At 43.7% G+C, this 72,089-nt stretch overlaps 2 protein-coding genes across 2 annotated transcripts; both read left to right on the top strand.

The window, feature by feature from the left end:
• The first annotated feature begins 38,235 nt into the window (after positions 1–38,235).
• On the top strand, positions 38,236–61,599 carry LOC125508896 (auxin transport protein BIG-like). The gene is made up of 14 exons (XM_048673692.1): positions 38,236–38,619; positions 42,396–42,502; positions 42,736–42,901; positions 43,003–49,052; positions 49,193–49,807; positions 49,909–50,089; positions 51,777–52,011; positions 52,119–56,657; positions 56,724–56,946; positions 57,058–57,456; positions 57,969–58,112; positions 58,246–59,271; positions 59,504–60,007; positions 60,628–61,599. Exons 1-14 carry the CDS (start codon positions 38,403–38,405, stop codon positions 61,432–61,434), a joined length of 15,213 nt encoding a protein of 5,070 aa, XP_048529649.1. The 5' UTR covers positions 38,236–38,402; the 3' UTR covers positions 61,435–61,599.
• Positions 61,600–61,737: 138 nt separating this feature from the next.
• LOC125508897 (GDSL esterase/lipase At2g04570-like) lies at positions 61,738–64,692 on the top strand. Its single transcript, XM_048673693.1, has 2 exons — positions 61,738–62,433; positions 63,733–64,692. Exons 1-2 carry the CDS (start codon positions 62,044–62,046, stop codon positions 64,435–64,437), a joined length of 1,095 nt encoding a protein of 364 aa, XP_048529650.1. The 5' UTR covers positions 61,738–62,043; the 3' UTR covers positions 64,438–64,692.
• Positions 64,693–72,089: the final 7,397 nt, after the last annotated feature.

Here is a 72,089-nt window from a genome sequence, read left to right as displayed (position 1 = left end):
GGGTCCACCGAGAGGGGCCACCTCTCCCGGAGGGCCTTATGGGCTGTGAGGGGAAGGGAACCAGCCCCAAGTGGGCTGGGGCGCCAACCCCCCAAGGGCCCATGCGCCTAGGGTTGGGGGAACCCTAAAGGGGGCGCCCCCCTTGGCTTGGGGGGCAAGCCCCCTCCCCCTTGGCCGCCGCCCCCCTCTAGATCTCATCTAGAGGGGGCCGGCCCCCTTTCCCCTTCCCCTATAAATAGAGGGTCAAGGGGAGGGCTGCACACCACATCAAAGGCGCAGCCCCTCCCCTCCCCAACACCTCTCCTCCTCCGTTAAGAGCTTCGCGAAGCCCTGCCGGAGTACTGCTGCTCCACCACCACCACGCCGTCGTGCTGCTGTTGGAGCTCTCTTCCTAAACCTCTCCCTCTTCCTTGCTGGATCAAGGCGCGGGAGATGTCTCCACTCCGTACGTGTGTTGAACGCGAAGGTGCCGTCCGTTCGGCGCTAGGATCATCGGTGATTTGGATCACGATGAGTACGACTCCATCAACCCCGTTCTCTTGAACGCTTCCGCTCGCGGTCTACAAGGGTATGTAGATGCACTCCTCTCCCTCTCGTTGCTAGATGACTCCATAGATTGATCTTGGTGATGCGTAGAAAATTTTAAATTTCTGCTACGATCCCCAACACGAAAGAAGTAGGCCAGCGGAGCCACGAGGGGCCCACGAGGGTGGGGCGCGCCTACCCCCCTGGGCACGCCCTCCTACCTCGTGGCCGCCTTGTTTCTTCCTTGACGTCCACTCCAAGTCTCCTGGATTGCATTTGTTCCAAAAATAACTCTCCTGAAGGTTTCATTCCGTTTGATATTCCTTTTCTGCAAAACACTAAAATAGGCAAAAAAAATAGCAATTTGCACTGGGCCTTTGGTTAGTAGGTTTGTCCCAAAAATAATATAAAAAGGTATATTAAAGCCCATTAAACATCCAAAATAGATAATATAATAGCATGGACCAATCAAAAATTATAGATACGTTGGAGATGTATCACGCGCGCTGTAGGTAGAGGAAGCGGTTGACGAGGAGTGCTTCCATGATCTCCACATGGCTATAGCACGCAACCAGCCGCGGGAGTTGGGCGTGCGCGTGGAGCTCGTCCACCAGCCGTCAACGCACCCAGCAGCTGCGCCTCGAGTTTTGCCAGCAGCACTCGCGTCCTTCGCCGGCGTCCCGGTGGCCGGTATCTCCGGCGTCCCCGTGGCTGATGCTTGCTTGCCGACCGAATGTCTGCGAGGGCACGCGGCCAACAAGATCAACAAATGGGGAGAAAGAGATCCGGAGAGAAAAATGGTGTACTAGTACTCTGTATGCAGAGAGAAAAATGAGGAGAGATGAGATGTGAGGCGGATGGCTAGACAAACTCAAGAGCGGAGGGTTACTATGGTCCAAAGTACATGTGCCAGTGCACGTCTTGGTATTGCAGCCGGAGAAGAGGCGCACTACGTAGAGGAACGGAGGGAGTACTAATGGATCTCACAAAGTTTTTGTTAAAATTTTATGTGGATGAAGTGTTCGAAGAACGAGGAGTTACCGATGTGAAAAGAATAAAGAGAGGAAAGAGCTCAAGCTTGGGGATGCCCAAGGCACCCGAGTAAATATTCTAAGGATACTCAAGCATCTAAGCTTGGGGATGCCCCAGTTGGCATCCCATCTTTCTTCTTCAACAATTATCGGTATACCTTGGTTTTTGTTTTGTTCAAATGATTTGTGTCCTTTGTATTTTTTGTTTTTCCTTTAAGAACCATGCTAGTATGAGATAGCCCTTCATTGATTTATAGAATGCTTCATGTGCTTCACTTATGTCTTTTAAGTATGATCTTATAGAATTGCTCTTTGTGCTTCACTTAAATATTTTGAGTATGGTTTTATAGAATGCTTCGTGTGCTTCACTTATATATTTTGAGCTTGGATATTGGTTAGTCTATATTAATTGTAGAATGCTCCATGAACTTCACTTATATCTTTTGGAGTATGAATAATACTATAATATAAAGTGGATTTGGAAGAGTGTCAACTTTAGTTAGTAATGATTCCACTATTTCGGAGGAGGTTCCCATTGATTATGAGAACAAAGTTGTTGTCTATGATGATTATTGTGACGACATGTATGCTATAAAGAATAATGTTAACCATGAAAATTGTCATCATGATTATAATTTTCAATTGGATTATGCCTCACATGACAGTTATTTTGTTGAGTTTGCTCCCACTATTCTGAATGACAAGAATTTTGCTTATGTGAAGACTAGTAAAATTTCGATGCTTGTAGATCATGAACAGAATGCTTTATGTGCTGGTTATTGCTACCTCTTGAGCACTGCGTTGGTTTTCCCTTGAAGAGGAAAGGGTGATGCAGTAGAGCAGCGTAAGTATTTCCCTTAGTTTTTGAGAACCAAGGTATCAATCCAGTAGGAGACCACGCGCGAGTCACCTCGTACCTACACACACAAATAAGAACCTCGCAACCAACATGATAAAGGGGTTGTCAATCCCTTCTCGGCCACTTGCAAGAGTGAGATCTGATAGAGATGATAATAAAAAGATAAGTATTTTTGGTATTTTTATGATATAAATTGAAAGTAAAAGATAGCAAAATAAAGTAGATTGGAAACTTGTATGATGGAAAATAGACCCGGGGGCCATATGTTTCACTAGTGGCTTCTCTCAAGATAGCATAAGTATTACGGTGGGTGAACAAACTACTATTGAGCAATTGATAGAAAAGCGAATAATTATGAGAATATCTAGGTATGATCATGTATATAGGCATCACGTCCGAGACAAGTAGACCGAAACGATTCTGCATCTACTACTATTACTCCACACATCGACCGCTATCCAGCATGCAACTAGAGTATTAAGTTCATAAGAATAGAGTAACGCCTTAAGCAAGATGACATGATGTAGAGGGATAAACTCATGCAATATGATATAAACCCCATCTTTTTATCCTCGATAGCAACAATACAATATGTGTCGTTTCCCTTTCTGTCACTGGGATCGAGCACCGCAAGATTGAACCCAAAGCTAAGCACTTCTCCCATTACAAGAATGATTAATCTAGTAGGCCAAACCAAACTGATAATTCGAAGAGACTTGCAAAGATAAACCAATCATACATAAAAGAATTCAAAGAAGATTCAAATATTGTTCATAGATAAACTTGATCATAAACCCACAATTCATCGGATCTCGACAAACACACCGCAAAAGAAGAGTTACATCGAATAGATCTCCAAGAGAATCGAGGAGAACTTTGTATTGAGATCCAAAGAGAGAGAAGAAGCCATCTAGCTACTAGCTATGGACCCGAAGGTCTGAAGTAAACTACTCACACATCATCGGAGGGGTCATGGAGTTGATGTAGAGGCCCTCCGTGATCAATGCCCCCTCCGGCGGAGCTCCGGAAAAGGCCCCAAAATGGGATCTCTTGGGTACAGAAGGTTGCGGCGGTGGAAATAGGGTTTCATGGTACTCCTGGATGTTTGCGGGGTATATGTATATATATAGGAGGAAGAAGTAGGTCGGTGGAGCAACGAGGGGCCCACGAGGGTGGAGGGCGCGCCCAGGGGGGTAGGCGCGCCCCCTGCCTCGTGGCCTCTTCGTTGATTGCTTGACATCCACTCCAAGTCCTCTGGATCACGTTTGTTCAAAAAATCACGCTCCCGAAGGTTTCATTCTGTTTGGACTCCGTTTGATATTCCTTTTCTACGATACACTGAAATAGGCAAAAAACAGCAATTTGGGCTGGGCCTCCGGTTAATAGGTTAGTCCCAAAAATAATATAAAAGTGTAAAAATAAGCCCATTAACATCCAAAATAGATAATATAATAGCATGGAACAATAAAAAATTATAGATACGTTGGAGACGTATCAGCATCCCCAAGCTTAATTCCTGCTCGTCCTCGAGTAGGTAAATGATAAAAACAGAATTTTTGATGTGAAATGCTTCCTAACATATTTCTCAATGTAATTTTCTTTATTGTGGCATGAATATTCAGATCCGAAAGATTCAAGATAAAAGTTTAATAGGACATAAAAATAATAATACTTCAAGAATACTAACTAAGCAATCATGTCTTCTCAAAATAACATGGCCAAAGAAAGTTCATCCCTACAAAATCATATAGTTTGGTCATTCTCCATTTTCGTCACATAAGAATGCTCTCATCATGCACAACCCCGATGACAAGCCAAGCAATTGTTTCATACTTTAGTAATCTCAAACTTTTTTTAATTTTCACGCAATACATGAGCATGAGCCATGGATATAGCACTATGGGTGGAATATAATATAATGAAGGGGGTTATGTGGAGAAGACAAAAAAGGAGAAAGTCTCACATCGACGCGGCTAATCAATGGGCTAGGGAGATGCCCATCAATTGATGTCAATGCAAGGAGTAGGGATTGCCATGCAACGGGTGCACTAGAGCTATAAATGTACGAAAGCTCAACAAAAGAAACTAAGTGGGTGTGCATCCAACTTGCTTGCTCACGAAGACCTAGGGCACTTGAGGAGGCCCATTGTTGGAATATACAAGCCAAGTTCTATAATGAAAAATTCCCACTAGTATATGAAAATGACAAAACAAGAGACGCTCTATCATAAAGATCATGGTGCTACTTTGAAGCACAAGTGTGGAAAAAGGATAGTAGCATTGCCCCCTTTTTATATTATTTTTTGGGCCTTATTTTTTTTATTTGGCCTTTCTCTTTTTTATGGGACAATGCTCTATTATTGATGATCATCACACTTCTATTTATTTACAACTCGATACTAGAAAAAGATATGACTCTATATGAATGCCTCCGGCGGTGTACCGGGATGTGCAATGACTCATGAGTGACATGTATGAAAGAATTATGAATGGTGGCTTTGCCACAAATACGATGTCAACTACATGATCATGCAAGGCAATATGACAATGATGATGCATGTCATAATAAACGGAATGGTGGAAAGTTGCATGGCAATATATCTCGAAATGGCTATGGAAATGCCATAATAGGTAGGTATGGTGGCTGTTTTGAGGAAGATATAAGGAGGTTTATGTGTGATAGAGCATATCGTATCACAGGTTTTGGATGCACCTGCGAAGTTTGCACCAACTCTCAAGGTGAGAAAGGGCAATGCACGGTACCAAAGAGGCTAGCAATGATGGAAGGGTGAGAGTGAATATAATCCATGGACTCGACATTAGTCATAAAGAACTCATATACTTATTGCAAAAATCTACAATTCATCAAAAACCAAGTATTATGCGCATGCTTCTAGGGGGATAGATTGGTAGGAAAAGACCATTGCTCGTCCCCGACTGCCACTCATAAGGAAGACAATCAAATAACACCTCATGTTTCAAATTTGTTACACAATGTTTACCATACGTGCATGCTACGGGACTTGCAAACTTCAACACAAGTATTCCTCAAATTCAAAACTACTCAACTAGCACAACTTTGATATCACTATCTCCATATCTTAAAACAATCATCAAGTATCAGACTTCTCTTAGTATTCAATGCACTTATATGAAAGTTTTTATTATGCCTAAAAGAAAATTGCCATGTTGTTTTAAAGGACTCTCAAAATAGTATAAGTGAAGCATGAGAGATCAATTATTTCTATAAAATAAAACCACCACCGTGCTCTAAAAGATATAAGTGAAGTACTAGAGCAAAAACTAGATAGCTCAAAAGATATAAGTGAAGCACATAGATTATTCTAATAAATTCCAATTCATGTGTGTGTCTCTCAAAAGGTGTGTATAGCAAGGATGATTGTGGTAAACTAAAAAGCAAAGACTCAAATCATAAAAGACGCTCCAAGAAAAACACATATCATGTGGCGAATAAAAATATTGCTCCAAGTAAAGTTACCGAGAGACGAAGACAAAAGAGGGGATGCCTTCCGGGGCATCCCCAAGCTTAGGATTTTTGGTGTCCTTGTATTTTACCTTGGGGTGCCATGGGAATCCCCAAGATTAGGCTCTTGCCACTCCTTGTTCCATAATCCATCAAATCTTTACTCAAAACTTGAAAACTTCACAACACAAAACTTAAAAGAAAATCTTCGTGAGCTCCGTTAGCGAAAGAAAATAAAACACCACTTCAAGGTACTGTAATGAACACATTCTTTATTTATATTGGTGTTAAACCTACTGTATTCCAAATTTTCTATGGTTCATAAACTCTATTACTAGCCATAGATTCATCAAAATAAGCAAACAACACACGAAAAATAGAATCTGTCAAAAACAGAACAGTCTATAGTAATCTGTAGGTTTCGAATACTTCTGGAACCCCAAAAATTCTAAAATAAATTGCTAGACGTGAGGAATTTATCTATTAAGCATCTTCAAAATGAATTAACTAAATAGCACTCTCCAGTAAAAAATGATAGCAATTCTCGCGAGCGCTAAAGTTTCTGTTTTTTACAGCAAGATCAAAAAGACTTTCCCCAAGTCTTCCCAACGGTTCTACTTGGCACAAACACTAGTTAAACACAAAAACACAACCAAAACAGAGGCTAGATAAATTATTTATTACTAAACAGGAGCAAAAAGCAAGAAATAAAAATAAAATTGGGTTGCCTCCCAACAAGCGCTATCGTTTAACGCCCCTAGCTAGGCATAAAAGCAAGGATAGATCTAGGTATTGCCATCTTTTATTTTTTAGCGGAGTCATGCTCGAATCCGGGAGGTTCTTTACGTTTCCCTTCATATTCGGAAATTTTTAGATCTAATGAGTCTAGCCGCTTATTACAAAGAGTGATTAACATATTCATGCGGTGGAGATTCCCGCTAACACTCTTAAGAGGTTCAAGAGATTTTTGTAATATTTTCGTTACTTCGCAAATTTTCTCAAAAACTTGGGTTTCTTCCTGGGTATTATGAGGCCCTTTTTGTTGAGGTAGTGTCCCCACTATTCCCTCTATAATTTCATGCGCAATACTGGGATCAACTTCAATAAAATTTCCTTTGGCAACGCAATCCAAGAGTTGTCTATGGGACATATTTAGTCCAACATAAAAATTGCGAAGCAAAATTCTAAAATTCTCCTCTAGGGTGCAATTACGATAAGATTCCATCATCTTAAACAAAGCATCTTTTAAGTTTTCTCCTTGTCTTTGTTTGAAGTGAAGAACCTCCAACTCGGGAGACAAAGGAGCGGATAAAGGACGAGCCATAACGACGAAGCAAGCGGAAAAGAGGCGGACGAAAAGAGAGGGCGAATAAAATGGTAAGGGTGAAGTGGGGGAGAGGAAAACGAGAGGCAAATGGCAAATAATGTAATGCGAAGGATAAGAGTTGTGATGGGTACTTGGTATGTCTTGACTTGGCATAGATCTCCCCGGCAACGGTGCCAGAAATGGCTAGTTCTCGGGAGATCAAATTTGACTTGACTTTGCGTAAGCCTCCCCGGCAACGGCGCCAGAAATCCTTCTTGCTACCTCTTGAGCACTGTGTTGGTTTTCCCTTGAAGAGGAAAGGGTGATGCAGTAGAGCAGCGTAAGTATTTCCCTTAGTTTTTGAGAACCAAGGTATCAATCCAGTAGGAGACCACGTGCGAGTCACCTCGTACCTACACACACAAATAAGAACCTCGCAACCAATGTGATAAAGGGGTTGTCAATCCCTTCTCGGCCACTTGCAAGAGTGAGATCTGATAGAGATGATAATGATAAGATAAGTATTTTTGGTATTTTTATGATATAGATTGAAAGTAAAATATAGCAAAATAAAGTAGATTGGAAACTTGTATGATGGAAAATAGACCCGGGGGCCATATGTTTCACTAGTGGCTTCTCTCAAGATAGCATAAGTATTACGGTGGGTGAACAAATTACTATCGAGCAATTGATATAAAAGTGGATAATTATGAGAATATCTAGGTATGATCATGTATATAGGCATCATGTCCGAGACAAGTAGACCGAAACGATTCTGCATCTACTACTATTACTCCACACATCGACCGCTATCCAGCATGCAACTAGAGTATTAAGTTCATAAGAATAGAGTAACGCCTTAAGCAAGATGACATGATGTAGAGGGATAAACTCATGCAATATGATATAAACCCCATCTTTTTATCCTCGATGGCAACAATACAATATGTGTCGTTTCCCTTTCTGTCACCGGGATCGAGCACCGCAAGATTGAACCCAAAGCTAAGCACTTCTCCCATTGCAAGAAAGATCAATCTAGTAGGCCAAACTAAACTGATAATTCGAAGAGACTTGCAAAGATAAACCAATCATACATAAAAGAATTCAAAGAAGATTCAAATATTGTTCATAGATAAACTTGATCATAAACCCACAATTCATCGGATCTCCACAAACACACCACAAAAGAAGAGTTACATTGAATAGATCTCCAAGAGAATCGAGGAGAATTTTGTATTGAGATCCAAAGAGAGAGAAGAGGCCATCTAGCTACTAGCTATGGACCCGAAGGTCTGAAGTAAACTACTCACACATCATCGGAGGGGGCATGGAGTTGATGTAGAGGCCCTCCGTGATCAATGCCCCCTCCGGCGGAGCTTCGGAAAAGGCCCCAAGATGGGATCTCTTGGGTACAGAAGGTTGTGGCGGTTGAAATAGGGTTTCGTGGTGCTCCTGGATGTTTGCGGGGTATATGGATATATATAGGGTCGCGCTATTCGTCACCCTGGGTGAGGAATAATTATTCTTCACCCCCTCTATTTTACCATCAATGCACAGTAATTTTACATTCCGTAAGTTTTGTCTTATTTCCGACGCAAAAAGAGACCGTAAGAAAATGTATAATCGCCGTAAAAAATATTTCATGTTATGTAAAATTACAAACGTAAAAACATAGTCTAAAATACACATAAACTGCAAATTTTCTTGTCTTATGACCTATATTTTTTATTTTCTTATGTCAAATTTTAAGTAGTCAATCAATAGAAATGTAAATATTTGAATTCCAAACATAATTTAATTAGAAAATGATTGTAAGATTACCTCGGGTGAAGAATAACTTATTCTGCACCCTGGGTGATGAACAGTAACACTATATATATACATATATATATGTAGGAGGAAGAAGTAGGTCGGTGGAGCAACGAGGGGCCCACAAGGGTGGAGGGCGCGCCCAGGGGGTAGGCGCGCCCCCTGCCTCGTGGCCTCCTTGTTGATTTCTTGATGTCTACTCCAAGTCCTCTGGATCACGTTTGTTCCAAAAATCACGCTCCCGAAGGTTTCATTCCGTTTAGACTCCGTTTGATATTCCTTTTCTACGAAACACTGAAATAGGCAAGAAAAATCAACAATTTGGGTTGGGCCTCCGGTTAATAGGTTTAGTCCCAAAAATAATATAAAAGTGTAAAAATAAGCCCATTAACATCCAAAATAGATAATATAATAGCATGGAACAATAAAAAATTATAGATACGTTGGAGACATATCGGTTATATTGTTGAACTCGTTCATGATGCTACTGAAAATTATTATGAGGGAGGAATACATTCTTGTAGAATTTGCAATAATATCAAGTTTCCTCTCTATGTGCTTAAAATTTTGAAGTTATACTTGTTTTGCCTTCCTATGCTAGTTGATTCTTGTTCCCATAAATTGTGTGCTCACAAAATCCCTAGGCATAGGAAGTGGGTTAGGTTTAAATGTGCTAGTCATATTCTTCATGATGCTCTCTTTGTGTTTCAATTCTTATCTTTTATGTGAGCATCATTAAAATCATCATGCCTAACTAAAAGACATTAAAGAAAAGCGCTTGTTGGGAGACAACCCAATATTTATCCTTACTGTTTTTGTGTGTTCTCATGATTAAGCTACTGTATTAATCATGTATTATAGACTTTGTTTCAATAAAGTGCCAAGTAAGACCTTTGGGAAGACCTGGGTGAAACTTAATGTGATCTTGCTGTAAAAAACAGAAACTTTGCGCTCACGAGATTAGTTGTAATTTTTTACATAAGAGTGCGATTGAGTTGATTCCTTTTTCAGAAGATTAATAGACAAATTCAGCACGTCCACCAATTTATTTCATAATTTTTGGAGTAACATAAGTATGGTTGCTGTTCAGATCATTACAGACTGTTCTGTTTCTGACAGATTCTGTGTTCATTGCATAGTTTGCTTGTTTTCTATTTTCTATGGCTTATATTTCTCAATATAAATTGTAAAAATGATATAGTACATTAGGCATTGTGTGAGAACAATTATGAATCTTGTCTTTGACGGTACCAAAGTGAATGGTTTACTCTTTATCATACTAACTCATCTCATGAAGTTACGTTAAGTTTTGTGTCATTGAAGTTTTCAAGATTTGGGTGAGATATCGATATGAGGAGAATAAGGAGTGGAAGGACCCTAGGTTTGGGGATGACCAAGGCAACCCAAGGTAATATTCAAGGAAGGCTCAAGCGCCTAATCTTGGGGATGCCCCGGAAGAAATAAAAAATCTCGGAATGCGATGAAAATCAACGGAGATTTTTTTGGAAAATATAAAAAATACTGGAACAAAAATCTACCGAAGGGGAGTCCCATGGGCCCCACGAGGGTGGGGCGCGCCCACCCCGCTGGGGCACGCCCCTGTGCCTCGTGGACTTCCCATGGGGCCCCCTGACTTCTTCTTGACGCCAACCTCTCCTATAAATGCTCAAACCTCCAGAAAATAACCTAGATCGGAAGTTCCGCTGCCACAGGCCTTTGTAGCCACGAGAAATCAATCTAGGCCCTCTCTGGCACCCTGCCGGATGGGGCCATCATCACCGGAGGCTATGGAGGAGGATCTCGGAGGGGCCATGTAACACCCCAGATATAACTTTCCCTATTTGTACTCCAACTCTTGCCGTTTCCGGCGTTAAGTTATATTTATTTCCTCGGGTTCGGGTTTTGTCTCCGTGTGTTGTTATCATTGTCATGCATCTCATATCATGTCATCATGTGCATTGCATTTGCATACGTGCTCGTCTCAAGCATTCGAGCATTTTTCCCGTTGTCCGTTTTGCATTCCGGCGCTTCGTTCTCCTCCGGTGGTCATTTCTAGCCTTCTTTCGTGTGTGGGGATTAAACATTTCCGGATTGGACCGAGACTTGCCAAGCGGCCTTGGTTTACTACCGGTAGACCGCCTGTCAAGTTTCGTATCATTTGGACTTCATTTGATACTCCAACGGTTAACCGAGGGACCGAAAAGGCCTCGTGTGTGTTGCAGCCCAACACCCCCTCCAATTTGGCCCAAAACCCACCTAACTCTGCTCCATCATCTAGATCGTTCGATCACGATCGCGTGGCCGAAAACCGCACCTCATTTGGACTCTCCTAGCTCCCTCTATGCCTATATATAGACCCCCTCCTTCAAATTCGCGGTTCCACTCTTCCCCCTAACCCTAGATCCATCCGCCGCCGCCGCCGGACGTGTCCGGGACAGACCGGACGCGTCCGCTCCGCCGCGCCCAACCTCTCCCGCGCCGCCACGTGGCCACAGCCGCCGTCCCCGCCGCCGCGGCCCGCCAGGCCCAGGGAGGGCCCCCGCGGCCCGAGCCGCCGCGCCGCCACCTCCCGGCCCGCGCGCCGCCGCCTCGCGCCGCCGCCGCCTCCGGCCGCCGCCGCCACCGCCAGCCCCGGCCCGGCCTCTCCTCTCCACTCCGGCGACGTCGGCGACGAACTCCGGCGTGAACAGTGCGCGCCGGCCCCGCCTCGGATTCCGCGCCGGTCAAACCCTAGATCTGGGGTTGTTTTTTTTACTAAGTCCCTGATATTCTCAGTCCATATGCACATGTTCGTAGCCCTGTAACTTTGCATCCGTAGCTCCGATTCATGCATATAGCATATCAAAATGTTCATCTCAGAGAGTACATCATTTCATTCCATTGCATCATTTTCATTTGAGCTCATCTTGATGCCCGAAATGCTGTTAGAAGAGGGATACTTGAGTTAATTGTCAGATCTGCTACTCCGTTTAGCACTTTTGTCATTTTTGCCATGATTAATGTATGCATGCTATGCCCATGAGTTCTACATATGTTTTGTTAAGGGTTTTTGCCATCTTTCCAAAGGTGCAACCCATGTATTTTTGTGATGTGTGTAGTGACTTGTGCAAGCTTGCAAAGTGGTGCACTTGATAATTCTGTTTTCAGGGACTTAGTGATTTCACTAAGTCCTGGAGCTGTTTATCTCATGATGCCATATGTTCTTGTTGTTTCCTAGTGATCCGTGCCTCTTTTGAGGATGATCAGTAAGGATGTTTTGTTAATATTGTAGTGCTCTATCCATCCATGTCTTTTTTTGCATTTATGGAGTACCCTAACTTGAGTCAAACGAGCTCTACTTTTGCTACTTCGCGAATCTGGGCAAATTGTCAACTTGTTTGCAATTTTGCCGATGTTGTTGTAGTTGATCCGTGCTTGCTATGCCATTGTTCTTGCCATGTCTAGCTTGCATTTTGTGCCTTCTTGATGGGTGTATGCTTGTCTTGCCATGACTTGCACTGTAGTGAGTGCATCGAGCTCGTAAACATGCCTACTTGGGTTATATTTCAGCATGTGCCAGTTTTCACTAAGTCTGAAAACTGATTATGTTTTTGCTATGTTCACGTGCTTGCAATTGTATTTTCTGATCCCTTTTGTCTCAATGTCACTAAGGGACTTTTGTTAAGCTCTTTGAGTAGCTCCATGCCATGCTTTACTTTTCCATGTTCAGGTCCTGTAGCATGTAGTTTTCATGCTCCAAAGAGGGCTACCTGATCTGAAATTCCAGACAAGTGTTAATTTCACTAAGTCTGAGATCTGTTTGTCATATGCATTTTTGCCATGCTTGTTTGAACCTGTAAATGGATGAATTGGCCGTAGCTCAGTGCTAGACTTTTGTTAAGCATCTTGTGTGCATCCCTGCCATGTATTTTGTTGTCATGTTTGGGTGCTGTAGCATGTTCATCTCATTGCATTTAGATGCCTACTTGCTGTAAATCGCAAACCGGTGTCATTTTTGAATCGCTTGCCATTTCCAAACCGTAACCCCGATTCCAGCGTTCTTTATATCGTTTTCAAGCGATTTCATCTCATCTTTCCAGTGGCTCACTTGGATTTCCAAGTTGAGGCCAGGTCCATGTATTTCCTGTCATATCTTGCGTTTTGCATCCCGCATCGCATCTCGCATAGCATAGCATCATTGCATCATATCGCTTGATCCTTGCACGTGGTTGATTGTATCCTTGTTGCTTGTTTGTCTTGTTTGAGTAGATCCGGGAGACGAGTTCGCTAACGAGGAGCCCGTTGAGTTTGCTTTTGAGGATCCAGTCAACTCTGACAACTGTGCAGGCAAGATGATCATACCCTCGAAATCACTACTATCTTTGCTATGCTAGTTTGCTCGCTCTTTTGCTATGCCAATGCTACGATGCCTACCACTTGCTTGCAAGCCTCCCATTTTGCCATGTCAAACCTCTAACCCACCTTGTCCTAGCAAACCGTTGATTGGCTATGTTATCGCTTTGCTTAGCCCCTCTTTGCATTGCTAGTTGCAGGTGAAGATTGAAGGCCGTTCCTTGTTGGAACATTTTTTTACTTGTTGGGATATCATTATATTGCTATGTTATCTTAATGCATCTATATACTTGGTAAAGGGTGGAAGGCTCGGCCTCTCGCCTAGTGTTTTGTTCCACTCTTGCCGCCCTAGTTTCCATCATATCGGTGTTACGTTCCCGGATTTTTGCGTTCCTTACGCGGTTGGGTTATAATGGGAACCCCTTGATATTTCACCTTGATTAAAGCTTTTCTAGCAATGCCCAACCTTGGTTTTACCATTTGCCACCTAGCCTTTTCTTTCCCTTGGGTTCTGCAGACTCAAGGGTCATCATTATTTTAACCCCCCCCCCCGGGCCAGTGCTCCTCTGAGTGTTGGTCCACCTGTCAGCTACCGGTGGCCACCAGGGGCAACTCTGGGCTGGCCTACCCGTACCTAGGACAATCTGAGTGTGCCCTGAGAAAGAGATATGTGCAGCTCTTATCAGGATTTGTCGGCACATTCGGGCGGTGTTGCTGGTCTTGTTTTAACCTGTCGAAGTGTCTTGAATTACCGAGATACCGAGTCTGATCGGAACGTCTTGGGAGGAGGTCTATTCCTTCGTTGACCGTGAGAGCTTGTCATGGGCTAAGTTGGGACTCCCCTGCAGGGATTTGAACTTTCAAAAGTCGTGCCCGCGGTTATGGGCACATGGGAATTTGTTAATGTCCGGTTGTAGATAACTTGAACCTTAACTTAATTAAAATGAATCAACTGAGTGTGTTACCGTGATGGCCTCTTCTCGGCGGAGTCCGGGAAGTGGACACGGTGTTGGAGTAATGTTTGCGCGGGTTGTTCTCTAGTTTCTTGCTCGCGCTTTGCCTCCTCTTCTCGCTCTCTTTTGCAAATAAGTTAGCCACCATATATGCTAGTCACTTGCTGCAGCTCCACCTATATTTACCTTGCCTTACCTATAAGCTTAAATAGTCTTGATCGCGAGGGTGCGAGATTGCTGAGTCCCTGTGACTCACAGATTACTATTACACCAGATGCAAGGCCTGATGATTCCGCTCCAGGAGACGCGTACGAGCTCAAGTGGGAGTTCGACGAAGACTCTCAACGTTACTATGTTTCCTTTCCCGATGATCAGTAGTGGTGCCAGTTGGGGGTGAACGGGACCGTTGTTGCATGTTGGGTTCTCTTTTATTTTGGCGCCGTAGTCGGGCCATGAGTGTTTGGATGATGTAATGTTATTTATGTACTTGATTGACGTGGAGAGTGTAAGCCAACTATGTTATCTCCCCTTTATTATTTATATTACATGGGATGTTGTGAAGATTGCCTAATTTGCAACATATGCCTTCAATGCGATTATGCCTCTAAGTCGTGCCTCGACACGTGGGAGATATAGTCGCATCGAGGGTGTTACAGGCCATCATCACCATGAAGGCCAAGGACCAGAGGGAGAAACTCTCCCCATCCAGGGGGGGGGGCCATGGAGGAGGAAGCACAAGGGAGAGAACCTCTCCTCCTCTCTCTCGGTGGCACCAGAGTGCCATCGGGAGGGGAATCATCGCCGCGGTGATCGTCTTCATCAACATCACCATCATCATCACCATCCTCATCTCTTTTATGCGGTCCACTCTCCCGCACCCCGCTGTAATCTTGTTGGGGAACGCAGTAATTTCAAAAAAATTCCTACGCACACGCAAGATCATGGTGATGCATAGCAACGAGAAGGGAGAGTGTTGTTTATGTACCCTTGTAGACCAAAAGCGGAAGCATTAGCACAACGTGGTTGATGTAGTCGTACGTCTTCACGATCCGACCGATCAAGTACCAAACGTACGGCACCTCCGAGTTCAGCACAGGTTCAGCCCGATGACGTCCCTCGAACTCCGATCCAGCGGAGTGTTGAGGGAGAGTTTCGTCAGCACGACGACGTGGTGACGATGTTGATGTACTACCGACGCAGGGCTTCGCCTAAGCACCGCTATAGTATTATCGAGGTGGACTATGGTGGAGGGGGGCACCGCACATGGCTAAGAGATCAAGAGATCAACTGTTGCCTATGGGGTGCCCCCTGCCCCCGTATATAAAGGAGCAAGAGGGGGGGTGCGGCCGGCCAGGGAGAGGGCGCGCCAGGAGGAGTCCTACTCCCACCGGGAGTAGGACTCCCCCCTTTCCTAGTTGGAATAGGATTCGGGAAAAGGAAAGAAAGAGGGGAAGAAGGAAAGAGGGGGCCGGCCCCCCTTTCCCTAAACCAGTTCGGTTTGGGCCTTGGGGGGCGCGCCCCACACTTCCCTTGCTTCCCTCTATCTCCACCAAGGCCCATGTAGGCCCATTAAGCCCCCAGGGGGTTCCGGTTACCTCCCGGTACTCCGGTAAAATCCTGATTTCACCCGGAACACTTCCGACATCCAAATATAGGCTTCCAATATATCAATCTTTACGTCTCGACCATTTCGAGACTCCTCGTCATGTCCTTGATCACATCCGGGACTCCGAACAACCTTCGGTACATCAAAACATATAAACTCATAATATAACTGTCATCGTAACGTTAAGCGTGCGGACCCTACGGGTTCGAGAACTATGTAGACATGACCGAAACACGTTTCCGGTCAATAACCAATAGCGGAACCAGGATGCTCATATTGGCTCCTACATATTCTACGAAGATCTTTATCGGTCAAATCGCATAACAACATACGTTGTTCCCTTTGTCATCGGTATGTTACTTGCCCGAGATTCGATCGTCGGTATCTCAATACCTAGTTCAATCTCGTTACCGGCAAGTCTCTTTACTCGTTCCGTAATACATCATCCCGCAACTAACTCATTAGTTGCAATGCTTGCAAGGCTTATGTGATGTGCATTACCGAGAGGGCCCAGAGATACCTCTCCGACAATCGGAGTGACAAATCCTAATCTCGAAATACGCCAACCCAACAAGTACCTTTGGAGACACCTGTAGAGCACCTTTATAATCACCCAGTTACGTTGTGATGTTTGGTAGCACACAAAGTGTTCCTCCGGTAAACGGGATTTGCATAATCTCATAGTCATAGGAACATGTATAAGTCGTGAAGAAAGCAATAGCAACAAAAACGATCAAGTGCTAAGCTAATGGAATGGGTCAATTCAATCACATCATTCTCCTAATGATGTGATCCCGTTAATCAAATGACAACTCATGTCTATGGTTAGGAAACATAACCATCTTTGATCAACAAGCTAGTCAAGTAGAGGCATACTAGTGACACTCTGTTTGTCTATGTATTCACACATGTATTATGTTTCCGGTTAATACAATTCTAGCATGAATAATAAACATTTATCATGATATAAGGAAATAAATAATAACTTTATTATTGCCTCTAGGGCATATTTCCTTCAGTCTCCCACTTGCACTAGAGTCAATGATCTAGTTCACATCGCCATGTGATTTAATACCAATAGTTCACATCACCATGTGATCAACACCCATAGTTCACATCGACATGTGACCAACACCCAAAGGGTTTACTAGAGTCAATAATCTAGTTCACATCGTTGTGTGATTAACACCCAAAGAGTACTAACGTGTGATCATGTTTTGCTTGTGAGAGAAGTTTAGTCAACGGGTCTGCCACATTTAGCTCCGTAAGTATTTTGCAAAATTCTATGTCAACAATGCTCTGCACGGAGCTACTCTAGATAATTGCTCCCACTTTCAATATGTATCCAGATTGAGATTTAGAGTCATCTGGATCTGTGTCAAAATTTGCATCGACGTAATCCTTTACGACGAACCTTTTTGGCACCTCCATAATCGAGAAACATATCCTTATTCCACTAAGGATAATTTTGACCGCTGTCTAGTGATCTACTCCTAGATCACTATTGTACTCCCTTTCCAAAAACAGTGTAGGGTATACAATAGATCTGGTACACAGCATGGCATATTTTATAGAACCTATGGCCAAGGCATAGGGAATGACTTTCATTCTCTTTCTATTTTTTGTCATGGTCCGGCTTTGAGTCTTACTCAGTTTCACACCTTGTAACACAAGCAAGAACTCTATCTTTGATTGTTCCATTTTGAACTACTTCAAAATCTTGTCAAGGTATGTACTCATTGAAAAACTTATCAAGCGTCTTGATCTATCTCTATAGATCTTGATGCTCAATATGTAAGCAGCTTCACTGAGGTGTTTCTTTGAAAAAAATCCTTTCAAACACTCATTTATGATTTGCAGAATAATTCTACATTATCTCTGATCAACAATATGTCATTCACATATACTTATCAGAAATGTTGTAGTGCTCCCACTCACTTTCTTGTAAATACAGGCTTCACCGCAAGTATATATAAAACTATATGCTTTGATCAACTTATCAAAGCGTATATTCCAACTCCGAGATGCTTGCACCAGTCCATAGATGGATCGCTGGAGCTTGCATATTTTGTTAGCACCTTTAGGATTGACAAAACTTTCTTTGTAACATCCCAAAATTCTAAATTTTGGAATGTTATAATAAATAGATAGATTTGACTGATTGCTTGATTGATTGTCTGAAAGTGAGTGAATTCGAAACTTTTGAAAGTTAAATGAGAGGGAATAAAAGGACTTTCCCAAACTTACATATTTGCTTTCTGATCTCCATGAATTCAATTCTTTTCAAACACAAAACCCTAGAGAGAAGATGACATGACTTCTTCCATTTAAAAATGAAAAGGGTGTTTGAAAAATAATTGAATTTCATTTGGAAATATTCCAATTCTGAAACTTTATGCGACTCAATGATTTTCACGAGAGAAGATAAAACGACTTCTTCAAATTATATGAAATATGAGTTGGGAGTTTCAAAGAATTAAATTCAAAGCTCTTTTGAATTTATTTTCAATTTGGAATGTTATACATTAGATCATCATGCATATCTTATTTTCTTGCATTTTGGTCGATCCTAGAAATTTCACGCAACTCAAGGACCTTCGGAGAGAGTTGGAGATTTCGTTATTTTCATATTTGAGAGTTTTCTCGAATTTGAAAAGAAGATCTTTTGATTTATTTATTTCATCTTCAATTATTTTTCCGGTGTCAAAATATATGAGAGAGGGAATAACATGACTTTCCCAAAATTTAGGAAAAATGAAGATTTAATAAATAGATCAATTTTGGTTTTTCCGGAGTTTATTTGCATTTTACTGGATAGGGAAAAATGCACGTTTTCAAAAATTTTATTTTAGGTCCGGAGAAAAGTTCATTTTGTTCGACTCATTTTTAGGAGTCGGGGAAAATTTACTTTTAGAATTTTGGAGTCCGTTTAGTTTAGTTTTCTTTTGTTTTTGTGCGCGCGAAATCAGTAAAAAAAACAACTGGACCAAGGCCCAGCCGGGCCAAGGCCCAGGCCAGGCCGCTGCGCCCCAGCCTCACGCACGCCAGGCAAGGCAGGAGCCGGCCGCCGCCTCGCCTCTTGCTCTACGAATCCTAAAAGGATTCTAGGGTAGCCCCTTGCCCCTTTTTCCTTATTTCGTTATTCCTATTCCTACTCTAATTCTTGTCCCCTACCCCAAGTAAACCTCTCCCCTCACCAATATAAATACCCCCATAGACCCCCCCTCTCCTCACACCAAAAAAACCCAAACCCCCTCTCCTCCCCAAGCCGCGCCCCACCCCGCGCCTCTCACCCGCCGCCGCCGCACCTTGCCCACGCCGGCGCCCTAAGCCACGCCGCCGTCGCCACCGTTCGCCCCGCCCCGCCGGAGGTAGCCCCGCGCCTCTCTTTTTCTTCCCCGCGGTTCGGTTCTTTTAAAAGAAACCGTTCCGGTTTTTCTCTCCGATTCTTCGTTTCGGTTTCTTTTCCGAAACCCTAGATCGGTTTTCCGTTTTCTTTTTGGTTTCTTTTTCCGAAAACCCTAGATCGGTTTTCGTTCTTCTTTCGGACCGTTCGTCTCAACGAATGTGATCACCGATTACTCCCAGTTAACGACGCCCGTTCGTTTAACCGTTCGTCTCTTTCTTTTCGTCAGATTTATTCCGCGATCGCGATCTCAGATCCGATCTTCGTTCTAGTTTATCTTCTCGCCCGTTTATCGGAATCAGGTGATTCAAGCGCCTAGAGTTTCGTCTTGAAACCGCCGTTCCGTCTAATCAACTTGAACAAGTTTTGCTATGGTAAAATTTTGACCTAGTTTCAACTTGCTAGAACCGAGTTGTTTTCTTCCGCCGTTTGTTTTCCGTCGTTTGTTCGGTTCGTTCTTTCTTTGCAACCGGAGTTCTTAAGTTGAACTTTCTGGTTCGTTCTCTCGTTCGAGTTTTACTTGTGCATTAGATGAGTACTTATTGTGTGGTTACTATTGCTTGCTTACGATAGATTGACCGGAGTGTGACGAGTAGATCTATCAAGAGTTTTAAGTGCGAATCATCTTCATCAACATTGCAGGAAAGTTCACACTTTGATCATACCTTTTCTACAACCCAGTTTTATTGCATTAGATCAATCCTCACACATTGCATGATTAGAATCTAATTAAATTGTGGGATGGGAAGTAGATGAGGTAGTACCTATTACCTGTATTATTATGAAACCTTTGGGAGTTACTTCTACGTTTGCTTATTATGCCATGCTATGCTAGTAGACGTGGATTGGGTGAGTGATATCCATGACAGATGTGAGATTGATAATTTTAATGGTTTAACTAAGGTGGCAACTTAAAAACACATCTGGGTGGATTGAGGCACCTGATGTCTATCAAGACTTGCCTGTTTTTTTCCGGACCGCCACCCAGGCTCAAAGGGATCATAAGATCTTTCATGCTAGAAACTTCCATGTGCAGCCACATGCTACTATGGGCTCTGGCATAGTTGACTAAGTTGTGCGAACTCTTACGGGGTGGACTAGCAGATGTAGGGGTTATAGGTGGTACGGTCTACCCCACATGTAAGGTGCTAGCGTTTCTGAAAGACTATGTCTCGGTCATCCGTTTCTCAAACACCATGTAGTGCGAGAAAACAAACGGAGGCGATCGAGTCATGTGGGGAAAAGTGCGCAAACCTCTGCAGAGTGTACAAACTAATCATGATTAGCCGTGTCCCTGGTTATGGACAACTTGAGTATCTAGTACTTGAATATCATGTGAATCTCATCACGTTACTTTAAATGAATATTGTTGGGTTTTAATGTTTAATGATTTTTAATTGGGATTGAGAATGCTGTCAACCATTCTCAATGTTCAACAACCACCATGATAGTTTAAAATTATTCCTTTGCAGTAGGGAAAAATTGGCTTTTACGCAAAAACTATAACCATAGAGCTTTTCCACCAGCCAAATATGCATGTAGTGATAGCCTTTGTTCATCATTCTCTATGGTGTGAATTTGCCAGTACATTCAATGTACTGACCCGTTTCGGGCTGCAACGTCTCATGTTGCAGGTTTCTTACGACGAGTAAGTGATACGTTAGGGTTACGATTTCTACACTCAACTTTGCCGTTGGTGTTGATGGGAATCCACAACCTTGTTGCTTCCGCTATTTGGATTGAGGTAATAGTATTTACGTTACTTTATACATGTGATTTACCTCTGTTATAAATCCTTCGAGTACTGTGTGTGTCAACATACTGATCCAGGGATGACACATAAGCACAGAGACTTGATCCATTCGGGTCGGGGTCGGGTCGCTACAAGATGGTATCAGAGCACATGTTGACTGTAGGATGTGACCCTAGAAATTGGCAAGCCCATAGCAAAGATTTTTCTCTACAACTTTCCCTTTCAAAAAGATCTTTTACCTCTCTTCTCTTCTGAGCTTATTCAAAAAATTGTTTTTAGTGAGACCATACCCTTTTCCCTTTTGACCACTCGAGGATTCGACTGATGAGACCACTCCAAGAAGTACAGGATATCAGACCAGTAAGACCATTCGGAATGAAGAAGATTTTTCCATACATTATGATAATGGAAACTACAGCCGTTGAAGACTCTGAAGACTAGGAGATTTGGAGGCTCTGAAGAATCCCCAGATTTGTATGACCTAGGACTGCTACCCTGATGGAACTTGGCAGACTATGGAAGTTGTCAATACCCAAGATCAAGGTGTGTTGGAGAAAGACCGGAGCATGTAGAGTTAAGAACTCAAGGATTTGTCAAGGAAAACCCTAAGGCAGGAGATATCAACTATGGAGAGATAGCTCATGGAAATGACAACCATGGCTATCCATGAGGTTATCGCCCGCATATGCTATTGTCACCATGCTGAGTTAAGCATGCATGGAAGGATTGGATGGTAGAAGGCTGATGGAGCACCTAGCATAAGATGAAGTTTTAGCCCTAGCTGGTGTATCACCAGGATCTGGAGTGTTACATCAAGAAGTTAAGATGGACATGCAGGAAGTTGTATTTGACGAGCAAGAATTTCGTGAAGAACTTAGGACCCAGAAGTTGAAGTAGCCAAGCTGGAGGAGCTACAACCTCGAGATACCAGAGATTTGTCAAGAACTGAAGGACAGTAGGACCATGGTTCATGTGAAGGATGTTGAAACCAGAAGTTTGAAATGCAACTCCGGAATATTAAAGGATGTCACGAGAGATTTCACGTCAACAGAGATTGATCTGGCAAAAGAAATTGAGAAGGACAAACACGATCGGAAGAAGCCATTGGAGGCATGAACAAGACTTGAAGAGTTTGGAGACGTTGAAGATTTATTGACCTTTAGAAGACCAAACCCCTGTTATACACCTACGTTAGATGCGACGTTTGTGAGCTGTCATTTGTTTGTTGTTTTTTGACAGCCACAACAAAAATCTGTCTTTTCAAAACTGTTGTTTGCATTGTGTGCGTCCCTCTCTATTTCTCTTATCTCACCCCAAAACCCATGGACCCAATAGATGATGAATGGAGATGAGCTTGTATTTTCTGGACCGATGAGTCAATTGGAGACAGACCGATGGATTCAGAACATGGAGGATCATATGGAGAACAAGCCTATAGTCGGAAAGGATATGGCCCAATATGCTCTTCAATGCTTTGAAAGAGGTGCTGCTACTTGGTGGAGGATGTACCAAACCATCAATGGATGGCAAGGAGTAACCACTTGGAAAGAATTTAAGTTGACCTTGCTAAAGTCTCAGTTTGTGTCCCAGAAGTTGAAGCCTTATGGGAAAGACATGAAGAAACCTTGTGCATGCAAGATTTGTGGAGAAATCGGACACAACCATAAAGAACACAAGGATGAATGCCCTAATTGTGAAGGAAGTCACCCAGCTGAAGAATGCCCAACTAGGAAGATTACTTGTTTCTTGTGTGAAGGGACTACCCACTATCCTGCTCAATGTCACATTTACCCCATGGTACAAAAAACCATCCAGCAGAAGGAAGAAGCAATGAAAGGAGCTCTCATGGAAAGTTTAGAAGAACCTGTGATGAAGGAATATGCGGAGGATACGCCCAAAGAAGAACCAATTAAACCCTACACCAAGTCTTGCTATTCATGTGGAGAAGAAGGACACATCTCCCAGAATTGTATGAATGGGGATCTAGTAGAATTCCCGACGGAGGAAATAGCGTATGACCCACAGGAAATAGAAGCTCTGATTAGTATGGAAGGGTCCAGAAAGAGAAACCGATTGGATTCCAGGAGGAACCTGAGTCATATCACCTGTTATAGGTGCAAGGAGTCCGGGCACTACCTCCACAGTTCCCAAAAAGGAAGCCAAGAACCCCAGGAGGCTATATAATCACAAGGAAACCTCGAAACTTATCAGAAGTAATATGTTTCCGTTGTAATGAAGCAGGGCACTTTGCCAGAGATTGTCCGAAGAAGAAGGAGACTTGTGATAAGTAGTTGAGTGTGTAACAGAAGAAATATAGTCGTAGTAGTGAGAACATTTTCCTTTATATTGAGGTGTCGAGTTGAGGCATGTAATGGAGAAACAGGAGATTGTAATAATTTGAGAATCAATAAAGCTAGCAGTGTTGGTACTGATTTGGATTTTATGAGTTACTCTATGAGGAAAGATTTTGACCATTTTGAGGATAAGAGAAATATCGTCTATGGAAGGTTTGTACATTTTAAGGGTGGTAGTACCCTGTAAGAACTGTTGACCCCTGGAAAAGATAAGCATACTCCACTGAGTGGATTTCGGACAAACTAAATACGAGTTTTGTCTCGATATGTGTGATACCCCAAGAGTATGTGGGATGAAGTTGGAGACCGTCAGTTGTTTGGACCAAATGTGATCAAGGAGTCAGAAAAGAATGTTAAGTTGATTCGGGATAGACTGAAGGTAGCTCAGTCCAGGCAGAAGAGTTATGCAGACTCAAAAAAAACTCAAGGGGGTAGTATATGAAATTGGAGACAAGCATGTCTTCGTGTGTCCCTTCTGCGAGGAGTTAAACGGATTGGAGTTAAGGGACAGTTAGCCCCGAGATTTGTAGGACCATACCGAGTTTTGGAGCGTATGAGAGAAGTGGCCTACAAGTTTGAGTTACCCGAAGGACTGTCAGGAGTTCAAGATGTGTTTCACGTTTCCCAGTTGAAGAAGTGCCAAGCAGAGATGGCCAATATTCCCCTGTAAGGACGCTTGACCGCGGAAAGGATAATGATGTTCCACGAAGTGGAATATGGACTTCATAAGTATAAGTTTTACCTCGGTATGAGGGAAATCCCACGAGGATGAAGAGATGAATTACTATTGGATATAAAGGAGGTATGATGTTGGTAATATGGAGCAATGGCAGCCCCATGACAAGTCTGAGTACTCATGTCCTAGTTTGGTGCCAATAGAAGGAAGAAGACAATACAATTGGAATGATTTAAGTATGCTAGGAAGCTGGAAGCTGGATGTTGGAATAATGACTAGTTGCCCAAAGGATAAGTTCAAGGTTTACAAGTGATGAGATGGGCCATAACCCATAGGCCCCAGGACCTGCCAAGAAGCAAGCACATTCTTGCTGAAGGAAAAACCCTGGAAGAGGTTATACCTTTGTCGACAGACGATTTTATAGGAGTTTACGCAAAACCTGAGGGTTGGGAAGGAACGATAGATGTTTGTTTGGCTTGCAGAATCCATGGAATTATCCGAACTTAGTTCGTCGACAAGAGAAATTCTGCAATGCTTGTGAGGAATGACCAAGTGTTAGTATGCGAGATTCGCTAAACTGTGTACATGGTAATGATTTGGGTGCGGGATGGATTGATCACCATACCGACTTACTCTTATTATTTGCCTTGCTATATGGGATGGTAAATCTGAGTGACTTTGCCTATAGTAGAGAGACGACGATATTAAACCCTGTTTAAACCTTAGAATGGTATAGGTATTTTTTTCCCTTGTACAAGGCAGCTTTGCCAACCGTAGGTTATACGGTGAGGATCAACCCAGACCCATTTCCTGCAGGAGAAACCATACATTGTTGACCACCATGAGATATCGATAGTTGTTTAGTCTTGGCGCCAGACCCATCAGTTAAGAAGACCCAATCTCGGAATAACCTTACCAAGAGGAAAGGACAAAAGAATTGAGGAAAAAGGTTATGCCGTTACCGGAAGAGCTTAGAGGAGAAATTTTCTCAAGGATTTGAGAAGACCGACACTGTTAACAATATGGATGAAGTATATGAGTTTCGATGGAGCTGTAACCATGCTTCTAAGGGTGGTAGCACCCGAGACCCCGGAGACGATCCAAGGATTTTGAGGAGACCCCCAAACCCTAACCTTTTCTTGCTAGCCTCTCCGAATCTCGAGGACGAGATTCATTTAAGGGTGGTAGGTTTGTAACATCCCAAAATTCTAAATTTTGGAATGTTATAATAAATAGATAGATTTGACTGATTGCTTGATTGATTGTCTGAAAGTGAGTGAATTCGAAACTTTTGAAAGTTAAATGAGAGGGAATAAAAGGACTTTCCCAAACTTTCATATTTGCTTTCTGATCTCCATGAATTCAATTCTTTTCAAACACAAAACCCTAGAGAGAAGATGACATGACTTATTCCATTTAAAAATGAAAAGGGTGTTTGAAAAATAATTGAATTTCATTTGGAAATATTCCAATTCTGAAACTTTATGCGACTCAATGATTTTCACGAGAGAAGATAAAACGACTTCTTCAAATTATATGAAATATGAGTTGGGAGTTTCAAAGAATTAAATTCAAAGCTCTTTTGAATTTATTTTCAATTTGGAATGTTATACATTAGATCATCATGCATATCTTATTTTCTTGCATTTTGGTCGATCCTAGAAATTTCACGCAACTCAAGGACCTTCGGAGAGAGTTGGAGATTTCGTTATTTTCATATTTGAGAGTTTTCTCGAATTTGAAAAGAAGATCTTTTGATTTATTTATTTCATCTTCAATTATTTTTCCGATCAAAAATATAAGAGAGGGAATAATATGACTTTCCCAAAATATAGGAAAAATGAAGATTTAATAAATAGATCAAATTTTGTTTTCCGGTGTTTGTTTGTTTTTTTTGGATAGGGAAAATGCGCGTTTTCGAAAATTGCATTTTAGGTCCGGAGAAAAGTTCATTTTGTTCGACTCATTTTTAGGAGTCGGGGAAAATTTACTTTAGAATTTTTGGAGCTCGTTTAGATTTTCTTTTCTGTGTTTTTCTGCGCGCGGAAACTATTAAAAAAACAAAAAAAGGGGAGCTTCCCGCCAGGCCAGCCGGGCCTAAGGCCCAGCCAGCCGGCCGGCCACCCCAGCCGCGCGCCAGCGCTAGGCAGGCGCCAGCCGCCGCCGCTTCTTGCTTCTAGGCCGAGTCCAATATGGACTTAGGTCGGTTAGCCCCTCCCCTTTCCTTGTTTCGTTTTTCTTTTCCTAATCCTAGTCTATTTCTTGTCCCCTACCCCAAGAAACCCCCTCCCCTCCCCAATATAAATACCCCAATACCCCCCCCCTCTAAACACATCAAATCAAAGCCGCAGCAAGAAGCAGCGCGCAGCCCCACCCCGCGCCCCTCACCCGCACCACCGCCCTTGTGCCCTACGCCGCCGCCGCCGCCCTGCGTCACCGCCACCGCCGCACCTTGCCTACGCCGCCGCCGCCCTACGCCGCCGCCGCGGAGCCCCTCGCCGGAGCCTCTTCGAGGTAGCCGCGCCTCTCTTCTTTTCCTCGCCTCAGTCCGGTTTTTCCTAAAAGAACCATTCCTTTTTCTTTCCGGTTTCTTTTCTTTTCTTCCGGTTTTGTTTCAGTTTTCTTCTCCGAAACCCTAGATCGGATTCGTTTTCTTTTCCGATTTAGTTGCCTTTGGACCGTTCGCCGGACCGTTCATCCTAACGAACGTGATCACCGGATTCTTCTAGGTTAACGAACGTCCGTTCGTTTAACCGTTATTCTTTTTCTTCTCATCGGATTTATTCTGCGATCGCGGTCTCAGATCCGATCTTCGTTATCGGAATCAGGTGATTCAAGCGCCTGGAGTTTCGTCTCAAAACCGCCGTTCCGTCTAATCAACTTGAACAAGTTTTTGCCCCGGTAAAATTTGACCTAGTTCCACTTGCTAGAACCGAGTTGTTTTCTTCCGCCGTTTGTTTTCCGTCGTTTGTTCGGTTCGTTCTTTCTTTGCAACCGGAGTTCTTAAGTTGAACTATCTGGTTCGTTCTCTTGTTCGAGTTTTACCTGTGCATTAGATGAGTACTTATTGTGTGTTTACTATTGCTTGCTTACGATAGATTGACCGGAGTGTGACGAGTAGATCTATCAAGAGATTTTTGAGTGCGAATCATCTTCATCAACCTTGCAGACAAGTTCACACTTTGATCATACCGTTTCTACAACCCAGTTTTATTGCATTAGATCAATCCTCTCACATTGCATGATTAGGATCTAATCAAATTGTGGGATGGGAAGTAGATGAGGTAGTACCTATTACCTGTATTATTATGAAACCTTTGGGAGTTACTTCTACGTTTGCTTATTATGCCATGCTATGCTAGTAGACGTGGATTGGGTGAGTGATATCCATGACAGATGTGAGATTGATAATTTTAATGGTTTATCTAAGGTGGCAACTTAAACACACATCTGGGTGGATTGAGGCACCTGATGTCTATCAGGACTTGCCTGTTTTTTTTGGACCGCCACCCAGGCTCAAAGGGATCATAAGATAATTCATGCTAGAAACTTCCGTGTGCAGCCACATGCTACTAATGGGCTCTGGCATAGTTGACTAAGTTTGTGCGACCTCTTACGGGGTGGACTAGCAGATGTAGGGGTTGTAGGTGGTACGGTCTACCCCACATGTAAGGTGCTAGCAGCTTCTGAGAACTATGTCTCGTCATCCGTTTCTCAACCACCATGTAGTGCGAAAACAAACGGAGGCGATCGAGTCATGTGGGGGAAAAGTGCGCAAACCTCTGCAGAAGTGTACAAACTAATCAGGATAGCCGTGTCCCCGGTTATGGCCAACTTGAGTATCTAGTACTTGAATATCATGTTGAATCTCATCATGTTACTTTAATTAATGTTGTTGGGTTTTAATTATTTTTAATTGGGATTGAAAATGCTGTCAACCATTCTCAATGTTTCACAACCACCATGATAGTTAAATAAATTTATTCCTTTGTAGTAGGGAAAAACTGGCTTTACGCAAAACAGTAACCATAGAGCTTTCCACCAGCCAAATATGCATGTAGTGATAGCCATTGTTCATCATTCTCTATGGTGTGAATTTGCCAGTACATTCAATGTACTGACCCGTTTCGGGCTGCAACGTCTCATGTTGCAGGATTATCTTACGACGAGTAAGTGATACGTTAGGGTTACGATTTCTACACTCAACTTTGCCGTTGGTGTTGATGGGAATCCACAACCTTGTTGCTTCCGCTATATTGGATTGAGGTAATAGTATTTACGTTACTTTATACATGTGATTTACCTCTGTTATAAATCCTTCGAGTACTGTGTGTGTCAGCATACTGATCCAGGGATGACACATAAGCACAGAGACTTGATCCATTTGGGGTCGGGTCGCTACACCCATTCCTGTAAAGCCAATGCATCCTCTAGGAAGATTGCAGCCCAGCGGGGAGGAGAATAACAAGTTGACCTTTCCTGGGTATTCCTCAAAAAGACGTATAGCTGGGCTAGCCATTTTCATCTTGAAAAAATTATTATCTGGGCTGGATATCTGGCCTGGGCTAGACGGGCCACGGCCCGCCCAGTTAATACCCTGCTCTCCTCTGAACAACAACGAAATCATCGCCAAGAAAAACTCTGCAGTCCTCACGCCTCAAAAACACAAATACTGCTCGAGCTGCTTGGTCCCGGCTGTCGGCCGCACCTTGTGCAATTCTCTCGTTTATATTGACTACATAGGTTGACAATGGTGTGGGACCGTGATGTCAGGAAACCAGGAGAAAGCAAAAAAAAATATAGTTGTACATAATAAGAAGACACTTGCGTACGTACGGCTATGGCCCTAGTGGGTCCCCCGTGTCATCCAGTCAAAATAAAGTCATCTCCTGAATCCTCATGTTCGTTGATGATGTTAACAATGCTCGGCGCCACGACGAGCGCAACAACTCGAAGGACAATGGAGAGGGCCTCGCGGGCCCTACGGATGGTCTGATACAATGCCCGCTGCTCATTCAGGAAGCCAGGATCATCAGACACCTATGAGCACCTTCGAGAAAATGAGACGGCATGAAACGGTAAGGCCGCGCTTGGGAGCTCTGGTTTATTTCTAACCTGTATTAACATATAAGTGTAATTTACTCGTCATCGGAGACAACGCGTAAAATACAGGCGTAATGAAACCGAGGGCCCGAGGTCTATAAGTAAAACCGGCGGGTTACGCGTGTAATTTGAGAGACCAGTGTATATTTTACGAGCACTGCTATATGTACGACATTACCAGACGATACATGCATGACGTGCGTATCATGCCATCCATGGGCAAGGCTGAAACAGCAGCTAACGGCTGGATTAGCAATCGTCTGTGTGTCTTTCAGCGTTCTTATCGTGTGTGAAGTACTTCCGATATTTTATTAGTCGAAATCGACCAACCAAGCGCCTTTGCCCGAGACCATCTTCTTTAATTTACAAGCATCAGTTTTACAAGTGGTTTTGGTTGGAAAACGACGATCCAATCACGGCCTAATATCATGAGTTGGTTGGAAGATCATATGGTTTCATGTCTAACCTACCCGACTTATCGTATAGGCTATGAATGAAACATCAGCCGATGAGCTTCTTAAGCACGGAAACAACAGAAGAGGATGATCTTCTTAACAAGCAAATCACTGGCATTAGATCGACATGCAAAACAATACGAAGCATTATTCTGGAGGCACGGTGAACATTCGTGAATGGCATGCCACAACATTCCAAGCTCAACTTTGCAATCAACACAGGCCTGGCATTACATAGACAATATTCAGAACAAACTCTTAACACAGGAATATCTCAGCAGAGTAACTATTTACTTCTAAACTGAACACAGGAATAGGAAAAAACACTCGACGCTGCTCACAGCAAGGGCGTCCCACTCAAAAATATCAAATGCATGTCTTCTGGCTAACATCAATGAGCAAAATTTTGACAGGTTTTCCAATTCAATATATTAAACTAACGTCTTCTTGCTAACATCAATGATTAAACTTTGACAAGCTTTTTCCAATTCAAAAATATGAAATGCTATAATCGTGGGAGTCCTGTCGTGGCTTCTTGTACTGTTTTGGGCACTTGCCCAGGGCACTCACGTGTTGTTTAAATTGCCAATGTCTCTGCAGACTAGTCATGTCACCGTGTCTAATAATACTCTGTAAAGCTTCTCGTCCATTCCTTCTGTAATGTTAGCGCAACAGTGACTGTTCTTTCTTTGCAAGTGGAGCGACCAACTGGGACCCAGTAAGCAGCTTTGCCTTACACATTGGCTCCCTTTTGTGCAGTTCAACTAAAATCAAAGCGGATAAAACCGAGCTTTATTTTGAATATCCCTGTAAGCAACAATAGGTATAAGGGAAACAATTAACTGAGAAATAATCGGTTGATGACTTGTTACTCCAGAAGAAAAGCATCTACTGATCTACTTTATTAATGGAAACAAGCAGGAGAGTAGCAATTCTTCCATCAGTGTGATTCATTCATATTGACTGAGACATTATCTTAACAATGCCTTGTTTCAACATGTATAAAGAACGACAAAGCAGAAAAGTACCATTCCTAAAACAATGCAACTGATTCATTTTAACAGAGACATTATCTTAACAATACCTTGGTTAAACATGTAGAAAGAACTACAAAGCAGGATAGTACCATTCCTAACAAGTGTTGCAGTTTTGAACTAAGATTCAGTAGTTAATTAATTCTGAGAGTGGCATTGCTTAATTTTACCTGCGGCATTAGATTAACGAAAAGCATAAATAGTTCCAGGGGAGAGTGGGCGCAACAACGGTATGTGCTTCCATCTACTTATAAAGGGGGTGATGCAGAGTTTGTTGTAACAAAGCAACAAGCATCATGTCTGGGTTGGTCCCATTTTTGTTCACTACTTAATGGGAAAAGACAGCAATACAATAGCTTCAATTCAACATTTATTTAAAACAGTACCAATACAAGTAGCACAACATCTCAAAGCACACTGCACAATCATGTGGATGAAGGCCTGTACTGACCTTTCATGAGACGGACAAGATAAAATACGAATCTGCCAACACAAATAGGAAATCCAATCTCGTTTTGTGCAGTTGCACTGAAATTAAGCAAAGTGTTTCGTGTAGCGAAGCAAAATGTCGCAATAGCAACAAGTTGAATAGATATCCCTGTTTAAACAGAGGCAAAAAAGGAATCAATTACTGGCTAATAAAGGAGGATGAAACATGCGACCACAAAAATGGTAATCCCGCCAATCCCTAACAAGTGTTGCAGTTTTGAAATAAGATTCAGTAGTTAATTTTGAGAGTGGCATCAATTACTGGCTTATAAAGGGGGTGATGCTGAATTTGTTGTAACAAAGCAACAAGCATCATGTCTGGGTTGGTCCCATTTTTGTTCACTACTTAATGGGAAAAGACAGCAATACAATAGCTTCAATTCAACATTTATTTAAAACAGTACCAAAACAAGTAGCACAACATCTCAAAGCACACTGCACATCATGTGGTTGAGACCAAGATTTGAAACAACTCGCCACGAAGACTGGAAACAAATCTCGATCTCCTTTTGTGCAGTTCCACCAAATTAAGCAAAGTCACCGGTGTGACATTCAAGTTGAACTGCACAAAACACTCTTAAAACATAAGTGTTTCGAGTAGCGAAGCAAAATGTCGCAATAGCAACAAGTTGAATCGATACCCCTATTTTAACAGAGGCAAAAAAGGAAACAATTACTTGCCGATAAAGGAGGATGAAACAAACGGTGACGGAAAGAAGCATGTAACTTATCTTGGATGGAAAACAAAGTAGGACAGTAGCATTTCTAAAACGGTTGCATTGATTCATATTAACAGAGACATTCTCTTGAAACAACATTTGTTAAAAAATGTAATTTACTTTTAACAGTGGCATTGCTTCAATTTTCCGGCGGCATTCTTATATTAACACAGTAAAATAGCTGTATGGGACATGCCAGCTGTTGGGTTTCCGTAGTAATTTCAAAAAAATTCCTATGCACACGCAAGATCATGGTGATGCATAACAACGAGAAGGGAGAGTGTTGTCTACGTACCCTTGTAGACCGAAAGTGGAAGCGTTAGCACAACGCGGTTGATGTAGTCGTACGTCTTCACGATCCGACCGATCAAGTACGGAATGTACGGCACCTTCGAGTTCAGCACACGTTCAGCCCGATGACGTCCCTCGAACTCCGATCCAGCCGAGTGTTCAGGGAGAGTTTCGTCAGCACGACGGTGTGGTGACGATGTTGATGTACTACTGACGCAGGGCTTCGCCTAAGCACCGCTACAGTGTTATCGAGGTGGACTATGGTGGAGGGGGCACCGCACACGGCTAAGAGATCAAGAGATCAACTGTTGTCTATAGGGTGCCCCTGCCCCCGTATATAAAGGAGCAGGGGGGTTGCGGCCGGCCAGGGAGAGGGCGCGCCAGGAGGAGTCCTACTCCCACCGGGAGTAGGACTCCCCCCTTTCCTAGTTGGAATAGGATTCGGGAGAAGGAAAGAAAGAGGGGGAGAAGGAAAGAGGGGGCCGGCCCCCCTTGCCCTAAACCAATTCGGTTTGGGCCTTGGGGGGCGCGCCCCACACTTCCCTTGCTGCCCTCTATCTCCACTAAGGCCCATGTAGGCCCATTAAGCCCCTGGGGGGGTTCGGTAACCTCCCGGTACTCCGGTAAAATCCCGATTTCACCCGGAACACTTCTGACATCCAAATATAGGCTTCCAATATATCAATCTTTATGTCTCGACCATTTCGAGACTCCTCGTCATGTCCTTGATCACATCCGGGACTCCGAACAACCTTCGGTACATCAAAACATATAAACTCATAATATAACTGTCATCGTAACGTTAAGCGTGCGGACCCTATGGGTTCGAGAACTATGTAGACATGATGAAGACACGTTTCCGGTCAATAACAAATAGCGGAACCTGGATGCTCATATTGGCTCCTACATATTCTATGAAGATCTTTATCGATCAAACCGCATAACAACATACGTTGTTCCCTTTGTCATCGGTATGTTACTTGCCCGAGATTCGATCGTCGGTATCTCAATACCTAGTTCAATCTCGTTACTGCAAGTCTCTTTACTCATTCCGTAATACATCATCCCGCAACTAACTCATTAGTTGCAATGCTTGCAAGGCTTATGTGATGTGCATTACCGAGAGGGCCCAGAGATACCTCTCCGACAATCGGAGTGGCAAATCCTAATCTCGAAATACGCCAACCCAACAAGTACCTTTGGAGACACCTGTAGAGCACCTTTATAATCACCCAGTTACGTTGTGATGTTTGGTAGCACACAAAGTGTTCCTCCGGTAAACGGGAGTTGCATAATCTCATAGTCATAGGAACATGTATAAGTCGTGAAGAAAGCAATAGCAACAAACTAAACGATCAAGTGCTAAGCTAACGGAATGGGTCAAGTCAATCACATCATCAAATGACAACTCATGTCTATGGTTAGGAAACATAACCATCTTTGATCAACGAGCTAGTCAAGTAGAGGCATACTAGTGACACTCTGTTTGTCTATGTATTCACACATGTATTGTGTTTCCGGTTAATACAATTCTAGCATGAATAATAAACATTTATCATGATATAAGGAAATAAATAATAACTTTATTATTGCCTCTAGGGCATATTTCCTTCAAATCCCTACTTGAACATGGTGCTTTATGCCACATATTATGATCCAATGATGTGTTGCCATCCTATGATGTTTTGAGTAGATATCCTTTTGTCTTTGGGTTGATTGATGATCTAGATTGGTATGAGTTGTATGTTTTTTGGTGCTATCCTATTGTGCCCTACGTGTCGTGCAAGCGTGAGGGATTCCCGATGTAGGGTGTTGCAATACGTTCATGATTCGCTTATAGTGGGTTGCTTGAGTGACAGAAGCATAAACCCGAGTAAGGGGGTTGTTGCGTATGGGATAAAGGGGACTTGATGCTTTAATGATATGGTTGGGTTTTACCTTAATGATCTTTAGTAGTTGCGGATGCTTACTAGAGTTCCAATCATAAGTGCATATGATCCAAGAATAGAAAGTATGTTAGCTTATGCCTCTCTCTCATATGAGATTGCAATGACGACTACCGGTCTTGTTAATGATTGCCTAGGATAATTCCGCACACCGGCCCATCATTATTCCACACTCGCTATTTATAATATTTAGTAATATATTCTAACTTTATGATAACAGCCCCTACTTTTATATATTTTATCTCTCTGATACCATGCAAAGTTATCCTCTTCATACCCACAACGTAGTTTTATTTCTCGTTTCTAGTTGGAAGCAAACTTTCGGTGTCAGTAGAGTCGTATTAGTGGCAGATAGGACTTGAGAGAATATTGATCTTACCTTTAGCTCCTTGTGGGTTCGACACTCCATACTTATCACTTCCACCATTGGGAATTGCTACGATGATTCCCTGCATTTGGGGATTATCATGGTGTAGTGGCAAGGGGTGTTGCAAGGCTGCTGCATGTCGTGTCGTTAGTGTCAAGCGAAAAAAAGAAGGTACACAATGACAAACGGGCCTAGAAATGCCCTCCACAACTCCCGAGCCACAGGAGGCCATGAAATCGTGGGAGCTTAGTAACTAGATAGATTTCATTTTGCCATCGAATAAAAAGTTTTTTATCCATATGACGCCTTTAGTGGTATTTTCCACACAGAAGGACCATAGTATCGTAACCTAAGTCTATCACGTGGCACAATATCCTATCTCACACATGCATGCAACAAAAACACCAATGTGAGAAACAGTATGGCATCACCCGTATTGTTCTTGTTCGTGAAATTAGTTTTCTCTCTCGATCTGTCAATCTGATTGGCAATCTGTTTTCACCAGTTAGGTTTTGCGGCAAGATTTTCAAAACTAGATCCAACGTTGACATGCTTCGACAACTTTTTCATTAGTAATTAACTTGTTATAGTCTTACGAGGTAGATATATTCATTATTGCCGTGATAACTATTCGATGCTAATATAGTAAGCCAAGCATGATGCTATAACCTACCAACTTATAGCGACGATTTTTTGTCGAAACATGTGAGATTTTGTTTTGAATCCTTTTATTGAGACGTTGGACATGTTGGTATATGCATGCAACCCCTCTCTTGAGGATAAAATGTCCATTGTGCTTCATCACCATAAGACAATAATGCGTATGTGTGATACTTAGATTTTTTCCAAGATACCCAAGAAAAAATATGCATACACTACCAAGCTCTCTCAAACCACGAGTGATTCCGGTCGTCGAATTTCGCATTTAGATCATTTTGTCTGTCAGATATTTGTTTCAGCTCTAGTTTACCGCAACTTAGCCCACCTGTCCTAAATGGGTCACTATTCTCATGACTTTTTTCAATACATGTGGTTGACTGGGCTTTTTTTGGATGCCATGCAGGCCCATTTATGTCAAATCTTCTAGTGTTGGCTTGCTACATTCATAAGAAAAATTGTTCACTCGAGGGATCTAGGTGAGGCACTCGATACAAAGAGGATGCGACGGCGCGGACGGTCTACGTCGATCTAGCCAATGCGCAGGTGGGGATCGATCCGGCGCAGGAGGGAGGTGAGGAGCGCGAGGGGAACCAACACAGGAGGGAGGCGAGGTGTGCGAGGGGATCCAACATGGGAGGGAGGCGAGGCGCGCGAGGGGATCCGCCGCTCGAGGGGATTCGCCATGGTCAAAGGGGGATTCGCTACAACAACGAATCCTATCCAGATCAGGTGACAACTATCATCTGCTCCTCTCTAGCCCCCTTTCTTGGCCAACACCACTAGGTCAACCACTCCCTCCTCCACCTTGGCACCCTCTCAAGTGTCCCCTTCATCGGTGGTAGTTCTTGATTTGAATTCGTGCAGATGACGGGGGGAGATGCACTAGGGTTCGAGGAGGGGAAGGAGGAGATGGGGCTGTCATGGCTCCTCCGCCCAGGAAGATGCAGTCTCGAAGAAAGTGGATCGTGTACATCAGCATCTTCAAGGTCAAGATTAATGTGCTCCTGCCTACTGTGCTTTCCGACCCAAAACCACATGGATCACCCCTATAAATTAATGTGTAGCATTCATGAGGGTTCTTGAAGTATGATTTACCCTTTTCTCTTTTACTTTTTTGTCATTCATATTTGGTGGTAATTTTGACTCTTTTATATAAAAGGTCTTCATTTTTTGTTATGCATTTTTGTCACGTTTAGTTACAAGTGCAAGAATAACACATGTGCCTTCCATACCTCTGGTTGATTTGCTTCATAGCAAGGATTAGTTTTATTTCCATTTTTAGCTTATCTGGTATGACACTCTCGGGGCGAAAGATTGGTATATGCAGATGTGTAAGTGCGAGTGATTTGACTTGGATTTCCAATTGGCTATCCCTAAAATTGTTTGAGTTAGCTTATATACGTTCTAACAATGCTGCCTTTTTTTCCGGGCTTCTTGCATGCTACACTGGTCCAACAAGTAGTGTATTGATTCCATATCATCATAGCTTCCCAATTCCAACATTGACTTCAGCATATCAGGAAAGGTGTGATCTTTTGCAAATGCAATTGAGGGGACTTCTGAATGTTACTAAAAAAGAGAAAGATGATTATTGATATATGCACTCAACCATGGAATGATTCATGTTGTCCAGCAGTCAATACTAGACCTATATTATCCAAGATGTTAGTACTTGGATGTGTTTTTTGTCTTTCATGGAAGTCTTGCCCATCATAATAGAGACCACATCTATAATCAGGTACCAATAAACAAAGTACGTACTTGTTATTTTCCACCTTATGTTTTCATTTTAATTATCATATTTAATCTTTGTTGTAAACTCAAGTTTAAAGGTAGTCTTTGGTCTAGTGTTTCCAGCAATGCTACACTTTACATGTTTTGAATCATCTGTGTTTTTTCTTTTGAGCTTTTTTATTTTATTTTATTTTATTTTGTGAATAGAACCATTAGTTTATAATCTGCTATAATTTTTTTATCTTTAGTGTTTAATGCTTAAAAGTATTCATACACATTTCTCTCTTTTTATTTGACAAATGGATTGGACGAGGCATTCAAGATCTTTCTTGTGGTTCTTTCAGAACACTACACAATGCCAAATAGTTATGTGACTCCATGCTTACGCATAATTTATTATTCCTCAGTTACCTAGCGCCAGTCCATATACTTTATGCTAGAGTTGATGCATATTCAGAACAATAGACAATGCCAGATAATTATGTAATTCCATGCTTACGCACAACTTATTACTCCTTAGTTAGCTAGGCTCGGTCAGTGTACATGCTAGAGTTCATGTATAGCTTGCAAATTAAAGTTGTATGACTTTTTTCACCAGGTTTATACATATTGCTACATTTTTATATGGCATGGCATACTAAGGTGTTGCTACTTTTTATTGAGGGATCGAGGTTAGTGTTGCTATGCACTGTATACTATTCAGTTGATGGACAATATGTTAGAATGAGTAGTGCAATGCTCTTCAACTATTTGCAGCATCTAAATTTTAACAAAAAAACTATATACATCATTCAACACTTTATTTATGCACAGATATATGAAAAATCATATTACTCTCTTGCAAAAATAGATGGACGCTACAAAGCTTGTCATCAACGATCTACTTCCTCCGTTTCTAAATATCAGACCTTTTAGAGTTTTTAGTACAGACTACATACGGATGTATATAGACACATTCTAGAGTAAACATTCACTCATTTTACTCCGTATCTACTGGAATTCAAAAAAGGCTTATATTCAGGAATGGAGGGAGCAGTAACAAAAATAAGAGATCTCCTAAAAAAAAAGTAACAAAATAGGAGGAGATATGAACACAACACACCGAGGGCAATATAGAAATACCATCCGTTCCAGAAATATTATCATCCTTTCCGCAGGGGTCATACAACAAAAAAGCTCCATAAAAATATCACCGTGAACCGACTTAACCAGGAGCGGCCACTAACCACACAGCTAAGCAGAGTCTAATGAAACGAATCCAGCCCCTCCTTACTCATGAAGAAATCGAACCAAAACCCCAACCCCACCCGTGTAAAATAAAGAAGAGAAAGCCACTCGGCCCATCGCGTCGTCTTCTTCCTCCCCATCTCCCCCCTTTCTCCCCCCTCCCTTTCTCTCTCTAGAGCACACACACGCAGTGCAAAAACCCTGGCCGTCTCCGGGCGATCGATCCGACCCTGCGCCAGCTCGTCTCTCTAGGGCTCCGCCGCCGATCGGAGATCCCTCAGAGATGGCGGCGGAGATCTCGGCGCTCCTCGACCTCCTGCGCCCCGCCGCCGCCGGCGACCGGGACCCGCCGGCCCGCCGCCTCCGCACCAGCGCGGCCCGCGCGGGCCTCGAGGCGCTCGCGGGGGCCCTCGCCGCCGGCCCGCCGCCCGAGCCCGCCCGCGCCGGCGCCGTCCTCGCTGCCGCCCGCGCCGTCGTCTCCACCGTCCTCTCCTCCTCCGGTGAGCTACCCCGATCCCCCGAAACCCTTGGGCGGCTAGCGTTTCGGCCTTCTCCGAGGCGGCTACCTACTTTGCTACTGTCGAGGGTTTTGGATTTGCTCAGTAGGCTGTGCGATCTCGCAGTGGTGAGCTTCGCGGGTGCGAGATGCGCTGCAGCTGCTCCCAGACTGCATTGGCTTGCGAATTACGAACCTCCGCTTGTTTAATCCCTTTTCGGGAGCAGGATTCGCCTCGTTAGAGCAAAATGGTTGGATGACTTGGGGCCACGCTTTGGACTGGTCTGCTCAAATCATAGCGGGTTTTCTCCTGCTGATCGATCTAGAGCTTCCATGTTTCGTCGCTTTACACAGCTGGGAAACTTTCCAGCGGTAGTTTGCTGTTTTGCCTTTTCCTTTTTGCACGATCGTAGGGTACGAGTCTGATTTTTCTGCCTTGTTGCTTGCATCACACTTCCTGTTTCATGCATCGAGCCTCACTCGCCTTGTTCTGTTTCAATTACCTTGTTTCTGTGTCATGAGAGGATTCCACGCTTGTCTGGGTTTATGTTTTTGTTTTAGCTTGGGTAGTACTATTTGTGCTGTGAGGTCATGGATGCTTATATCTGTGGGCTACCATGAATTGATTCATATATGAGTTCCCATGAACTGATTCATATATGAGCTAATCGCAGATGCATGCATGCGCCAGGCTCGTATTCTGACCTCATAGCCTAGTGATGTAGTATCGGATCTGCTTTTCTTATTTGCATTGCTCAGGCGCTTGGCGGGTAAAGGTGCTTCTTAGAGCAAACTGATTCTGATTGACTGATAGGATGGTTGACATTTGGCAGGGCAGCGCAAATAGGCTAGATAGTGACTGTTCACTGATTTGGTAGAAACTTATGTTTTGCTATTTTTGGGTCCCGTTTATTTTTCAAGCAAGGTATCTGTATTTGGCCAAAGATTTGCAAGCTTATGCAAGAATCATCTGCGTCTAGTAACTTGTGGTGTAAAGCCTGAATGTCTGTTTCCTAAACAACAACAACAGCAACAGCAACAAAGCCTTTTAGTCCCAAACAAGTTGGGTTAGGCTAGAGTTTGAAACCCATAAGATCTCGAAACCAACTCATGGTTCTGGCACGTGGATAGCTAACTTCCATGCACCCCTGTCCATGGCTAGTTCTTTGGTAGTGTTCCAATCCTTCAGATCTCTCTTAATGGACTCCTCCCATGTCAGGTTTGGTTATTAACATGCTTTAACTGTCCGCTGTGCACTGCCGCTTCTGGAGGCCTGCGATGTATATGTCCAAATCATCTCAGACGATGTTGGACAGGCTTTTCTTCGATCGGTGCTGCCCCAACTCTCTCACGTATGATCCTCATTCCAAACCCGATCCTTTCTTGTGTGGCCACATATCCATCTCAACATGCACATCTCTGCCACACCTAACTGTTGGATATGTCGCCTTTTAGTTGGCCAACATTTAGTGCCATACAACATTGCCGGTCAAATTGCCGTCCTATAGAACCTGCCTTTTAGCTTTTGTGGCACTCTCTTGTCATAGAGGTCGCCAGAAGCTTGGTGCCACTTCATCCATCCAGCTTTGATTCGATGGCTCACATATTCATTGATATCACCATCCTTCTGCAACATTTACCCCAAATATCGAAAGGTGTCTTTCTGAGGTACCACCTGCCCGCCAAGGCTAACCTCCTCATGCCTAGTTGTACTGAAACCGCACCTCCTGTACTCAGTTTTAGTTCTACTAAGCCTAAATTAGCAAATTAGGTTAGTCTTGGTTAACAGTTGTAATTGTCTTGTTGTTACGTCTGTGAACACTACTTCCAATACCAGGTTTCATGTTTTTTGATATGCTGAGGCTTCCACAAATGTGCAAATATTTGCTACTCCCTCCATCCCTTTATACAGGGCATAACCCCAAATTTCGTTTTCCCATAATTACTCGTCCTAATTAGCTGTCCCATGCATGTAGCCATTAATAAAGTTCTCTCGCGTGTTGTGTGTGGCCTCTCCCATCAATTTTCTGCATGCATCAACCAATTGTTAGCAGCCACGTTAACTCTTAGCAACCGCATCCAGTGAGGAGGCGAGAGGATTAATGCATTAATGAGTTATGCATGCGAGAGTTTAACGTCGGCTAGCCAGCTATTTGTTGTGATCCTGTTGGCCAAAATCTACTCCCTGAAATTACTCCCAACTTCCATGCTTTTGCCTTGGTATGGGAGATTTGAAAATTAGACCCTCTAAAAACGGATGGAGGGAATAACAATTTCAGTCATACTGGACTTCCTATTCATTCATCCATCTCATCTGAAAACTTATGAAATGTGAAGACATCCCTGTAGATCTTAATTTACTTGCTTTTGATGCACCTTTTTAGACTCTTCTTTGGTTCTGGACCAGCTTGTTGCTGATTTGATGTTTCATAGTACCTTGTTTACTACTCCCTCTGTAAACAAATATAAGAGCGTTTATATCACTACTTTAGTGATCTAGACGCTCTTATATTTCTTTACAGAGGGAGTATATTGTTTTGTTCTTTGTTTGTGGAGTTTACTGTTGTACTTAAAGAGATAGGTGTGTATTATATACTTATTTCTCTCATATGGATGGATTCTGCTTTGATACATTTCATTACCCTTTTGAGCATCTTGGTGCCTGCCTTATGAATTTGATGCTGTCCAGTAAGTTGTGAGTGCTCTTGTAAGTTAGGAGTATGCTGCTGCTTCTGATGTTACTTTGCAATTATTGTTTCTTTACTTGTATTGTATTTGGAATTTACTTTTACTCCGACTAGGTTGTAATACGGATGAAAACGGCGCGGAAACGGACGGAACTGGGTGCTACCATATTTGTTTTCATATTTTTTTGCAGAAGGCGAAACGGATACAGAAACCCAGGAAGCGAATACAGAAACAGATACTACCGGAAACAAACACGGAGCGAATACAGAGCGGACACGGAAACAAAACCCCCTTGAATCATGGAGAAATACAAACAAAAAACAAACAAATTGATGGAATTGTTAACATGGCTACAAAATAATATGGTTGTGTTGTTAACATAGGGTAGTATTGTAGTAGTACATGACAATTCCGTATAGGGTCTAGTTGAGCATGTGTGTGGTAGTAAAAGTTGGTACTCAAATGATACAGTTTGTTCATTCTACTCATTGTGTCATTGTGTGTTGTTTGGCAGTTGGGCTACAAAGCAGCCATGGGCCTATAATAGAAACGGAAATTCCATATTAACAGAAACAGAAAGTTCCGTTTCCACGTGTGTTCCACCGGAAAACACCATTCCGTTTTTGTTTCTGTTTCTGCATAAAAAAAATACCATATCCATTTCCGTTTTACAAATTTTCATTTCCGTTTTCATATTTCCTCTCCGTTTCCATTTTTGCTCCGGAAAAACGGAAACTTTCCACTCCATTTTCATCCCTAGGTTGTAAGGCGCCGGTTTAGCAGATCTTAGTGTGGCTTCAACTTATTTCTGATGCCAGTAGGGATTAGGGAGTAAATATGATTGTGGTTGTACTAATGTGTCTTGCAGTTCATGCACTGTTGTAATCGAATGTTGCTTTTCATTTACCTGATTTTGATTAATGCATTTTCTTTCTCCAATGTTATTCCTCCTTTTTACCATTCCCTCTGATTTTGCTTAAATATTTGATCGGCTTCTCACTTTGTCTAGCAAATATTTGATCGGCTTCTCACTTTGTCTAGCAAATATTTGATCTGCTTCTCACTTTGTTTTCTTTCTAATCTTGTTATCAGTGGAGCAAGTGGAGTCAACAGTTGTGGAGATTGCGGAGAGGTCCTTGGAGTTTTGTCTCCTATATCTCGAAAAATCATCATATGCATGTGATGACTTTGGCTTACTGGTAAGTTCTTTCGTCTTGATTTTAATTGAAGGGGATGTTTATTCTGGCCACACAAAGTTCACCTTGCTGTGATCTTATTATTGTGAGATGGTGGCAGCATTTTGTATTGTGCAGAGTTGATTCAGTATTTTGTCAAATGTGCAGAGTTCCCTTAACTTGCACTTTCTTGGATTGTGTTATCGCGCATTCTCAGTAGCAACCATTTGTGTTCATTATGTTTCACATCTTTTCAGAATGAAGTTGCCTTTTTCATGGAATCTGTGCTGCTTAGCGGGTCTCCTAGCAAGGTTTACTCGTTGGAGCCCAGCAATATACACGACGTTATCGAGCAGTGGTCATCTGTCCCAGTCGAATCTGAGCGCGTGAGCCCACAGGACAAATATTTCTGCTATTTAAAAGGTGAGTTTCAGATCTTGTCTGTGAAAATGCGGTTCAAGGTTCTATACGCTTTTGATGCTTCATTTGCTGATGTTTGTATATTCTTGACGATTGATTATCAGGCTTCAACTGCTCAAATAGTGGAGATGATCTGCAACGGTTTCGTTTGACCTTATCACCAGAGTGTTTACAGCAAAATTATGCTATTCCAGAGACCTCTGAATCACTGCATGCTGCATCTCCTAGTGCCATGGTGTCAATAGCACAACATTTTGCAGTTGTGCATCTACACTGCATACCCCGCCTTCTAACATTGATTCAGAAGCTATGTCAATCTCCAGCTTTGGAAGTTATAGAAGATATCAATTTTAACATGAGATTGTCTTTTACCCAAAGAATCTTGAAGTTAGCCCATGGTCTCGCAATGGAATTCCCCTGTGACGTTTCTGATACCATGATGTTATGCTCAGTAGCAAGGTGTGCTAATAGTCTGCCGGTCTTGTTTGGGCTGAAGTTCAAGTTCTCTAACCATGACAGAGTATTTTCTGGAGATGGTGTCGGAATTATGTTGCTGCAAATACTTGAAGAATTCCTACAGCTGATTCAAATTGTCTTCTGCAATAGTGATATTTGTTGTACTGTACAAGTATGCATACTTGCTTCCCTTCTGGGCATATTTAGTACAAAGACATGGAGATATGAAAAATCTGGTTCTTGCTTAGTACCCCCATTAGCTTACTCTCCTCATACCGTGCAATATGTGCTAAAGCTTCTTGAAAGCACCAAAAGATGGACAAGTCGTGTTGACAGGGACGAATCTTGCAAAAATGTTCTAGATTCTTCATGCAATTCTGAGATTGATGGTTTGTCTTGTCGAGCTCGTTCTGTGGTGGTGCCATTGCTGAAGAAATACACATGTGAGGAGTATCTGAAGTTTATCTTCCCTTCAGAAGAGCAATGGTTGGATGATTTGGTGCATCTCATCTTTTTCCTCCATGAAGAAGGAGTAAAATCAATGACTGCACTTGAGAAGCCGCAGATAAGTTGCACTAAACAAGCCGGTGTGTCAGAGGTGGAGTCTGTGGCCAGTCACGAGGAAGACGCACTATTTGGGAATCTCTTTGCTGAAGCCCGCTCTACTGGAGTAGCTGATAGTGTTGAACAGCCGACTTCTCTTGGGAGTGTTTCATCAAGCAGCCAGCATGGGCCTATTCAGCTAGCTGCTGATTTGATATGCTTTATGAAAACATGCATCTTCTCTCCTGAATGGTGCAATGCTACATATATGGATGCTTGCGGGAAGTTTCATACAGATCATTTGGAACAATTTATGTCAATACTTAAGTGCCAAGCTTGTCTTCCTGACGAAAGCAGTGCTGAAAACACATCATCTCACCATATGGAGACTAGCCTACTGCACATCAACATGGCCTGTTTTGAATTTCTACAAATGTTCCTTGCTTCTGATGAGTGTCCTGCTTCTTTAAGAGAAGACCTTGTGGAGAAAGTGTTTAATGTTGAGAACGGGAAGTACACTTATAACAACTATACACTTGCTCTAGTTGCCCGTGCAATTATCTCTGGGACAAACTCGGCATATATTCTGGGAAGAAAAGTTTTTGTTCAATATGTTGGTTATCTTTTGGAGAAGGCAGATGACAAGTCATCCAGCTCATTGAATTTTAATGAGTTCTGTGAAACTCTGCCTTGTGCCTTTCATCTGGAAATTCTGTTGGTGGCGTTTCATTCAACCACTGGGTCAGAAAAGTCTGATTTGGTTAGCATTGTGCTTTCTTCCTTAGAAAAAATGAAACATTATCCACCTGGGAAAAATGCACCTGGACTCACAAGATGGGCTTTAGTCCTTTCAAGACTTCTGCTCGTGCTGCGACATATTCTGTTATATCCGCAGACACGCCCAACATGGTTGTTTATGAGATTAAGATCCAGGATGCGGGATATCCAAGTGAAGGAAGAGCAGCCACGTTCCATGAATGATTGCTTGCCATCCTTTGCAACTGCTATTGTGGAGGGTTTACTCATGGACACTGTCAAGGAGTATGCTACAGCTAGTAGTCTGTTCTCGCAATTGATTGATGTGACTCCTGCTCATGCTGAGTTCTATTTTGATAAGTCCGCTGTTGGAGCTTTAGGCTTGAACTTGGCTGATTTAAGTGCAACCATTTCAGAAATACTTGGTAGTTGGAGGGATATGAAACCCGAACTGGCTGATGATCTCATCGTTGAAAGATATGTATTTCTGATTTGCTGGAGCACTCTTGCTGATATAGGTTATCATGGCAATGATACCCTCCTTCAGAATGTTGATCTGTCCAAACCTGATTTTGTAAATGTCAATTTCTTCCTCACATTTGCTCTCAGTGTAAGTGATGATGCTTCGTCTCTTGTGGGTGCCAACCTGCCGTCTGTAGTATTTGGATTCCTGCAGTTGTTGAATTCTGAGATTCTCAATGCTTCAAGCATGCTGGAAACTTGGGATTTTTCCAGGAAAGGAGCATGGCTTTCTTTTATTCTCTCTCTCATCAATATTGGTGTTTGGAGGAACCAAGCAAGTGAAAAAACTGATGTGGACTCATATGGAAAGCAGGTGGTTTTTTATGGAGAGCAATCTGTTCTTGGAAAGAGTTTGGTGACATACATAAGTGAAAATAGTGGACATTGTTTAAATATTTTATCATCTCTTTTGGAGACCTATCTTCGTACTTTCAGGGAAGCATATCTCTCACTTGTTGATAGAGAAAGGCCTTCTAAGGATCATTGTTATCCTTCTTTGCTGCTTAAGCATTCTGCCTTTGACAAATCCAAGCATCATCTCCTTTTTGATAAAATTGGTTCTGACATGGCAGTGCTGGAACGTATATGTGATCTTCCATCAAGGATAGATGGAGTTGCTACAAAGCTAGGTGAAGTACAGAAAAATTGTTTTCCCTTGAAGTGCCTGTTACATGGATTTCCATCAGATTACGCTTCTAGCAACAGTGCTCTCCTTTCTTGCATTCTCGTAATACATGACATCATACACACCTTTGATGGATACATAAAGATCATGCAACCAGGAGACAGAGATCAAGTTGATGTGAGTGTTATTTCCAAACTACTTGGAATGGTGATGACTGTTAGATCTGATCGAATATTCAAATCCATTTATGGACAGTGTGATTCTATATTTATGAGTCTAATCAACTACAGGGATGATCTAGCTGGATACATTGACCTGTTTACCCTGAAGCAGTTAGAAGGGTTCCTGGCTGACATCAACTCAAAGGAAAGCATCGACCATGGGGCAGAAGAAATTCTGGTTTCTACCATTATTGATCTAGTGGAGGACATTCGTTCAAAAACAGATGTATTTAAATTCTTCCTTGGTGATGCAGAAGGTGCGCCTGAAGGAGCAAGCAGTCTCTTTGCTCCCGAGCATGCTGAAATATCAGTCTTTATTGATATGTTGGACAGATGCCAGTCTGAGCAGGTTAATTTAAAAATCCTTCACTTGTTCACGGATATTTTAGGTGCTGGCATTTGTCCCGCCCTTAAGGTGGAGTTGCAAAATAAATTTGTTGGATTGGAGGTGTCCTCATTTTCATCTTGGTTAGAATTTAGAATTTTGGGTCATCCTTTGAAACCTGAAAGTGAGAGTGGTACTACAGTGGGTTCAACAACCCTAAGAGAATCATCAGTGGATTTTCTTATGCGTCTTATCTGCCCTTCGTCTGAGACATTGGCCAAAGAACTTCAACATCATCTCTTTGGTGCAATGCTACTGTTACTTGATAGAGCATTTTTGTCATGTGATCTCCAAACTGCCAAAGCGTATTTCCATTTTCTTGTCCAGCTGTCGAGTGAGGAATCACATTTCAAACAGCTATTTGATAAGACACTGATGCTGATGGAGACGATGGTTGGTAATGAGGGTTTGCTTCATACTTTGAAGTTTCTGTTTACTTTTGTGGAGTCAGTGTTTGGCGAGGCTGGATTAAATAGGACTGCCCTTAAGAGGCTTTCATCTAAAAATTCTGGCAACGATTGTGGTTCAGGATCTCTCATACCAAAGCAGTTGAAGAATCCAGAGAACCTAGTTCTTCGCACCAATCAAGAAAGTAATTCTGCTGTTGATTGTGATGCTAGTTCTGGTGAGGAAGATGAAGATGATGGAACATCTGATGGGGAATTGGGGAGCATGGATAGAGATGATGAAGAGGATGGAAACAGTGAAAGGGCACTAGCATCCAAAGTGTGCACATTTACATCCAGTGGTAGTAATTTTATGGAACAGCATTGGTACTTCTGCTATACATGTGATTTGACTGTTTCCAAAGGTTGCTGTTCTGTATGTGCCAAGGTGTGCCATCGGGGTCACCGTGTTGTTTATTCCCGCTCAAGCCGTTTCTTCTGTGATTGTGGCGCTGGTGGTGTGAGAGGAAGCAACTGCCAGTGCTTGAAACCTCGGAAATTTACTGGAACATCCACTGCACCAGCACCTGCCGATTGCAGCTTCCAGCCATTGTTGCCTTATCACGATGATCTGGAACAGGTCGCAGATAGTGGCTCTGATTTTGAAGATGACATTTCAACTGATGCTGATACTTCCCTCAAGTTATCTGTGCCAAAAGGCTTTAGTGATGGGCTCCCTGTATTTCTGAAAAATCTTGCTATTGAAGTTCGAATGCTTGAACTATGCAAGAAGTTGCTTCCAACAATACTCAGCCAGAGAGAGTTGAATCTTTTGAAAGATAGGAAAGTCTTGTTAGGAGGTGATATGCTGGTGTCACAAGCTTCTGATGTATTCCAACTAAAGAAAGCTTTCAAAAGCGGATCACTGGATCTGAAGATAAAGGCTGATTATCCGAATTCAAGGGAACTCAAGTCACATCTTGCTAATGGTTCTCTTACTAAATCATTGCTGACTGCCAGCAGTCGAGGCAAGCTTGCTGTTGGAGAAGGGGATAAAGTAGCTATATTTGATGTGGGACAAATCATTGGACAGCCTACTGCAGCCCCTATTACAGCGGACAAAACAAATGTGAAGCCACTCTCCAGAAACATTGTCCGCTTTGAAATTGTTCATCTGATCTTCAATCCATTACAGGATCATTACCTTGCTGTTGCTGGATATGGGGATTGCCAAGTACTGACACTAAATAGTCGTGGTGAAGTAACCGATCGCCTTGCCATAGAACTTGCTCTGCAAGGAGCTTACATTCGTCGTGTGGAATGGGTTTCAGGTTCTCAGGTACAGCTCATGGTGGTAACAAACATGTTTGTGAAAATATATGATCTCTCGCAGGATAACATCAGCCCATTGCATTATTTTACTGTGGCTGATGATGTTATTGTTGATGCTACCCTTGTTCCCTCTTCAATGGGCAAATTGGTGCTACTTGTTCTTTCTGAAGGGGGTCTTCTGTATAGGCTCAATATTGTATTGGCAGGCGATGTTGGTGCCAAAACATTGACTGACACAGTCTTGGTTAAAGATGCAGTATCTATGCACAAGGGATTATCATTGTACTTCTCATCAACCTACAGGCTTATATTCGTGTCTCATCAAGATGGCACTACTTTCATGGGGCGCTTAGATGCTGATTCTTCATCAGTTACTGAGCTATCATATGTATGCGAAGAAGATCAAGATGGTAAATCCAAACCAGCTGGGCTTTACCGTTGGAGAGAGCTTATAGCTGGCAGTGGAACTCTTACCTGTCTATCAAAATTTAAATCAAATTCTCCTCTTGCTGTGTCTTTGGGTCCTCATGAGCTGTGTGCACAAAACATGCGATATGGTACTGGTTCAAATTCTCCAGTGGTGGGTGTTGCGGCATATAAGCCTTTATCCAAAGATAAAACACATTGTCTTCTTTTATATGATGATGGAAGCCTTCATATTTACTCGCATACACCTAGTGGAGGTGATAGTTCAGTGAGCCTTACTGCAGAACAAACAAAGAAGTTAGGCAGCAGTATCCTCACCAGTAGAGCTTATGCTGGCACCAAACCAGAATTTCCTCTTGACTTTTTTGAGAAGACAACTTGCATCACGTCTGATGTCAAATTTAGTAGTGATACAACCAAAAGTGGTGATTCTGAAAGCATCAAGCAGAGACTGACCTCAGATGATGGGTATTTAGAGAGCCTGACATCTGCTGGCTTCAAGGTAGGAATTACTGACCTGTTAATCCAAGTGGTGACTACTGTGAATTTTTCACCCATGCTATTGCCCAACTGCTTATATTTTTCTGCTACCCTGTAACAGACGTTTCAGTTACTTATCTGCATTCTATTATTTGGCTGTAGGTATCTATTTCAAATCTGAATCCTGATCTTGTAATGGTTGGTTGTCGAATCCATGTGGGTAACACATCGGCTAGCAATATCCCGTCTGAAATCACAATGTTTCACAGAGTTGTTAAGCTTGATGAAGGCATGCGATCATGGTATGATATTCCATTTACTACTGCAGAATCACTTCTGGCTGATGAAGAATTCACAATTACAGTTGGCCGAACATTCGATGGTTCATCTATGCCTAGGGTAGATTCTATTGAAGTTTATGGTCGAGCTAAAGATGAGTTTGGGTGGAAAGAGAAAATGGATGCTGTACTTGATATGGAAGCCCATGTCATGGGTAATACTGCCGGTGGGAAATCTGGAAAGAGACCCCAAACGATGCCAACTGCTCCTATGCAGGAGCAGATTTTGGCAGATGCTCTCAGGATCCTCTCACGGATCTATCTGCTTTGCCAAACAAGCTGCTGCACTGACACGGTTGATGCAGACATGGAACTTGATAATCTAAAATGCAGAGCTTTGTTGGAAACCATATTTCAAAGCGACAGGGAGCCTCTGCTGCATTCTGCTGCATGCCGTGTCCTTCAGGCTGTATTCCCAAAGAAGGAAGTGTACTATCATGTAAGTTTTGATTATCTTTATGCAAAATCCTAATATTACGGGCTTTCGTTCCCTCTTACTCTGCTGTCACTCTTTTGATTTTATTCTTAATTTTTGCACAGGTTAAGGACACTATGCGCCTTTTGGGAGTGATAAAGTCACTTCCAGCAATTACTTCAAGAATAGGAGTTGGAGGAGCTGCATCTAGCTGGGTGATAAAAGAATTTATTGCCCAGATCCATACAGTCTCCAAAGTTGCTTTGCACAGGAAATTAAACTTCGCATCTTTTCTTGAGAATCATGGTAGGGATTCTTACTCTGCACTTAATTAATACAGAGGACTCCTTCCGTGTCTGATGTTTGTGAATTCTTATGGCCCCAACTAGTGAAAAAAAGAAGTTTATTTTCCTTATCCATTCCAGTGCGTGAACCATTTATTACTTATAAGGATCAATATAACACATGAAAATTGGCATTGCCATACTTGTCACAAAAGGTTATTTTGGTAATATGATACTTATAATTTGCTAGTGTATATCAATAAACTTAGATCCAAAGTTGTACAAGGCTGCACCAAAAAAACACGTCATTCCTACTGTTGGGATTAGGTTATGCAACAAATTCTAAAATTCTTACCTATTGTATGTTAACATTCTCAAATAGCCACTTTGTTGTATTGTTGTGATTGTGATGCTAAAGTGTTTCTCTTTAAAAGCCTGATGCATAAAATACTTGGTTACTTTTGATGCTAGTAGAAGTGATCTGTCGTGTTTAAAAGAAAGTAAAAGTGATCTGTAGTGTTCCAAAAGTTGATGGCAATAAATCGGAGATCCTTGTGATTAAAAAAAAGTAAAAGTAAATTTTAGTGTTCCAAAAGTTGATGGCAACAAATTGGAGATCCCTGTGATTACTGGGGTTTAAATAGGTAACTTGGTTAACAAAAATTGATGCCATTTTGATGGATTGTTTCTTTAAAGAGCATGCAAAAGCTTTGCACATCTTGTCATCAAGGTGAAAATCACATTCATAATATGAGATCACCCCCTCGAGGCAACAAGCCAAGGGGACGTAAATTCAATTAACATATACAACACACACCAGGGCTAATCCTCCAGTGGCCAGCCTTGGCCATGATGAGGTCCATCATTGGTCATTGCAGCAATAACCTTTTTGTTCCCATTGGCGCTCATATGATCCAGCTGAAACAACATAATTTGTGAAAACATGAAAGGAAAATCTCTCTTACAGTTGGGAGACTGGCTGGTTACTCCCGGTGGGTTCCAGGATTTGTTCCTAAACCAGAAAGATATTCCTGTAACTACTATGTTCTTATGGTTGTTATACTTAGGTACGTTACATAAACATTCTTATGGCATGAAGTTGGCAATTTAGACTCAGACACTATGTATGTGAAGGAAGGGCCAGTTCGCTTCTGCTGTGTTGTGGTGTGGACCGCATACTCAAGTTGGTTATGGAGTATTTACCAACCAGGGGGGGGGGCAGTTCTAAAAGATATTAGCTATTTTTTATTGGTTAGTTATACATGTTCAAATGATAGTACTTAAACAGCCAAGGCAATGCCCTTGGTTCTTTTGCTAATTAACCTATTGGCTGCCAGTTAACGTAAAGCGAGGTTGCTGTTCATCTGGTGCAGGATGCACTAAATAATATGAAAGGCACTTTTCTAATGCGACAACACATCTTTCTTTGTGTTGATTCTTCTACCTTCTTCACTTCTGTTCTAAGAATAAGACGTGCTCTGCTAAATGTCACGGAAGAATATTCTTATCGATAATATGAGTAGACATGCCGTTTGAATTATGTGTAATTGCAATGATGTTTTGGTAGTAACTGTTGCTGATGTTGTCTTTGATTAAAAGTGACAGCCTGGTATTAGGAATGTGAATCATATTTTAATTAAACTATGGCCTGTAAATTTGGCATATTTTATACATTGTGGAGATTAATAGCTTATCTTTGCCTTCTGCAGGTACAGAATTAGTTGACGGTCTAATGCAAGTTTTCTGGGACATTTTGGATTTAGACAGGCCAGATACTCAAATGATAAATAATCTTGTTATACCTTGTGTGGAATTTATTTATAGCTATGCTGAATGCTTGTCTCTGCATACAAATGAAAAGTCTGGTGTTTCAGTGGCACCTGCAGTTGCTCTATTGAAGAAGCTACTATTTGCTCCATACGAGGCTGTTCAGACTTCTAGCAGGTGATCTTTCTGTATTTGCATGTCCATTGACATTTCCCAGTTTTTGTTTTATTGCTATCAGCTCTTGTAGTCTTCCCGATAGCTTAAATTTTGTTTCTTATTTTCAGTTTGGCTATTTCATCACGATTTCTACAAGTTCCTTTCCCAAAGCAGACAATGATAGCTAATGATGACGGCTCTGATAATCATGCAAAAGCAAGTGCTTCTGCTATGAATCCCGCTAGTGGAAATGCCCAGGTTATGATTGAAGAAGATCCTGCCACATCGTCAGTGCAGTACTGTTGTGATGGTTGTTCCACAGTTCCAATACTTAGGCAAAGGTGGCACTGCAACATATGTCCAGACTTTGACTTGTGTGAAACATGCTATGAGATACTTGATGCAGATCGTCTACCTGCACCGCATTCAAAAGATCATCCTATGTCAGCAGTAACAATTGAACTTGATACATTTGGAGGTGAGGGCAGTGATATTCATTTCTCTATTGATGAGCTAGCAGATACCAGTGTTCCTCCTGCTGCTGATAGAAGTGTCCAGACCTCACAGTCACCAATTCATGTACTGGATGCAAGTGGATCTGCAGATTTCCCTGGGTCCATGACAGACCAAAGGACGGTTTCAATTTCTGCATCCAAACGTGCCGTTAACTCCCTACTACTCAGTTGTCTAATTGAAGAGCTCAGAGGCTGGATGGGGACCACAGCTGGCACTCAAGCCATACCTATAATGCAGTTGTTCTATAGACTTTCATCTGCAGTTGGTGGACCTTTCATGGATAGCTCAAAGCCAGAATATTTTGATTTGGAAAAATTTGTCAAGTGGCTCATGGATGAAATCAATATAAGTAAACCATTTCCTGCCAAAACACGATGTTCTTTTGGAGAAGTATCTATCCTTATTTTCATGTTTTTCACACTCATGTTCCGTAACTGGCATCAGCCTGGGAGTGATGGCTCTCATTCGAAGTCTGGTGGAAGCTCTGATTTGACGGAGAAAGGTCATGTTCAGGTTCCAGTGTCAACGACAGGCCCCTCGTCCTCCAGTGATGACAAGGATAAAAATGAATTTGCTTCTCAGTTAATTCGTGCTTGCTCTGCCCTCAGGCAACAATCATTTCTGAATTATTTAATGGACATACTGCAACAGCTTGTTCATATTTTCAAGTCATCATCCACAAATGGAGAAGGTGGTTCTGGTTCAGGATGTGGATCCCTATTGACAGTGCGGAGAGAGCTACCAGCTGGAAACTTCTCTCCCTTTTTTTCTGATTCATATGCCAAATCTCATCCGACTGATCTATTCATGGACTACAACAAATTGTTGTTGGAGAATACTTTCCGGCTAGTATATAGCATGGTTCGGCCGGAGAAGGAGAAATCGGCTGAAAAGGATAGAAGCTACAAGGTTCCCAACGCTAAGGATCTCAAGTTGGACGGGTACCAGGATGTTCTCTGCAGTTATATTAGCAACCCACATACTACATTTGTTCGTAGATACGCAAGGAGGCTATTCCTTCATTTGTGTGGCAGCAAGACTCACTATTACAGTGTTAGGGATTCGTGGCAATATTCCCATGAAGTCAAGAAACTTCATAAAATCATTAACAAGTCTGGAGGTTTTCGAAATCCTGTGCCATATGAGAGAAGTGTTAAGCTTATAAAATGTTTGTCTACTCTTTGTGATGTGGCTTCAGCAAGGCCCAGAAATTGGCAGAAGTTCTGCTTGAAGCACATGGATCTTCTTCCTTTTCTGATGGACAACATTTATTATTTCAGTGAAGAGTGTATTATTCAGACTCTCAAGCTCCTGAATTTGGCCTTCCACTCAGGGAAAGATGTCAATCAAACTGTACAAAAAACAGAAAGTGGGGATCTTGGAGGTTCTACAAGAACTGGTTCACAATCTTCAGATTCAAAGAAGAAGCGGAAAGGTGATGATGCTTCGGAAGGCACTTCGGAGAAATCATGCATGGACATGGATCAGGCTGTGGAAGGGTTCAATGACAAGGAAGGGGATGTGTTGAAGCGTTTTGTTGACACATTCTTGCTAGAATGGAACTCAGGAAGTGTCCGCCATGAGGCCAAATGTGTTTTATTTGGACTATGGTACCATGCAAAGAACCTGTTTAAGGAAACAATGTTGAAAGTTCTACTGCAGAAGGTGCAATATCTTCCCATGTATGGCCAGAACATCATTGAGTACACTGACCTCATGACCTGTTTACTAGGAAAAGCAAATGACTCTAGTGCAAAGCAGAATGAAGCTGAACTTCTGAATAAGTGTTTAACATCTGATGTAATAAGCTGCATTTTTGACACCCTCCATTCGCAGAATGAGCTGTTAGCAAACCATCCAAATTCCCGTATATACAATACGCTGAGTTGCTTAGTGGAGTTTGATGGCTATTATTTGGAGAGTGAGCCTTGTGTGACCTGTAGCTGTCCAGATGTTCCGTATTCAAGAATGAAGCTTGAAAGCCTCAAGTCTGAGACCAAATTTACTGACAACAGGATAATAGTAAAATGTACTGGAAGCTTTACTATACAGTCAGTGACCATGAATGTTTATGATGCACGTAAGTCCAAGTCAGTGAAAGTGCTGAACCTGTATTACAACAACAGGCCTGTAACAGATTTGTCTGAGCTGAAGAATAATTGGTCTTTGTGGAAACGGGCCAAAAGCTGCCATCTTACTTTTAATCAGACTGAATTGAAGGTTGAATTCCCCATTCCAATAACAGCATGCAATTTCATGATTGAGCTCGATTCATTTTATGAAAATCTCCAAGCTTCTTCACTCGAGTCATTGCAGTGCCCACGGTGCAGCAGGTCTGTCACTGATAAGCATGGAATCTGTAGCAACTGCCATGAAAATGCATATCAGTGCAGGCAATGTAGAAATATTAACTATGAAAACCTTGACTCTTTTCTCTGCAACGAGTGTGGATATAGTAAATATGGCCGTTTTGAATTCCATTTCATGGCAAAACCAAGCTTCTCGTTTGATAACATGGAAAACGATGATGATATGAGAAAAGGATTGGCAGCAATTGAGTCAGAGTCAGAAAACGCTCATAGGCGATACCAGCAACTGATGGGATTTAAGAAGCCTCTCATCAAACTTGTATCCAGCATAGGTGAACAGGAGATAGATTCACAACAGAAAGATGCTGTCCAGCAGATGATGGTGTCCTTGCCTGGTCCCACTTGCAAGGTAAATCGCAAGATTGCACTTCTTGGTGTTCTGTATGGTGAAAAATGCAAAGCAGCTTTCGACTCAGTCAGCAAAAGTGTTCAGACGCTACAAGGACTGCGCCGTGTTCTAATGGCATATCTGCACCAGAAAAGTTCTAATGATGCCAATGCATTGCCAGCCTTTTCAATACCAAGGTCTCCAAGTAGTTGCTATGGATGTAGTACTACGTTTGTTACGCAATGCCTAGAGCTATTACAAGTGCTATCCAAACACACAAACTGCAGGAAGCAACTTGTCAGCACTGGCATTTTATCTGAGTTATTTGAAAACAACATTCATCAAGGCCCTAGAACTTCACGCACTCTTGCCAGGGCTGTGCTATCTTCATTCTCTGAAGGTGATGCAGATGCAGTCCAGGAACTGGACAAGTTGATTCAGAAGAAGGTAATGTATTGTCTTGAGCACCATCGCTCCATGGATATTGCACAATCAACACGAGAAGAGTTACAGCTACTTTCAGAGACATGTGCCCTTGTAGATGAGTTTTGGGAAGCGAGGTTACGTGTTGCCTTTCAGCTTTTGTTCTCTTCTATTAAAGTTGGAGCAAAGCACCCTGCAATTTCAGAGCATATTATTCTTCCTTGTCTGAGAATAATTTCTCAGGCTTGCACACCTCCAAAATCTGATGCTGGGGACAAGGAGTCAGGTGCGGGAAAATCTGGCTTGATGTTGCAATCGAAGAATGATGATACCACAGGTCACTTGGCAACTAATGTATCCTCTTCCAAGGTTCAGTCTGATATATCTGGAAAAAGTCCTGATGGTAGTCGAAGAGGTCAGGATATGCCACTGCTGAGCTATTCAGAATGGGAGAGTGGTGCGTCATATCTGGATTTTGTGAGGAGGCAATACAAAGTATCACAGGCAGTGAAAGGAGTACAGAAAGCACGTCATGATTCGCAGAAATCAGATTACCTTGTTCTGAAATATGGACTCAGATGGAAGCGTCGTGCATGTCGGAAGTCATCTAAAAGCGATTTCTCAAAATTTGCCTTGGGCTCCTGGGTTTCAGACTTGATTTTAAGTTCCTGTTCTCAGTCGATAAGATCTGAGATATGCACTCTTATAAGCTTGCTATGCCCGTCAAACTCTTCCAGACAGTTTCAGTTACTGAACTTGCTCATGTCTTTACTTCCTCGGACACTGTCAGCTGGTGAGAGTGCAGCAGAGTACTTTGAGTTACTGGGGACAATGATTGATTCAGAGGCTTCACGTCTGTTCTTAACTGTTCGTGGTTGCTTAGCCACACTGTGTTCCCTGATAACAAAAGAAGTGTACAATGTTGAATCGCAGGAGAGAAGCCTTAGCATTGACATCTCACAAGGATTCATTCTTCATAAACTTGTGGAGCTCCTGAATAAATTTCTCGAAATTCCCAATATTAGAGCAAGGTAAATCTCAATATATTCTCATTTGGAATCCCACCATCTTGTATTTACATTTCCTCCATGTTGCAGATTTATGAGTGACAAGTTACTGTCTGAGGTGCTTGAGGCCTTCTTGGTTATTCGTGGGCTAGTTGTGCAGAAGACGAAGTTAATCAATGACTGCAATCGGCTTTTGAAAGACCTTCTTGATAGTTTACTTATAGAGAGTACTGCAAACAAACGCCAATTTATTCGTGCTTGCATCTCTGGATTGCAGAAGCATGTGAAGGAGAAAAAGAGACGGACATCTCTGGTACAAGCACACACATTTATTTTTGTTTGGATATTGTGCTTAACTTCTTTTCCTGTTCCTATCAACACTCATAATAAAATGCAACTTAATTGTGATCATGCTCTTTTGCAGTTTATTTTGGAGCAACTCTGTGATTTGATTTGCCCAGTGAAACCAGAGCCTGTTTACCTTTTGATTTTAAACAAGTCACATACTCAAGAAGAGTTCATCAGGGGTTCCATGACAAAGAGTCCATACTCCAGTGTGGAGATTGGCCCACTAATGAGAGATGTGAAAAACAAAATATGTCGGCAACTTGATTTGATTGGACTTATAGAGGATGACTATGGTATGGAATTACTGGTTGCTGGGAATATAATTTCACTTGATCTTAGCATCTCCCAGGTCTATGAGCAAGTGTGGAGAAAGCACCACGGCCAAACTCAGCATTCTTTGTCGAGTGCCAGTACACTCTCTGCTATGTCATCTGTCAGAGATTGCCCACCAATGACGGTAACCTACAGACTACAGGTACATTACGAGGGTTTAACTTATTTTTTGTTGCCTTAAATTCTTTACCGCGTATGTAGCACCTTGCTAGTTGTAGCAGTTTTTTGATATCTTGATGCTTGTTTCCATGCGCTGCTCCTTGGCCATATACAAGTTTGCGTTAACCTTTACCCCTGCATTGAGGCTATGTCGAGCCAAGAGCATTTTCATTACTATGGAAAATGTTTAATCGTGTCCTCTGTGAAGCACCAAATCTCTCTTTTAAAAACTGTGAAGCGCGAAACCTTTGAACCGTATTGTGTGCACATTACAATTATATACATGCCTAGTGTTCCATCATAGCTTTTACCTTTTATTGGTAAATCATATTGCTGTACATGTATTGAGTAATTCAGTAATTTGAGGATAGTCTATTTGGTCTGAAACTAGTTAAGGATTGTGCATGGTTTGATTTTCTGCCTCCTCTTGGATTAATATACATCCAGATTTATTCACATCATTCGCTGTTGTGTCGATTTTTTTTCCCTGATCAGGGTTTAGATGGTGAAGCAACTGAGCCCATGATTAAAGAGCTAGAAGAAGAAAGGGAGGAATCACAAGATCCTGAAATTGAATTTGCCATATCAGGTGCTGTTAGGGAATGTGGAGGTCTGGAAATTATATTAAGCATGATTCAGGTATGTTGTGTCAATACTTTTGGTTTTCTTGTCCCTCAAGTGCAGTGTCATGAAGTTGAAAAAGTTTACATTTATTCAACTGTTATGCTTCAGTTCTGTTATTTTTATTGAATCCCAGTTTTCTTTTTGCCAGAGCCTACGTGATGACGAGTTAAGATCTAACCAGGAGGAGTTGGCTTCAGTTCTTAACCTTCTCAAGTATTGTTGCAAAATCCGTGAAAATAGATGTGCCTTACTACGTCTGGGTGCCCTTGGTTTGCTACTTGAGACAGCCAGGCGCGCGTTCTCAGTAGATGCAATGGAACCAGCCGAGGGTATTCTATTAATTGTAGAAAGCCTTACATTGGAAGCTAATGAGAGTGACATAAGTATCTCGCAAAGTGTATTTACAACTAGTGTTGAGGAGACTGGTGCGTGTGAGCAGGCCAAAAAAATTGTTCTCATGTTTTTGGAGAGGTTATGTCATCCTGTAGGCACCAAAAAATCAAACAAGCAACAAAGGAATGAGGAGATGGTTGCCAGAATCTTGCCTTACCTGACCTATGGAGAGCCAGCAGCTATGGAAGTTCTGGTCGAACATTTTGAGCCCTACCTTAGGGACTGGAGTGAGTTTGACCGGTTGCAGAAGCAGCATGAAGAGAATAAAAAAGATGACAATTTAAGCCAAAAGGCATCAATGCAGAGATCTGCTGTTGAAAACTTTGTTCGAGTGTCGGAATCACTCAAGACGAGTTCATGTGGTGAGAGGCTGAAGGAGATCATTCTAGAGAAGGGCATTACAAAAGCTGCTTTAGGGCATCTGAAGGAAAGATTTGCTTCTGCAGGGCTGGCTAGCTCTAGAACTAGTGCAGAATGGGCAGCTGGATTAAAGCTGCCATCTATTCCATTCATCCTATCAATGCTGAAAGGGCTTGCAAAGGGTCATTTGCCTACACAGAAGTGTGTCGATGAAGAAGGCATTTTACCACTTCTCCATGCTTTAGAAGGGGTGCCTGGTGAAAACGAAATTGGTGCACGAGCAGAAAATCTTTTGGACACCCTAGCGAACAAAGAAAATAATGGCGATGGCTTCCTGTGGGGGAAGATTCAAGAACTGCGGCATGCTACGAGGGATGAGATGCGACGCCGTGCTCTCCAGAAAAGAGAAATACTACTTAAGGTAACCGCTACAGATATAGTTTCATCAGCTGTTATGTTTCAACCGATTGTTTTAACCCTGTTTTTCAAAGATTATTCTGCAAATGCGCAAAATCATGTTGAATCTTGAACTGAAATTATAGGCTATTGATTATTCCTTGTTTTTATTTGTGTAGTTTATGCTTTGTTGTTTGATCTCAATGTCTACATTTGCACCACAAAGTAACATATTTTGCTGCTTTCTTTCTCTCTAGGGGCTAGGAATGCGGCAAGAATTTGGTTCGGATGGAGGTAGACGTATCGTTGTCTCTCAGCCTATAATCGAAGGTTTTGATGATGTGGAAGAAGAGGAAGAAGGGCTGGCCTGTATGGTCTGTAGAGAAGGGTATACTTTAAGACCAACAGACATGTTAGGAGTCTATGCTTTCAGTAAACGGGTGAACCTGGGTGCAACAAGTTCTGGCAGTGGCCGTGGGGATTGTGTATTCACTACTGTTAGCCACTTCAACATCATACACTACCAATGTCATCAGGAAGCCAAACGAGCTGATGCTGCACTGAAGACTCCTAAAAAGGAATGGGATGGGGCTACCCTGAGAAACAACGAGACATTGTGTAATTGTATCTTTCCGCTGAGGGGGCCATCTGTTCCACATGGGCAGTACAACCGATGTGTCGATCAGTATTGGGACCAACTGAATTCTCAAGGACGGGCAGATGGAAGTCGTCTCCGGTTGTTGACATACGACATTGTTCTGGTACGTGGCTGTTGCTATCTTGATCTCCTTTTTAAAACAATATAAGAAATGAATCTAAGGGTTTGCACTATCACCATTTCTTTTGTACGATAACAGTTGGGTAGAGCCCTACTGGTTATATTAACAAAAAGCAGCAAGGTTACAAAATTCTGTGCAGAGTCAACAAAACCAAGTAATGAAAACCATCTACAAATGGAATAGGTGATGAACTCCAAAAACAATTCCAAACTGAAGAGAAAATATTCTTTAACAAATGTTGGTTTATTTTACTTGAATGAAAAGTTGAAACATCTAGTGTAATCTACACTCTTTGTTTTTTATTTTGCCAAACACCCTGTACAGCGTGTAATTTTGTGATCTGATGGCAATATGACACTGAAATCCATGGCCACATGGCTATTGTAAGGATGGAAAATCTGGTGAATATTATTCTTGTCTAGTTAGTCTCCCCTATTGTTACCTAAGGGGAGAGGCAAACACTGGGTTTGGGACTTCAGGGAACGTAAAATTTGGCCTAGCAATTCACTGAATTGTTGTTAACATTTCCATGGATAGATTTTCTGTTCTTTCACATCTTACAAACGACTAATTGCAGATAATTGTTGTGTTGTTTTTACTAGATGCTGGCCAGGTTTGCCACAGGCGCTTCTTTCAGCACCGACTGCAAGGGTGGGGGGAAGGAGAGCAATTCACTGTTTCTTCCTTTCATGATCCAGATGGCTTCTCATCTTGTAGATGGAAGTGCCAACCAGCAACGCCATTCGATGGCCAAGGCCATCTCTACTTACCTGTCCAGTTCTCTCTCAACTTCAGAATCTCCCAGTCGGGTTTCAGCTTCTCCCCCTGGAGCTCGGGGTAGTCCAGGGTCTCCGGAGGAAACTGTGCAGTTTATGATGGTCAACTCTCTGCTGTCTGAGTCTTACGAGAGCTGGACACAGCACCGCCCCGCTTTCCTGCAGAGGGGCATCTACCATGCTTACATGCAACACAAGCATGGGCGATCCGCCCTCAAGCTTTCCGCCGAGTCGACTTCCTCCGCGGCCCGGTCAGACGAAGGTTCGTCCGCTGATCCAAACGACGACGGCAAGAGGCTCTTTGCCATTGTCCAGTCGATGCTGGTGTACACTGGGTTGGTCGAGCAGCTGCAGCAATTCTTCAAGAAGGGCAAATCATCTGGGACTAGCAAGTCAAGCCAGAAAGACGAAGCAAGCAGCAAGTGGGAATCCACGATGAAAGAAAGGCTGAGCAACATGAAGGAGATGGTGGGACTATCAAAGGACCTGCTCTCATGGCTCGACGACATGACCTCGTCTGAAGATTTGCAGGAGGCCTTCGACGTCATGGGGGCGCTGCCAGACGTGTTCTCCAGCGGGTACACGAAATGTGATGATTTTGTCCGGGCTGCCATACAGGCTGGGAGGAGCTGAGCGGCCAGAACTCCACTCCACTGTTTGTGTTGATATAAGGCACGACCCTTTTTGTTTTGTATGATGAGATAGGCAGCTTATGTGTGTAAACAGTCTAGCACTTGGAGATCAGCTGGTTGAACTTGTATAATATTATGTCGTGGCATTGCCGGCCTTCATTCTCAACATGCTTTGCTCCTGCTGTCAACTGTTACAGTTGCCGCTTTTTCTTTTCTCTCCCTTTTCGCTTGCGCTGGTTTTCTGCTGTGGCTCGGAACTGTATAATATACGAGTCTGGCATGTTTAGCTGTTATAAGTGGCTGAGTCGAATGAAATTGGCGGCCCGGGTTGCACGTATTGAAAGCGCCACCGAAATTTGATTAACTACTAGTTGTTGGCTTGTAGTGCGAGCTCGGTCCTTAGTACGTTCCATGTAACGAATCTCTGAAGTGCCAAGATTGGCGGCTGCAAGAAGCCGCCGCCTCAGAGATGGATGAGCAAGAAGCTCGGCTCATCCTTCACCGATCACCATGCCTAGCGGCGCGCACAGTGCAGCAGCACTATAAATCTTACGCTCGGTGTACATGTGCACGCAGCCAGTGAGCACCCGAGAATTTGAGCTAGAGAAACATGTCCTCTCTGCGACATGCCATGCCCGTCGTCTTGGTCCTGGCGCATGCCGTCCTGGCGCTGGCACTCCAGGGCGCCGCCGCTGGTTCAGGCGAGGTCCCGGCGGTGATTGTGTTCGGCGACTCCACCGCTGACACCGGCAACAACAACTTCATCCAGACCGTAGCCAGGGGCAACTACGCTCCGTACGGGCGGGACTACGCCGGCGGCGTCGCCACCGGCCGGTTCTCCAATGGCCTCCTCCCCGCCGACTTGGTCTCCGAGGCGCTGGGCCTGCCGCCCTCCGTGCCGGCGTACCTCGACCCGTCCCACACCATCCACCATCTCGCCTCGGGCGTCAGCTTCGCCTCCGCAGGCTCCGGGCTGGACAACATAACCGCGCAAATCCCGGTAACCATGCATACTACTCCAGTTGTTCTCAGCTCAAAAAATAAAAAATAAAAGAAAAAAAAGTCCATTTTACTACCCTGAACAAAGTTGGTGGTTCACATTACCCCCTGATCTTTATTTCGGTTCCCTTCACCCCCTGAACAATCCCAAACCGGACAAAAGACCCCCTTGGATGGTTTGTCTCAACATGCAGCTGATGTAGCGCTGGTCAATGGTGGTTTTGACCTGCGGGTGAGGCCACGAGGATTAACTTAAGTGAAACAGGAAATTAGGCCATGGTTAATTAGGAAATGGGACCCGCTTGGCAGTGACTCAAGCGGAGGTTGTCGTCAGTGGGGAACCGCGCGTCGATGGTCAGGAACTCATGGGCTGCGGTGGCGGCGGCCGCGAGGTCGTTGGCTGCCAGGGCGCGGCGCGCAGTGTCGAGCGCGCGGGAACAGTCGAGTGTGGCCTCGACACGGGCCAGGGCGGACTCGGCGCGCGAGTGCGCCGCATCGAGGTGGCGGATGCGGGAGGAGAGGACCTCGGTGAGCGCGGCGGTGGAGGAGGATAACTCCCTGAGCGCGGTGGCGTCGGAGGCGGCGAGCGGGAGAAACGGCGGGGCAGAGCGGAGCAGGGAGGCGGCCGCACGGTCGAGGTCGGGGCGGTGGGCGGGGAGCGCGTTGAGGCGGGCGTCGAGGGCGCGCTGGTAGGCGACGCACTCGTGGAGCAGGCGGGTTGCGGCGCCGACGTCGGTGAGGTCGTGGAGGGCGGCGAGGGAGGCCGGGTCGCCGAAGTCCAGAGACGGGCGTCGTTGGCAGACGCGTTGGCCGCCGCGGATGAGTCCGGGCGAGGGGAACGCGGGGTGGGCGCGGCGGACGGCACGGCCATGGATGCCGGGGGGCAGGTGGATCTCAGTGAGTTCAGTTGTGCGGGAAGGGAGAGGGAAGAGAAGGGAGAAAGGAGAAGCAGGGCGTCAGGGCAGTAGCTTGGAACTGTGACGGTCGCCGGCGTCATCCAGATGCGGTGGGGTCGCGCACGGTGCTCGGGATGGAGGCAGCTGCGATAGGAGGCTCGGGAGGAGCTCCTCTGCCTCAACCCAGCGTGACAAGGGAGACTCGCCTGCAGGTCAAAATCGCCCATTGACCATTGCCACATCAGCAATCATTAAATCACCCAGGGACTGATTTTGTCCGGTATGAGATTGTTCAGGGGTAAAAAGAACCGAAATAAAGATCAGGGTTACCACCAATTTTGTTCAGGGTAGTAAAATGGACTTTTTTTAAAATAAAAAAACTAAGTTGAATTGGATGGACGCAGTCGGCGATGACCCTGGGCGAGCAGATCGACCACTTCAGGCAGTACACGGAGCGGCTGAGGCGGGCGAGAGGCGAGGCGGCGGCGCGCCGCATCATCGCCGGCGCCCTCTACATCTTCAGCATCGGCGCCAGCGACTTCCTGCAGAACTACCTGGTGTTCCCCGTGAGGGGCTACAGCTTCACCCCGCCGGAGTACGAGGCGTACCTCGTCGGCGCCGCGGAGGCGGCCGTGCGGGCCGTGCACGGGCTCGGCGCGCGCGCGGTCACCTTCGCCGGCCTGCCGCCGCTGGGGTGCCTGCCGCTGGAGAGGGCCGTCAACCTCCACAGCCCCGGGGACTGCAACGGTGCGTACAACATGGCGGCCGTCAGCTTCAACCGCAGGCTCGAGGGGATGCTGGGCAGGCTCGGCCGGGAGCTGCCCGGGGCGCGGGTGGCGTACGTCGACCAGTACGGCCTCCTGTCGGCCATGATCGCCAGGCCGTGGGAGTATGGGTTTGAGAACTCGGCCCAAGGATGCTGCGGCAGTGGCACGGGGTATGTGGAGACGGGGGGCGCGCTGTGGAGCTTGGAGAGCGCGCTGGCGTGCGACGACGCCGGCAAATACGTCTTCTTTGACGCCGTCCATCCGTCGGAGAGGGCGTACAGGATGATAGCCGGCGCCATCCTGAATGCCACGTCCCACCCGCGCTCGCACCGCTTCCGCTGACGCTTCTCCGAATTCGGACGTCAGATACACAGCTCCAAGAATGATGGAAGCAGATTCCATACATGTAAAAGAAACAAGTAAAAAGTCTAGTGACCAACAACTGCACCACGATGTTGGAAGTAAACCCTATACCGATTCATCATGTAACTAGGCAGGCTAGCTGCCATTTGTACCCGTGCAAGTCCCCTGTAAACCAAACCGCGAGTTGAAAAGCAATAAAGAAGAACACCGGCTCGACGCAAGCCTGCTGGCTATTCAAATAACCGAGTGCTGCGTGTTGCTGTCCTGCTAGAAGTGCTAGTGCAGCATAACTGGTACTCTTCACGTCCAGCAAAGGATCAATTAGGGATCAGGTGGCCAGCTTTGTACTACGGTGCACCTGGACGCACAAGCACCTCGTCGAGTTCAGTCAGTGAGTTGGTACGTCGTTGTCGGTAGTTGTTGTCGTTGGAAAGTACTCGGCGTCGGGACCGTGCCAACACACGATCGAACGAAACAGTGTAGCGGGCAACCGGGCTTTCTAGATGCAGCCCAGAAATCTTCTCTCTGCGGCGATGGTTGCTAGCAATTTCAGCCAGACCCAGCAGCAAATCGATAAGCAGCCCACGTTCGTTGAGCTGGTGCGTGGCACTGACCGGTGTAAGCTGGCTGATATGCACAAGGAAAAAGTTAAGGCACTCTTGATTTGCGATCCTAAGAGGAAAGCTCTTGTCCCCAGCCGCTTCTGCAGCTTCCACCTGGCCAGCTTCGACCATGATATATACTTCCATCTTAACAAGTCACAACCGTAGACTTCCTTCTAGCTCTAGCTATTATAACCGGAAGCGTTCATGCTCTTGTTTGTTCTGATTTGTTTCTTTGATCTTTATTAATTTACAGCAAAAGTTCCACTTGGGCCACCATATGAATCTGATGCGGCTGATATGGCGGGTTCATCCATCAATGTCATCTCCTTGAGGTTTGTTAAAGCTGGCCCTGAGCACACATACCAAGTCGAGGTTTATGGCAGAGTTATTGCCAGGGAGGAGGACATGAGGTTGATTACAAATGTGTCTTTCTGTTCGATCGTGAAAGGAAGGATGCCCAGTTCATCAATTCAGAGGTATATATTTGTTCCTTCCTTCATTCTTATACAGTAGTACAATTTTAAAGGCTGGAAGGACTCGAACGAGGGACTTCCTAGTCCTAGTACAGATGTAGACGCAATAACCAAGCAGCCACCAACAACTGTTATATTTATGGCATCATTCTCGTTCTTTTCTTCCGTCGTCTTTCCTCCCCCCCCCCCCCCCCCCCCCTTTTCTTGTTTCCATTTTTCTCTTTTTTTTCAAATGCTTTTGTTCCGTTTTTATGTTCCTTTTTTTCTTTTTTCTGTTCCATTTTCTTCTTCTTTTTCTTTTGCAGTGTGCAAACCTCTTTAGTTTTATTTTTTAAAACAAATCAATGAGCTTTTTTTTAAAGTCGTTGAACTTTATTCAAAATCGATGAGCCTTTTTTTTTCTGAATTGATGAACCTTTTTCAAAATGATTGAATTTTTCAAAGTTGATGATTTTTCCTTCTTGAAAATCGATGGACTTTTTAAAAAATTGTTAAACTTTTTTGCAAAATCGTTGAACTTTTTTTTTTAAATTTGTCAACTTTTTTTTTAAAAAATTAACTTTTTTCAAATCTATGATTTTTTCCAAAATCCGTCATTTTTTAATTGATGGTATTTTTAATTTGTGAACATTTTGCAAATCTACTAAAATTTTCAAATCCATGAACTTTTCCAAAAAGATGAACTATTTTTAATGTTAATGGTCAACCTTTTGTCTAGGTCAACCATAAAGAAGTTTTTTTGGTCAAACCACAAAGAAGCGATCAGGCGTATGCTCTTGACGAGTGACAACTGATCGCTCATGTAGTTGGGCCGGACCATAAAAGGTGGTGTGTGAGTGCTGCATCCGCTAACTAGTGCAGCAAGTGGTGACTAGGCGCACCCGCTCTACAGGGAGTAGCGTCACACAAACTGGCGCACACACCCCTCTGTCCTGGGTCTGGTCCATTTTTCTTTTCTTTTTTAACCTTCAAAAAAAGATACACAAAGTAGGAATCAAATTATGGACCTCTTGGATTACTTCACCAACTTTAACCAATTAGGACAACTAACTTGTTGTGTCTAATTACTTTTTTCATTCTTTTTGTTGTGCATCTTCTCGGTCTGTTATTTTTTTTCTTTTGTTTGGCCTTTTTTCAGTTTTATTCTTTCTATTTTTATTTGTTTCTTCTTCTCTTTCATTTTCTTAAATTCATGATTCTTTTTTCAAATTGATGAATTTATTTTAAGGATGTCGAGAAAAAAAGGCTCTCAGGCGGAGCCTTCTGGCCTATCGGACACCCTTTGTTGAACATGGTCTAATTTTGGACATCCTTCAACTGACCCCAACTTTGGAATGTGGACATTTCCCATGGTAGGCATCAGTGCCAGGTCTGAACGATTTTTGACACCGTATGCAAGTTGCGACACGTCTGGTCATTTATCGGTCTCTTTCACCGAAAAACTCTAGAAAATGCAAAACATGTCGAAAATCCAAACAACTTGGTATGGTGCCTTGAATTGGTCATACATGACCATGAAAAAAAATTGGGGCCATTTCAAGGATGTCAAGAAACAACGTGCTCAGACCCCCGTCGCCCTTACTCTTCTCGATGGCGAGCTTTGGATCTGACAGCGAGACGGTCGATCTTGGCCGTCAACTCTCTCGTGGCCGCATGCAGAGTTGAGCCGCTTCGGACTACTCATTCCATCGCCGACACGGCTGCCGAAGGAGTGGCACATCACCGCCAATGGATACGCGAAATTGGGGCCCGACACAACATTGGAGCAGCTCTGGTCCCACACAAAAATGAATAAATTCTGACAACAAACATGTTCCGCATGCCAGGCCTGTATTTTAGGGTTTTTTCACCTGGAAAACCATAGAAAATGCATAGAATGCCATAAATGAATGAAACTTGCTATGCATGTTGGCCAAGGTGATGCCATTATGTGGGAAAATTTTAGGTACATTTGGTGTAGGTGAAAAAAGTGCTTCAAGACTTGCACTATCGGCAGACCCGAACGGTCACGGTCGAACAGGGTGTATTTGTTGCCATGCACGTAATGACATCAAATGGTAGTTTCCCATGCAAGAATGAATTCGGACACCAAACGCACGTTGCGTCACGTCTACCCTGTGTTTTAGGGGTTTTCACGTCTGCCCCGTGTTTTAGGGGTTTGCTCTAGCGTCTAGTTGGTGGAGCTCTAGTATATAAAGAAGACTAGGAGGGTGCTAGTCAAGAGGAAATGCATCAACCATGGCATGCATTGAATGAGTAAAATGAAAACGTAATAAAATGCCAGAACCGACGGGTGCCTGAGTTGGTCGGGTTACTCGATGCTAGAACCAATAAAAATTTGAAATTCTAATTTTGTTCACTTTCCAAATAAAATTATCATGTTAAAAAAAGTTTTCCATATTGAAGAAAAATGTTCACCATGCATTGGAAAAAATATTCACTGTGTATAAGAACATGTTCATCGTGTATATTCACTGTCCTCCGGGGTTTTCTCTCTCCCACCAGTCATCTTGATCGGCGGTTTTTTTATATTTTTCGATCAAATCTTGATCGGTTTGCGTCACCCATCGCCACCGCCAACACCATGCGCCTCTAGTTTAACACCTACGCAATCGGCCGGCTTCTTCACCGACCCGGCCCCGCGCGTCTGCCCGCCGGTCGCCCTGACCCTGCGGCCTTGCACATCGTCTGCGCGTCTGCCTGCCTGTCGCCCCAACCCGACGGCCTTGCGCGTCTGTCCGCCCGTCGCCCCGACCCGACGGCCTCGTGCGTCGTCCGCGCGTCTGCCAGCCGATCGCCCCGACCCGGCGGCCCCGCATCATGCGGTGGCCCTTCCCCGCCGCCGTTCGCGCGCTGGCTCGCCCCGCCTCTACTCCAACACCGACGCGATCGATCGGCTTCTTCACCGACCCGACGGCCTCGCGCGTCTGTCAGCCGGTCGCCCCGACCCGACGACCTCGCGCATCGTCCGCGTCTCTGCTCGCCCGTCGCCCCGACCCGACGGCCTCGCGCGTCGTCCGCGCGTTTGCCCGCCGGTCACCCCAACCTGGCGGCCTCGCGTCATGCGGTGGCCCTTCACCGCCGCCGTTCACGCGCTGGCTCGCCCGTCGATCTACGCCGGCTGTCACCGCTCTACTCTGACCGGGACTCCTGCATCATCCCGAACCAGCGGCCTTGCGCCATGCGGCGGCTAATCATAGTCGCCATGCCGTCCGGCGTCGCCGGCTTCATCTCGGACTCCGCCACCACCCCGCCTCCACCGAGCGGCATCCCGACCTCGCGCGCGATCGGCTTGATCACCCACTCGCCGCCGCGATCCGCCTCATCAACACCACGCGACCGACCTGGCCCGTCGGTTACGCGCGCCTCCGCAGGTCCCGTGAAGATCGTCCCGAGTACCGCACACCTCTCTGCCGATCGAGCATCGAGCTGCCGCTGCGTCGCGCCGTCGGGCCGCCACCCCGTGGTTCTCCTCGCGACTGCATCGACTCGTGCGTCGCCGCCGCGTCGCCCCTTCGGGCCATATGTAGGATCGAAAGTATGTCTAGAGGGGGGTGATTAGACTACTTGACCAAATAAAAACTTAACCTTTTCCCAATTTTAGTTCTTGGCAGATTTTAGCTATTTTAGGACAAGTCAAGCAATCATCACATAATTCAAGCAAGCATGCAAAGAGTATATTGGCAGCGGAAAGTAAAGCATGAAACTTGCAAGAATATAAAGGGAAGGGTTTGGAGAATTCAAACGCAATTGGAGACACGGATGTTTTTCCCGTGGTTCGGATAGGTGGTGCTATCCTACATCCACGTTGATGGAGACTTCAACCCACGAAGGGTAACGGTTGCGCGAGTCCACACAGGGCTCCACCCAAGGGCAACGGTTGCGCGAGTCCACGGAGGGCTCCACCCACGAAGGGTCCACGAAGAAGCAACCACCCACAAAGGGTCCACGAAGAAGCAACCTTGTCTATCCCACCATGGCCCATCGCCCACGAAGGCTTGCCTCACTAGCGGTAGATCTTCACGAAGTAGGCGATCTCCTTGCCCTTACAAACTCCTTGGTTCAACTCCACAATCTTGTCGGAGGCTCCCAAGTGACACCTAGCCAATCTAGAGACACCACTCTCCAAGAAGTAACAAATGGTTGTGTTGATGATGAACTCCTTGCTCTTGTGCTTCAAATGATAGTCTCCCCAACACTCAACTCTCTCTCATAGATTTGATTTGGTGGAAAGAAGATTTGAGTGGAAGAACTTTGGGAAGGCTAGAGATCAAGATTCATATGGTAGGAATGGAATGTCTTGGTCTCAACACATGAGTAGGTGGTTCTCTCTCAGAACATATGAGTTGGAAATGTGTGTGTTCTGATGGCTCTCTCACTGAATGAGAAGGAGGTGGAGGGGTATATATAGCCTCCACTCAAAATCCAACCGTTACACAGTTTTCCAATCTCGGTGGGACCGAATCATAAAACTCGGTCGGACCGAAAATGTAAACCTAGTGACCGTTAGGAATTTCGGTGGGACTGACATGCAACTCGGTAGGACCGATTCGGTTAGGGTTTGGGCATAACGTAATCTCGGTGAGACCGATTACACAAACTCGGTGAGACCGAGTTTGGTAATTAGCTAACCAGAGAGTTGGTCAGGCAAACTCGGTGGGACCGATTTGCTCTTTCGGTGACCGAGTGGAACTCGGTGAGACCGAAAAGTTACAAAGGGGAAACACTGAGTTTACATTGCAATCTCGGTGGGACCGATTCGCTCTTTCGGTGGGACCGAAAAGTTACGAAAGGGAAACAGAGAGTTTGCAACCCCATCTCGGTGGGACCGAGATCCTTATCGGTAGGACCGAATTGCTAGGGTTTGGCAGTGGCTAATGACAATGAAACTCGGTGGCGCCGGATAGGAAAAATCGGTAGGACCGAGTTTGGCTTAGAGTTTAGGTCATATGTGGATATGGGAAAGTAGTTGAGGGTTTTGGAGCATATCATTAGCACATGAAGCAAGAGGCTCATTAAGCAACACCTCATCCCTCCTTGATAGTATTGGCTTTTCCTATGGACTCAATGTGATCTTGGATCACTAAAATATGAAATGAAGTGTCTTGAGCTTTTGAGCTTGAGCCAATCCTTTGTCCTTAGCATTTTGAGGGTTCCACTTTCACATCCATGCCATGCCAATCATTGAGCTTTCCTGAAATAATCATCTTGGAATAGCATTAGCTCAATGAGCTATATGTTGTTATGAATTACCAAAACCACCTAGGGATAGTTGCACTTTCAATCTCCCCCTTTTTGGTAATTGATGACAACATATAGATCAAAGCATCGACAAATGATAATAAGCATGAAATATATCATCGCTTTGAGAAGTATGTGATAAGTATGAGCTCCCCCTAAATTTGTGCATATTTAAAATTTGCTTTGGACTGCAAATGCACAAAGAGTTAGAGTCATGGGTTACTCTTTCATGTCACATACATCTTGGTGGAGCGCTCAAAATGATAAGATTGAAATACATGCACTCATCACCAAGAATAGTGAATGATCACAAATGATAGATAACATGATAATATTTAAGCAAGCATTAAGCAAACATTAAGTGTAGCTTTTGATCAAACACATGATCATCGATGTCTCACAAAAATGACATAGTATCAAGCACTACAAAAGCAGAAAATGTTCGAAAAAACCACCAAATAAAACAAGAGAGAATAAAAGCAACACTCTCTCTCGAAGCCTATGATCTATACATCTTCTCCCCCTTTGGCAACAAGTTACCAAAAAGTTACTAGAAAATGCATAGCGAATCGTCGCTCAGGCTTGATCTTCAGGTGGTGGTGGAGTCCGGATCACTCCAAGGACGAAGGCTTCTGTAGATGCTGAAGTAGTCGCTGGAGTTGGAGCTGAGGTAGACGCTGGAGCTGAGGCTGTTGCTGGTGCTGAAGTAGCTCTGGTGTCAGCAACTGGCAGTGCAGACGACCTCGGGCCTCGTGGCACTCTAGAAAAAGCATGAGTGTGGTCCTGCCTCTCCTCTCATTCATGTCCTCCTGGAGCTGCTCCACTACAGACTGACTTCTGTTACCTTGACATCCAAGTCATAGAACTTCTGTTCCATGATCCTCTCTAGGCTCTGCTGATTTTTGGTGAGGTTGGCCTAGACTTTGCTCAATTCTCAGCGAGATGCAATCAAGTAACTGAGCTGCTCTTGTTTGGTCTTCAAGAAAGTCAGATGCCTCCTCTTGAGTAGGCATCCTGGCAGCTTTTTCCTTCTTCGCCTTCTCCTTCTTTGCATATGCTTGTGCAGACGATGGCTCATTCTCTGTCATCACAACTTCATTGTTCTCAAAATCTGGACGGATGGGCAGGTGTTCCTTATCCAACAAATATATGCCCGTGCCCATCTTGGAGTTGATGAGCTCCTGAATCTGAGGGGCATATCCACAGCTCCTCTTCTTGATCTGCAGCTGTCCTCTTAATGGTTTCCACAATGAGACTCATGACCTTGAATTTCTGAGGCACGTCAAAGACATGAAGCAGGTTGATCGCGTGA

This window comes from Triticum urartu, chromosome 5 (genome assembly GCF_003073215.2).
Source record: "Triticum urartu cultivar G1812 chromosome 5, Tu2.1, whole genome shotgun sequence".
Lineage (NCBI taxonomy): Eukaryota > Viridiplantae > Streptophyta > Magnoliopsida > Poales > Poaceae > Triticum > Triticum urartu.
Note: the sequence above shows the minus strand (reverse complement) of the source record. Positions and strands in the feature narration are given on the sequence as shown.

Excerpts from the sequence above, each read along its gene's own strand:
- LOC125508897 (XM_048673693.1), top strand. The coding sequence starts at position 62,044 with ATGTCCTCTCTGCGACATGCCATGCCCGTCGTCTTGGTCCTGGCGCAT. Across the intron at positions 62,434-63,732 it reads ACATAACCGCGCAAATCCCG|TCGGCGATGACCCTGGGCGA; the intron begins GTAACCATGCAT and ends GGATGGACGCAG.
- LOC125508896 (XM_048673692.1), top strand. The coding sequence starts at position 38,403 with ATGGCGGCGGAGATCTCGGCGCTCCTCGACCTCCTGCGCCCCGCCGCC. Across the intron at positions 50,090-51,776 it reads ATCTTTTCTTGAGAATCATG|GTACAGAATTAGTTGACGGT; the intron begins GTAGGGATTCTT and ends TGCCTTCTGCAG. Across the intron at positions 59,272-59,503 it reads AAAGAGAAATACTACTTAAG|GGGCTAGGAATGCGGCAAGA; the intron begins GTAACCGCTACA and ends CTTTCTCTCTAG.